The 72089-nt window shown below is 42.9% G+C and overlaps 1 protein-coding gene across 3 annotated transcripts; it reads right to left on the reverse strand.

Annotated features, from left to right (window-relative positions):
- Nucleotides 1-7088: 7088 nt before the first annotated feature.
- LOC149323154 (cyclin-dependent kinase 4 inhibitor B-like) lies at nucleotides 7089-38901 on the reverse strand. 3 transcript variants are annotated; one of them, XM_089487901.1, is made up of 8 exons: nucleotides 38595-38901; nucleotides 25038-27626; nucleotides 24334-24489; nucleotides 17316-17488; nucleotides 16599-16683; nucleotides 11687-11877; nucleotides 11398-11583; nucleotides 7089-7605 (listed from the first exon to the last, which is right to left on the reverse strand). In XM_089487901.1, exons 1-2 carry the CDS (start codon nucleotides 38724-38726, stop codon nucleotides 27369-27371), a joined length of 390 nt encoding a protein of 129 aa, XP_089344027.1. In that variant the 5' UTR covers nucleotides 38727-38901; the 3' UTR covers nucleotides 7089-7605; nucleotides 11398-11583; nucleotides 11687-11877; nucleotides 16599-16683; nucleotides 17316-17488; nucleotides 24334-24489; nucleotides 25038-27368. The 3 variants fall into 3 exon arrangements, with proteins under 3 accessions (XP_089344027.1, XP_089344039.1, XP_089344033.1); XM_089487913.1 differs by lacking the exon at nucleotides 7089-7605 and having other exon boundaries at nucleotides 10328-11583; nucleotides 38664-38901; XM_089487907.1 differs by lacking the exons at nucleotides 7089-7605; nucleotides 16599-16683; nucleotides 17316-17488 and having other exon boundaries at nucleotides 10328-11583.
- Nucleotides 38902-72089: the final 33188 nt, after the last annotated feature.

Raw genomic sequence — 72089 nt, forward strand, 5'->3', positions numbered from 1 at the left:
AATCGTGACTGTAGTGAGGTCGGGGTTCAACAGTTAGATTTTCCTTCTATTTTCCGGGGAATTTTTCAGGAAAGGCCGAAGAAGAGATCCGTCTTTCTTGGTCCAAAACACCCTGCAGAAATAATCCGGTTTGAGAGGGCTTTGACTGCTCTGGCTCAATGCTAGGGAATTGGGGGGCTGTAGTTTCGAGAGAGGTTTACCTCTATTCCCAGGTATGCTGCCTATGTGTAAACATAAAAACCCAGGGTCTCAGTCTCGAAGCTTGCCTACAAGGGAGTCAAGGCCTTGCCACCGATGGTTGGTTGGGTTTGATAGGAGCACGTTTAGGATTGCACTCCAGCCAACATCGCATCCTAAATCCCAGCTGTCATAGAGCGCAAGCCAAACCCGATCTTGAATCACTATATTTCCTAAAATTCAATTTCTAGTCTGGAGAGCACAGGGCATGGGTTTTTTTCCCCTTAAAAAAATTGTTTCTATAAAGTTAATGTCGGCTTTCATTTTGTCCCCACCATGCCTTTTTCTTTTTGTCTGTAACTATTACACCCATCTCCTCTCCTCTCCTTTGTGCGCCTTAAATATATTACTTTACGAGCCTTAAATCTATCATTTTATGAGTTCCAGAAATGCGTGCTTGCTCTCCGAAATTGAGCATGATTAAAATCCAATTTAGTAATCCATATTTTGTTCATAGAAAGGCTTGAGAGAGCTCTTCCACACCTCTGCAGTTTCCTAACTAGAGTTATGAAGCTGCTTTTTCAAGAGTTACGTGGTTCACTTCCTCCATTTTGTGGTCTTGAAGTGGTACAACAAAATCCCTATTTAAAATGAGCATTATATTATGAGCCTGGACAAATGTCGGGGTTCCCAGCAAGAAAGAGTCTTGATGCAAATCAGGAAAGAAAACAAAGGCCTGCAAATATGGGAAGGCCTAACAGCAAAATGGAAAAGCAGGTTAAAAAGAAGCTACACATGAAAAGCAAACCCATCCCCTTTTTTGCCTAGTAATATTAATATTACACACATCTTTCATCTCCTTTCTCCCCTCCATCAGCCTTTAATATCTTATTTACATGAGGTCTAGAAATGAAGGCTTGCTCTCAGTGTGTGTTTGTGCAGCCGGCCTAGTAAATTTAACACAGCTATAATCCAATTTATTAATTAATATTTTTTCCATAGAAGTCTATTTAAGGTCCAGAGAACCTAGGATTTATTTTTAAACCCGCCTCAAAAAAGAAAGAAAGAAAGAAAGAAAGAAAGAAAGAAAGAAAGAAGAAAAATAATTGTTTTTGTAAAGTGAAAGTCAATAGGAATGATAATGGTTGGGAACAGAAAACAAAGTCACTGCCCATAAGCAAGGGCAAAAATAATAAAATAGAAATAGAAATAGAAAAATACCTTTTGAAAACAGTATGTAAAATTGGAAAAAGCCAAATTGAATCTTTCAGTGGAAAAAAAAATCAGTTCCTAATTTAGGATTTTTGAGAGAGAGATACTCCATTTCTTTGCAATGTCCCAACCAGAGTTAGGAAGCACTTTCTGGTTTACATGGTTCACTTACTCCGTTTTGTGTTCTGGGAGTAGTGTAATATTGTAACATTATTACAAAACCCTTATAGACACACAACCATCAAACAAGGCCGGATTTACTGGTGCCCTGCAAGAAACACACCTGACAAAAACCAGGGAAGCAAAATAAAGGCCTGGGGTATGGAAAGGCCTAACTGAAGATGAAATGAAAAAGAAAAACATACACAATCTACACACATAAACACTCATACACACACTGGATTTGTCTTTCAATATTAAACACTTCTCCCGTGACCTGCGTTCTCTCCCCTTTGTCAGCCTCCCCGATGTTATTTCGTGTTTTCCACAAATGAGTGTGTGCTCTCGGTATGTGTGTTTGTGTGGTCGGCCTGGGAAATATGTTGTTAGATGTGCCCGGATTAATATTCGCCTGGCACCTGCAGCCCCTGAAAGGGCCCAGTCTTCTTCCTGGCATCCACACGATAATAAGAAACACGCGGGATCGCTTCCAAGCGACCGAGCATCGGAACCAAAGACATCCGAAAGGATCTCACCATTTGCGACTTTCGTTCTCGTGTGCCTTGGAAGTCCTTTCCGACTTTTGGCGGCTCTAAGGCGAAAGTGTGATGGAGTTTTCTTGGCCAGGATTGTCCAGAGGGGGTTTGCAGTGGGCATCCTCTGAGGCTGAGAGAGTGTGACTTTGCCTAAGGTCAGCCAGTGGGTTTTTACGGCTGAGTGCGGATTTGAACCCTGGTCTCCAGAGTCGCAATCCAACACTCAGACCACTCCACTGCGATATAAAAAGGCACCATTGATAATCTGCTAGCCACGCAGGGATCCTCTTCCCCAGGACTGCCCCTTTTGATATCGGCCTGATAGCAGTAGAGTGGTTTGAGTGTTGGACTGCGACTCCGGAGACCAGGGTTCAAATCCGCCCTCGGGCATAAAAGCCCACTGGCTGACCTTGGGCAAGGAGTCACACTCTCTCAGCCTCAGAGGAAGGCTATGGCAAACCCCCTCTGGACAATCCTTGCCAAGGAAACTCCGGACAAAAGAAAAGAAAAGAAAAGCGAGCCAAGGTGATTGATTGTTGTTGTTATTTGACGTTTATTTTAATCTGTTGCTTTTGTATATATTTGTGGAATGTTATTGTGTCTTAATTTTGTATTAGAGTTCATTTCCTGAATGGCACAGGCAGGCCCATTTCGTTTCGTCTTACTCTATTGGATGTACAGCACTTTATAAATAATAATAATAATAATAATAACAACAACCACAACTCTAGTCCTTTGAGCGTTGGACTAGGACTCTGGAGACCCGGGTTGGAGTCCCAGTCACCCTCTCCCGGCCTGAGAGGAAGGCCTAGCTCTGAAAAGCTGAGTACAAAACACCACCAAGAACAAGAACAGAGAAAAGACTGGAAGGGCTCAAGGGAAGAGAGCAAACACACTGCAGAAATAATCCCGTTGGAGAGCGTTTTGACTGCCCTGGGGAATCCTGGGGACTGGGGTTGGTTGTGGCACCAGGGCTCTCTCTAGCAGAGAAGGCTCCAGACTAGTCTCACAAAATCACGCTGCCTAGAATTGGCTGATCCAGGGCAGTGAAAGCGGCCTCAAAGTGGATTGTGTCCGCAGCGAGAGCCTGGAGGGATGGAGCCAGGCAGGTGGGCCTTGGCGGCAGGGCTTACCTGCGGCGGGGCTTCCTGAGGACGAGGAGGAAGGTCTGGGGCAGCAGGGGCCTCCCTCGAGGCTCCCGGCGGAGGAAGGCTGCGATGATCAGGCGGAGCAGGAGGGCCTTCAGGAGCCGCGGAAACCTCCCGGGATGAACGCAGCGGACGCGGCAGCGGATCCGAGAAGCCATGCTTTGCAGCAGCAGCAGCAGGAGGAAGGAGCCTTTGGGGGGGCAGATCACCACATCTTGGGGCAATCCGGTGTTATCCCCCCCCCTCAAATGGCAGCAAGCCAAGCCTTTCCTTTGCCTGCCCCCTCCTTCCCTCCTTCCCTCCCAACTGCCTTTAGACCCGATCAGGCCACGGGAGGAAGGGGGTGGGGAGCTTTTCATTCAGGTCCTTCCCTCCCCCTTCCTTTCCAAGAACCCGGCTTGGTCCCGCTTTAACTGCCCTCCACGCGACTTGTTGCTTCGCCTTGGCTTCCAACTTTTCCTTTCCTTTCCTTCTTTTTCTCTGGGGCTGAGAGAATGTGACTACCCCCCAACCCCCCCCCCCCCAGGAGCCCATAAAGAGGAGGGGACTTTATGCATGGCCTGCAATTTGGAAATGGGACCTATCAAAGCAAAGGACAGCACTTGCCCCTATAGGGAAAGCACACTTGCCCATAGAGGATCATTGGGGAATCCTTGCCCAAGGATGCCCCAATGGATGCCCCAGGGCTTCTCAATGGGGCACCTGCTGTCATCTGTCATTTGTGTTAGTGGGTCCTTTTGGAAGCCTTGCAAAGCAGGGCTTTGGAGGGGCTTAGACCTTGAAATGGTCTCCCTCCACTTTCTCAAGGGACAGGTCTCCTTCCAATGGATCTCAAGATGCTCCTTCTTGTTGTTGTTGTTGTTGTTGTTGTTGTGTATTTTTAAATTATTTCCGTCTCGTTGTGTTTTCTTGCCAAGGTTGCTCCCGAGGAGGCGCCTCCTCCGTGTTTTGTTCAAAGGCAATCAATAGCCAATAGCAGCAAGGGAGAAGCAGCCAGTCAGCGGAGGGGACTCAACTAGCGGGCCTTCCTGCTCTCCAGATGTCATCGGGATGGAGGCCTGGCTGTGTCTCTACACTGGAAGCAGGGATGGAGTTTGATACCGCTTTAACTGCCCTGGCTCAACGCTGGGGAATTCTGGGCACCTTAGTTTTGTGAGGCCCTGGCAGTTAAAGGGGAGCCAAACCTGAACCTGAATGAAGCGGACTTCCTTCTGAGGATGCAACGGGTCTAAATAGGAACCTCCTGCCAGGAGGAGGCACCTTTCCCATTGTTATTATTATTGTTATTATTATTGATTTTTGTGGGTCTTTTGGGCCATGTGGCCATGGTCTAGCAGAGTTTGTTCCTGACCTTTCGCCAGCATCTGTGGCTGGCATCTTCAGAGATTTGTTCAAGGCCTTCCCTTGAGAGGCTGAGAGAGTGTGACTTGCCCAGCCCAAGGTCTCCCAGTGAGTTTCCGTGGCCGGGCTGGGAATCCAGCCCTGGTCTCCAGAGTTTTTCTTGACTCATGTTCCTACTAGTTCCCACTGGTATTTGCCAGGGGTATATTGAAGCAGGGTTTTCGACTAGACGTCACTGTGATGACACCAAAAAATAGGTGTATTTCCGGAGGCCACCCTACTGTCGCAGTTTCCGGTCTTTCTTTCTTTCTGCTTCGTGGCGTGCATTTTGGCAGGACTGGTTTTAATGCCTCTCTCTCTCTCTCTCTCTCTGTGTATGTATGTGTGTGTGCATGTATATGCACATATATAGACCTGGGTAATAAAACATATACTACTATGTGAGTGTTGGTATATATATGCATAATGCACACCAAATTTTTTTGCATCCTACATGACAGACATATATACCAATGTATATGTATTTATTGTATTTTCTGGCATATAAGACTACTTTTTAACCCAGGAAAATCTTCTCAAAAGTTGGGGGTCATCTTATACACCGGTGTTGTCTTATAGGGCAGACTGGAGAATCTGCAGTCGCTGCATATGGGGGGGAGCTCAAAATGGCCGCATCCCCTCTGTATGTGGCAGGAAGGGAAGTGCTGTACTAGTACGGTAGAAGAAAATCTTGGAGACAGGGAGGGCTGAGCAATCCAAGCAGGCTTTGCATACAACATCCTGCTAAGTATCTGCATGTCATAAGCATTTGAATTAAAACTACCATATTGAAATCAAACCTGATGTTTTACATTTTTATTTGGTGTTCATTGGAAGAGGGGTAGTCTTATATGGTGAGTATATCCTAAACTCTATATTTTGACTGGAAAAGTTGGGGGTCGGCTTAGATGCCCAGTCATCTTATACGCCAGAAAATACAATATATATGCATATGTAAAAGCTTGTATATAGACCTGGTATATATAACATATAATAACCTGTGCTTATCGATCTTTGTGCATATGTGTGTGTGTGTGTGTGTGTGTGTATCTATCTATATGTGCAGATATCGGGTTATATGTATATATTGATGCATGACTGTTTGTTCCAACATCCATCCATCCATCCATCCATCCATCCATCCATCCAACCATCCATCTATCCATCTACCTACCTGTCTACCTACCTACCTATCTATCTTTATTCTCATGTCTGTACCCATGTGTGTGTTCCCATGTGCCTGCTTATACCTAGCTGTGTGCATATGTACATATAATATGTTGATAAAATAAAATAGACAAAATACATATTTGCTATGAATACATATGCATGTGTGCACTTAGCCTGATAATATATGGCTGTGCTTACACATAAGTGCACACATGCATATGTATACATAGCAAATATAGCTTCACCTGCCACAGAGGGAGAGGCAGAGAGGCCAGGCACTTTGGCTGCTTCCACCCAGTCCCTGTCAGAGGCATGCCCAGGGCATCTATATATGCATGGTAATTTATAAATATATACATAGCTAGAATACAGATATTTGAGAAGCACATATATACATATAGATGTGCAGGTGTAGAGTTATATAAGTATACATACACATGGGGCCACATATGTCAAACAAACCTATGTAGGCTTCTATGTAAATGTATATGCATATATGTATATGCACCTTTCTTAACACATATGCACGCACACACCCAACAAGCACAGCCACATATTTCCAGACGCTGTATGCCTAGAGAGGCTGGAGGGGGCCTTTGGCAGCCAGCAAGCCACTCCGCCACAAATCTGTAAGTAGACAGCATGAACATGCTTATTACTTTTCCTATGGGTGTCAAAGAATGAAAACACCACAAGCCTTACCAGCAAATGTAACATATGTACAATACACACACAAACACACAAGCACAGCCACACACTGTCAGGTGCAGCTGCCTGAACATTAAAGGGTCCCGTACACACCATTGGCCACTTGTGGGTATGTGTATGGCATGTATATTAAGATTGGTTCTCTTTTTTCCACAGTAGCTGAGATGTCTGAGCGGGTTGAGAAGCTTGAGAGGGGCTTCACCATCCAACAGGCCACTCAAGACCCACCTCCACAAATCTGTAAGTAGACTGCGTGAAAATGCTTAGTAATTGTTATAATGGTGTCAGGTACCACAATCTTAAACAGGAAATTTCTTTGTCTTGACTTTCACCTTTTCTTTATTCCAGGGCACAAAATCCTGCAAAGGCTGGAGCATGTTAGAGTTAGTCACTCTAACTCTCTCCCCAGCAATTTGTTCAATTGGCTTTGGTGCAGTTTTTGTTACAGCTTTCAGTTTTAAGGAAAGCAAAAATATATTGAGAATTGCATTTTATGTGTTTGGTTTTGTTAATTTTCTTAGCTCTCTGTGTGTGTGTGTGTGTGTATATATATATATAAACATATACAGTATAGATATGAAAATAAATAATGCTGAAGAATGCACAAGAAACTTTATTTTAAAACTGTATAAGTGAAAATAATGTAAATAGATAAATGTGTAAACAAAGACTAGTAAATATTTGTTCAACAAAAAACAAATCTCTCTACTGTTTTTTGGGGGGAGGTAGGGTTGCCATAAGTGAGGACCTCCAAACCGGGACAAATGTAGGACAAATGCAGGACAACGTTTTCAAATGTAGGACACATTTTATAAAAATGGAGGACACTCAAAAATTGAGGCTTTTTTTAGAAATGTTAATAGAAATGCATGTTTCTTAGGCATGATCAAAATGGAGGACGTTTTGACATTATTCGTAGACAGATCACAGAAATGTACTTCCTTTTCTGGCCACCCCCCTCTCCCCATTCCAAACAGCACATTTGGGCATTGAACATGGCTTTATTTTAACATTGCCTCTTGCATATTTCAGAGGCTTATTCCACAACCAAACCCTTTGGTCAAGGGACTTTGGTTTTTCTTCATTTTGACTTGTTTTGTCTGTATTCCTCCCCACTAAATAAAGGAGACATGAAATGGAGTTAATGGGTACAAGTTGTTAAACAAAAAAGTCTTGTGAGACTCTGTAGGCAAGAGGTGAACCATGTTAAGAACTGCATTAAGCACACTTAGGCTGCTGCCACACTGCTTTCACTCTCATCACTCCATCCTATGGAATCCTGGGATTTGTAGTTTGTTGTGGTGCCAAGGCTGGGCTTTGAAATCTCAGGCATAAGAGAGGCAAAAGGCTTGGGCTGCATCTACACTGGAGAAATAATCTGGTTTGAGACCACTTTAACTGTCTTGCCTGAATGCTATGGAATTCTGGGAATGGTGGTTTGTTCCAGCACCACAGCAGAATGGCAGTTAACCCCTGGAAAGCTCTCTGACCAAGGTGACCAATGCCCTCACCCCAAAATGTAGGGCACCCAAGCAAAAAAATGTAAATCTGGACCCATTTCAAACTGGCTTCCGGGCGGGCTACGGGGTTGAGACTGCCATGGTCGCCTTGGTCGATGATCTCCGTCTGAGCATCGATGGGGGAAGCGTGTCCCTGTTGGTGCTCTTGGACATCTCAGCGGCTTTCGATACCATAGACCATGGTATCCTTCTGGGGCGCCTGGCAGAGGTGGGGATTGGGGGCACTGCGCTCCAGTGGTTCCGTTCCTACCTCTCCGGGAGGTCCCAGATGGTGCAGCTGGGAGACGTGTGCTCTGATGAGAGGCCCCTTAAAACTGGGGTCCCTCAAGGAGCCATTCTGTCTCCCATGCTATTTAACATTTACATGAAACCGCTGGGAGAGATCATCCGGAGTCATGGGGCGCGGGGTTATCAGTACGCTGATGACACCCAAATTATTTTCTCTATGTCTCCGACTGATGCAGTGACCAGGGATGGAGTCTCTCCTCTCGTGGCCTGTCTGGAGTCAGTAATGGGCTGGATGAGGGAAAACCGACTCAAATTGAATCCAGAGAAAACGGAGGTACTAGTGATAGGCTCCCCTGGTCCAGGAATGGCGGTGGTTCCACCTGTCCTGAACGGGGTCACGCTCCCTGTGAAGGACTCCGTGCGCAGTCTGGGGGTGCTTCTTGACTCGTCGCTTCACCTGACTGCTCAGGTGAATGCCACGGTCAAGAGCACCTGTTATCAGCTTCGGCTGATTCGCCAGCTGCGCCCATACCTGGCCCAGAGGGACCTAGAAACTGTTGTACATGCTCTGGTAACTTCGAGACTGGATTTCTGCAATGTACTCTACATGGGGCAACCCTTATACCAAACTCGGAAGCTGCAAATGGTGCAGAATATGGCAGCCCGGCTGGTCACTGGTGCTTCCAGGACCAGCCATATAACACCGGTTTTGAAAGACCTCCACTGGCTGCCCATTCGCTTCCGAGCCCAATATAAGGCGTTGGTAATTACCTATAAAGCCCTAAATGGCTTGGGCCCGGGATACCTGAAGAACCGCCTCTCCCCATACATTCCGCCTCGCACCCTCAGAACGTCTGGGCAGCAATTACTGAAGGTGCCTGGGGCTAGGTTGGCCTCCACTACACGGAGGTCATTCTCCACAGCTGCCCCAGCCCTTTGGAATACGCTGCCCACCGAGCTCCGCTCGTCTACCACCCTGGCCCAATTCAGGAAGGATTTAAAGACCTTCCTGTTCCAACAGGCATTCCCCGAATAAAATCCTGTGGGCCTCCCTCCTCTTCCGTGGCCAAGAGGTTGGGCTATGGGGCTTTTGTTGGTTATTTTCCTGTATAATTATTGTATTGCATTTTAACTCTTAATGTGTATATTGATTGTATTTTAATCCATGCTGTAAGCCGCCCTGATTTCTAGAAGGGCGGGATATAAATAAAAATTTTATTATTTATTATTATTTATAAATAAAAGCTAAAAACACCCATGTAATTATAAATCCATGCTTCTTAGCCATGATCCAAATGGAGGACATGTCCTGGAAAAGGAGGAGGATGCCTGGTCACCTTGTCTCTGGTCCAAAATACACTGCAGAAATAAAACAATGCTGGGCTGAAATGCCCAGAGTTCCTCACCAAAGCTGCATCCACACTGAGGAAATAATCCAGTTTGAGAGTGACTTAACTGTCCTGGGTTAGTGCTGGGGAATGCTGGGAACTGTAGTACATTGTGGCCCCAGAGCTATCTCTGACAGGGAGTCCCATAACCCTCCAAACGTAGTTGAACTGCAGTGCCCAGAATTCCTCCCCAGGTGCATCCACACTGAGGAAATGGTCCAGTTTGAGACTGCTCAGTGCTGGGGAATCCTGGGAATTGTAGTCTATTGTGGCCTCAGAGCCATCACTGACAGAGAAGTCTCAATGTCTCCCAAACACTAGCATTCCCAGGATTCCCTAGCACTGAGTTAAAGCAGTCTCAAAGTGGGTTATTATTCCTGCAGTGTGTGTGAGAGATATAAAAGCTAGGGACTGGATTCATTTGGAGGATCTCTGTGTCCAAAACACACTGCTTGGACTGCCAGGGCTCAGTGCTATGGAATCCTGGGAATTGTAGTTTATTGTGGCATTGAGCTTTGGCAGTTAAAGGGTGCAGAGAGGGGGGGGGGAGAGAAAAGCCAGGGAGTGTGAATGAGCTCTGAGAGGAGGAGGAGGAGGAGGAGGAGGAGGAGGAGGAGGGAGGGAGCCAAGGGAAGTGGCCAGGACCATCAGCCTCCTCTCTTCCACCGAAGACTGCTGGCAAGAAGCTCTGCCCCCCCCCCCCCCCCGCCTCCTCTGTGGACCATTCAGCTTCCTTTTGTCAAAAGAGCTCTGGTGCCACAAGAAACTACAATTCCCAGAATCCCATAGCACTGAGCCATGGATGTTTAAGGGGGGGGGTCAAACTATTTCTGCAGCCTTTGCTACCCCAAAGCCTTCTATTATTTACCAGCAACTTGCAAGGCAAAATCTCTTCCTTCCAAGCCATTGAAAACCAACCCAAGGGGGGGGGGCTGATTGCTTCTTTCCCATTGGTCAGCTTCCGGAGAAATTTGCATATTACAAGGAAAGGTGTTTAGGGCCTCAAAAACGATCCTGTGATAAAGAATTACAACAATACTGAGTGGTAGACATTTAAAAGATGAGGAGGCATTTAGACTCCCAGGGAAACAGGAACGATTGATGGCCTTTTTTTCTTTGCTCACTGTAACCTGAAAGTAATGCCTCTTGCAGGGTATATATACCAAGTGGGCTGGCAATAGTTCTGAGTGGCAGCTGTCTTGAAGCCCTGCTCTCTAGGCTAAGCCAGGCAGAGAGGCAGGGAGGGTGGCACACAGCCATGGGGAGGGCTGGGAGCTGCCTCCAGAGCTTTGCTGGGGGGGGAGGTCCCGGGGGAGGGGATAAACTGGGGTTGGACTTTGTGGCCCCGCCCCAAACTGGGAAAGTCCTGCCCCCAGGCGGGATATGGCAAGCCTAGGGGGAGGGCATCTCCATCTGGGGGACAGAGGAACAGGTTTCTTTATTTTTCTTGCAGGCCTGCCTGAGAATGCCCCATTGGAGCATGATCCTGGGCCTTGAGGCTGAGGTGGAGCTCTGTTTCCCACCCTGCAGAGGACAGCGAGGGCTGTGTGGCCATTGCTGGGCATGGGGCAGGGGAGGCAGTAGCCAAAGGTGGTGGGTGAAGCGCACTGGATTCGCCACTGATGGTTGAACTCATCCTCTCCCCATAGCACTTGAATTGTGTTGTGGCACTGAAGTTGCAAGGTCCCTTATTATGTTTGTCTGCTCCCTAAAAATAATGAGAAGGTCCCCAAATCCCCTCTCAGACTGGCTTAGGAAGCAGTCAAGGTACCTTTCCCTCATCTGTTGGTCCCGCTCTTCCTTGGCCTTCATGTGGTCGAGGAGATGGTCCATCTGGCTGGAGGAATGCTGCATCATTTTCTTGCTCATTCTTTCAGCTGTGGTCTGTTCTTGCCTACATTTCATGCCAGCTGCTCAGCAGGGGACAGGGTGGCCAACAGTCTGGCGGTGTTGGTCTCTGAGGAAAATAATTATCAGTGAAGAAATATTGTTAAAATGCAGGCACATAACATCTCCTACATGCACCCTTTCCCCAAAGCTATCCTGCACAAAGTACCCACCTGACAGGCTCAAATGTTGGGGGTGCAGCAGGTGGGTCATCCCCTCCTGGGGAAGCAGTTGGGTCCTCCTCTTCCCCAACTTCAGCCTCCTGAGGATTACCCCCCTCCAGCACATCAATCTGTGTCATGTCTTTATCTTCCGGGACATTGGTCAGGTGGAGCACAGGTGGTGCCTTCCTGGCCCTGGAGATCTGCAGGCAGAAGGAGATGGCAAAAGATTGTGTGCGTGTGGGGGAGATACAGTTGTGCAACTACTGTAAAGGGAACAGTCCCACAGATTTAACTAATTGCACAATTTTTGAACCTAATTACAAAATCGGGAAAAAAATTAAAATTCTGATAATCAAGTAAGATTTCCAAACTGCAGAAATCTAGAAAGGTGTGGGTGGGAAATTATTGCTTGTACTAGGATTCCCCAACATATGCATGCAAGAAGTAATTGAAAACAAGCAAAATATAAGCAATATTTATAATGATAATAATAATGATAGGGAGAACAAGGAAAAGGTTGTGTGTGTGTGTGTGGTGAAACGAATGCTGCCACAACTGTGGGGGTAGGTACTTCCATTGCCTCCGTGAGGCCTGTTTTTTAAAAAATTTAAAACAAATTTCAAACTCTAAAAATTCTAAAAAATTAAAATATGCCAGTAAAACCTCAACGTCATAAAGAAATCATGTGAATGGAAAAGTGTGGTTTGCACTAGAATACCTTACATGTGCATCTGGCCTCACAGAGACAATGAGGGTATCTTTAAAATTTGTTTAAAAATTTTAAAGGTAAAATTTGAAATTTCAATTACAAAGTAATCGAAAACCAAACAGTGTGAAATATCAACAAAATAATAATAGTCATAGTAATAATAACTACAGTAATGATAGGGAGGACAAGGAAAAGGTGGTGTGTGGGCAGGGCAATGAATTGTGCCACGACTGTGAAGTGAAGGTGCCCTCATTGCCTCTGCGAGGCCAGATGTTAATAAGGGCCAAATGTATAAAAATCCAGGAGCAAATTCTTAAAAATGTAACAATTCTGAGCCTTTGTATAAAATTTCAGAATTGTACAGCTAATGAGATAGATGAGAATGGAAAAGTGTTTATAACAATAGTAGAAGAATAGCCCTACCACTATTACTTATAGTGTTTTTATAATACTGATAATATTGTAAAAATATTATACAGTGGAACTTCGCCTTACACGGGGCATCCGTTCTGGACCCCCCTGCGTAAGGCAATTTCGCCTATGCTTGAGCCCCATTCAAGTGAATGGGGCTCATGCGTGTGGTAGCATGGCGGCGTACGCGAGCCACAGGCGCGCACCCCATTCATTTGATCAAAATACTAATGATTTTTTTTAAAAAAATAAAGGTCTCCTAAATGTGATCACCCTGTCTTCTTATCTATGGAAACAGCAGGGAGAAACATACATGCCCGCCATATTCACTGGGGGAATCCATATTAATCCACACGATCGGAAAAAATGGTGGTTGGAATGCAAACAGAAGGCTGACCGGGTGACATCCCCTGGCCAGCCCCTCTTCCGATTGACCCTCCTCTCCAGAATGATTTGGTTCAGAGGCCAACTCTTGTTCCCACTACTTTAACCCACATTGGAATCGATTCTTTACAAAAGAACCGCTGGAAAAGTATTGTCAGGAAAACCTGTTTTTTTCCTCTTTTGCTCAGATTTATTGTAACAGAATTAGATCGAATAAGGATCAGAATCGATTTCAAGTGGGAACGATGATCATATAATCCTATTTGCGATTCATAGCAAATCGTAGTGGGAACGAGCCCTTTACACTCAAACCACTATGCCAAACTGGCTATACATTGAGTTTTATAGAGTAAGAAAAGCAAGAACCAGAGTCCTTGCTGCCAAAGAGATTAAAAGTGTGTGTGCATATGAGAGAGAGAGAGCCCTTATGATCAAGGAATTTTCATCCTTTATTATCTGCCTTTATCCCCAAATCATAATACACAAATACATTTCAGAGCTTTTTAAAAATAAAGTTTTAAATTGCAAACGCAAAATGAAAAAGGGAAAAGAAAGAGGTGACTACACAGGATCGATTGCAGGCTCAGACTATGCATTAACATATATGCCCACACATATTTTACCAAAGCATAGGTTTTCTTTGTTCTGTGTTTTGGGATTAAATAGACACACATCTTTCTTTAGTTAAAAAGTTCAGTGTGAGAGCACTGAGTGTGGATATTATGTAAGAGAAGGAAAACAAGGTTGGGACTGGCCTTGAGTTGCACAAGGAGGATTCATACTGCACATAAATTCCACCTGTCAATCAGTCGGCCATCTTATATCACTGGATATAGGCCTCAGCTTGACACCATTTCCTGATGCACTGGCTTCTGTGTCATTCTGGTTGCTTCTGCTTTCATTGTTTTATCTGCAGCACTTTCGTCAGTGGGAAAGAAGAAATCTTATCTGGGTCTCTAGTTATTTTGCAATGGAAGGGGCAGAGCAAAGACTTTCTACTCACACACCTTCTGCACTAATGCACCTATAAAATGGCAAGAATATTTTTACTATAAGTCAAGGAAAGGGGAATCTGTGGTAGTCCAGAAGTTGCTGGACTGCAAATCCTGTCCTCTTTCCCCATCGGCTAACCTGCCTTTTGAATATGTTGAGAGGACCACACCCTAAAAATGGCGCTGGCTCTGGTTTAGTTTGGGTGAATAGGGGCAGTCAAGATGCTAGCAGAATCAGATGAGTTGGTATTTAGAAAGATGTTACCATATAAGGTAATAAGGTTCTTTGGCTTCTGCGATTGGCTTGCATTACATGAGGTGATGTTACCATATAAGGTAAAAATGTTCTTTGGCTTCTGCGATTGGTTTACATTACATGGGGTGATGTAGGGAGAAGGTATAAAAGATAGATAAGCCCAATAGGGGGCGCTGCAGTCTTGGTAACACTCTCTGAGTGTGCTGCAGCCCTGCAGTAATAAATGGTGTTTTGTTTCTCTTGATTTTCGGTTTCCTGACTCCTTCTTCCAGCGGCGGGCCACCAGCCTTAGGGCTTGTGGGTTTCGGCGACCCCTCAGTTTGCTACAATGTGACTTGTATTCCAACAACATGTTAAGGACCATCCTTGCTTTAGGGCACATCTTTGTTGTCGTTGTGCAGCTTTAAGCCATTCCCCACTTATGGCGACCTTCAGGTGAATCTGTCACAGGGTTCTCTTTGCAAGATTTGTTGTGAGAGCATTTGCCTTTCCCTTCCTCTGAGGCTGAGAGAATGTTACTTGCCCTGGATCACCCAGCAAGGTTTCCCTGCCTTAGTTGAAATTTGAAGCCTGGTCTCCAGTGTCATAGTCCAATGCTCGCACCACTACACCATGCTGGCTCTTATCTAGAACCTGTCCACTGTCAATCAGGAAATGATGAAGCTCAGGAAATCAGATAGTGTTTATGTTGCTTCTACCCACAATGATGACTAGAAATGCTTCAAGGAGTTTGTGAGTTAAGAAATGGGTATTAAGGAATATTGAAAGAGTCCCAGTGGGGTCTGTCTGGCACTTCCAGGATCAAACAGTGGACTTCAGGCACAGTCGTCATGGGGCTATGATGGGAATGTAGTTTTTCAAGGGCCAGCCCAAGACATTTTGTTGCCTGAGGCCAAGGACAACATGACAGCTCTCTTCTCTTTTCCTGAACAGAAACAAACCACATTGGTGGTGCAATCTTCCTTTAATGCTGGCAAAAATGGGGCATCTTGAAATGAGGGTAGCAAGCCAGTGAAACAGAGCCCTGTAATCCAGCATTTTTCTTCTTTGTAACTGCCTCTTTGCCTCTTCTTCAAGCCCAGGAATATTGGCTGAAGAATTTGGGTTGGGGGATGGGGGAGGCAGCGTTTCCAAGCTCTGTAAAAGCATTTGCCAAGCCACATTTTCATAGCCATGTTTTGCTTTATTCATATTACTTTTTTGTTCAGCCTTTCTTTTGCAATACTGAGGCCTGCATGCCTGGTCCTTCCTTTCAGTTTTACAACTGACAGAATGACAGATCTCTATGGCCAAGTACAAAATCACTTCTCCCTGACTATGTCTACTAACACAAACCAGACACGTGTGATTGTCTGGAAATTGGCTACCTGGCTTGTTTGCTTTTGATTTCATGACTGAGTCACCTCTAAATCTATGGGAAATTCTAGAATGTTCTAGAAATATGTTTTATTTGAGTTTATAAACAAGTATATACAATAAAATAATCATAACAAATCACACAAGTATTCTCATTCATACATCTACTATCACCCTATACAAACAAAAAATGGACAAACAACATTCCCACCAACATACATTGTCTTCAGCATTTGCTACTTCCATCCCTTCAGCCTCTTGGTATTTTCTCTATAATTTGTAGTTAAGACTATCTCATTATTTTCATATTTTTTCCGTACTTCTATGCTGCTCTCTATAGAGAATTTTGTTTCTATTTAAATTGCTCTTCTTACAATATTTATAAAGCTTAACCACCAGATTTTATCACATTATTTTCCTGTTACTACACAAGATCATAACATAATAGAGTTACTCCATTTCTGTCTTAGATATAGCAACACCTTGTGCCGATCTTTCACTACTTTAAAATTTCCCTGATTTTGCATACGCCTTGTCAACGTGTCCATTTCTGAAACATCTGATAGTTTCATGAACTATTTCATCACTGAGTCACCTCTGAATCTATTGGTATTTTCCTGACTTCCATTCCTTTGCATATATCATTTTTGCATATATCATTCTTGCAGCAGTAATTATGTAAAATAGTATTCTGCCATGTTTTTGCGTCTATTACATTAAATAAAAACATCTCAGGTTTAAATGGCATTTTCTCCTGTACAGTTCCATCATTTCTGTGGTGTATTTTCGTCCAATGTGCCCTTGCTTTCCTACCTGTCCTAGGGAATCCTGGGGTTTGTAGTTTGATGAGGCACTGAAGTCCTCTGGCTGACAATTCCAAAGGCCTCTCCCTAAACTGCTATAATAATCACATTATTATTATTAATAATAATAATATATAAATTTATTATTATTATTATTATTATTAATTGTATAATAATATAATTTCCCCTTTAATGACCCCTTTCCCCTGAAATAACATTAAAGTTCTTAATATTTTTATCATTATAATTATTATTGTTAATTATATTATTATTATTAATTGTATGATCATATAATTTCCCCTTTAATGACCACTTTCCCCTGAAAATAACATTAACATGATTAATGTTAATAATTTTATCTTAATCATTATTATTGTTAATTATAATATATAAATATTATTATTGTTGTTGTTGTTATCGGAATAATCATATAATTTCCCCTTTAATGACCCCTTTCCCCTGAAAATAACATTAAACTTACCAACAATTTTATTATCATAATAATTATTGTTAATTGTAATATATTTATTATTATTATTATTATTATTATCCTGCTTTATTATTTTATAATAATTTAATAATGATGATGATAATAGTATCCTGCAATTAAAACATGCAAAAGTGAGCATTCACATTATTAAAACATTAAAAGAATAAAAGTACATATTAAAACATTTTAAAAATACTAAAACGCACGCAAACAATAAAAATAAAACCATATACAGACCTTTAAAATTAGGAGGCTATCTACCATTCTCTCTCTCTCTCTCTCTCTCTCTCTCTCTCTCTGTTTTTTTTTCTTTTCTTTATAGCTTTACTGTGGATGAACTTGAAGAAAACTTGGGGGTCTTGGGGTCTCTCCTCCAAAAGAACTGCTCGGCCTCCTTTCCTTCCAGTTTCCTGAGTTGGCCCAATAAAGTGAAAGCAAAAGCGCATTCAGATCGGAACACTCTGAACCCCACCTATTTCCCCTTTCCATGAACGAGGCTGGGATGGGGTTGGGATGGGGCTGCAGGGGGGTCAAAATAAGTTATGATCTGTCCCCTATGGATGAACTTTCCCCTTCAGTCCCATCATTTCCAGCGAGAGACACCTCTAGAACTATTCTCTTGCTGCATCCGCACTGCAGAAATGATCCGCTTTGACACCACTTGCACTGCCAGGGCTGATATCCTGGGATTTGTGGACTGGGGCCCCAACAAACTACCATTCCTAGAATCCCATAGCCTTGAGCCAGGGCGATGGAAGCGGTGTCAAACCAGATCCTTTCTGCAGTGTGGATACAGCCTCGGTCACTCTGATCTGAAGGCATGAAGTCCTGCGCTGCTAGAAATCTGGAGAAGGAAAGATAATGTCCAGAAGTGAAAAAGTAAATAGTCAGTTTGGGTAAGTGTTTTAGATGATGTCTTTAAGCTTTTGTATATTTGCACTCTTAATTTTATATTGTTTTAATTGTGTGTGTGTTTTTTTAAAAGAAATATTTTTAGAAGGGTTTTTAATCTTATGAGCCGCCTTGGGTCCCTTTTTGGGGAGAAAGGAGGCATAAAAACGAAATCAATCAATCAGTCTATGAATAAATGAAGGCAGCATTAGGTGCCTTTACTTGCGAGGAAGCCCCTTCCATTTAATGGGCTTACTTTCCAGGAAGCAAGCATAGGCTCGGATGCGGCTTTGGCCGCAAGCTTTTTCAATTGATTATATCAGCGATCCCCAAAACTGTGCTCCTTGAAGGGATCTTGGACTTCAGCTCCCAGAAGCCTCATCCATGTTGGCCAATAGTCTGGGATTCTGGGAGCTCGAGTCCAAAATCCCCTTTAAAGAGCACAGTCTGGGGACCAGTGAATGACATGGATTACTTTTACACATGAGTAAGCCCCCTGCAACCAGTGGGCCTTACTTTTGAGGAGGAAGAAGCAAGGAAGGAGCTAAACCTGAACCCTGGCGAACTCTCTCTCTGGAAGCACAGAGTGAAAGAAAGAAAGAAAGAAAGAAAGAAAGAAAGGCTGGCTTTCTAAACCGTGCCTCTTCCTTTTCCATGAATGATACTGCTTTTCTTTCCTTCCTTTAGGAATAAGGTCCAAACATATTGAGCCAGGGCAGTGTTAAACTGGATTTCTGGCCCTCAAATCTCGGATTTAATGTCTAGGCATGGGATGGGCATTTTATAGGGGATGGCCATTGTGATTTTAACGTTTGCCATTTTGTATCGTTTGTAGCAGATGGTTTTAATTGGTTTCATGGCAATATGTTTTTAGAATGGTTATTGTGAGCCGCCTTGGGCTCCCTTCGAGGAGAAAGGCGGGATAGAAATGAAATAAAAAATAAAATGAAATGTTAGGAGTGACTCCGCAGGGAGTTAGTGGCTGCTACCGACTCCCGGAAGGCGATTTATACTTAGAGAAGAGAGGCTCCAACTTTTCCATCTACTAACTGGAATCCAAACAAACCCTAGACAAAAAGTTGCTTCTAAAATTTGCTCAGATGAGGAGGGAAAGTCTCCTCGTCCTGAAGTTCCCTTTCTCTTTCTGTTATGGTCACTGTTTGGACAGTGCAAATCGACAGGGGCTGCAACACACACACACACACACACATTCAGTTAAAATACATAAACATAAAACAAACCACTAACCCCCACATAGATACACATATCAGTGCAAGGACAAAGACTGTATCTTTGCAGTATAGGACTAATACTTATTGTGAAGAATTCCTTCTTGGTGAGGTTCCACCTTATCTTCAACCCAACATTTACCTTTCTCTTTCTAACTGTACATTTCTAAGGCGAGTACTATCTGTTCCCCCCAGTTCTGCTTCACTGGTAAATCCTTCTACAAATTCATCTTCTAATTTTATGATCCACTTTACTATTTTCGATTTCTAAGTGTGACCGAAATTCCCTATATAGTTCTTGCCCATGCTTTTCATTATCAATTTAGATAGCATGCCTTCTAGATATATCTATTTCTATCTGTCGGTCTATCTAGGTCTGTCTCTCTCGATACATCTATAGATATTTAGATATCAATATCTATATCTGTCTATGATATATCTCTATCTAGATATCTATAGCTATCTATAGATACATCTATAGCTATTTATAGATATCAATAGAGACCTCTCTCTCTCTCTCTCTCTCTCTCTCTCTCTCTCGATATAGCTATATCTATTTTGGTCTGTCTGTCTGTCTCTCTCTGATACATCTATAGAAAGCTGCTTCGGGTCACTTTGGAGGTATGCTGCATCTTAAGCCAAAGCCAAGCTCCAGTTCTAAGGACCGGAGTGCAGCTTTGGAGCAGCTTCTGGCTTCTTAAGATGGGTGTGTCATTTAAATAGCATACCTCCAATGTGACCTGAAGCAGCTTTATTTTGGCCTGTCTGTTTGGGCCCTATGTCACAAAATGCCTGTGGCATGAAATACCTTTCAGAGAGGACACAACTGAACAATGAGTATTTTTTAAAAATGGACAGTACAGAATGTACAGTACATTCTCTTAGTCTCATTGCAATCAGTGCAGATTAAGGGGTTTTTTGTTTGTTATTTTGCAGTTCCTTTCATTATCTTTATTGTACTGTGATTTAGGTGTCAGACAAATGTGCTGGAATCCTGGAAACTCCCTTAGGTTCAGGTACTTTGCCATCAAAAATGAGGGCAATTACAAGAAGCTAAAGAGGCAGGCCTCTGTTTGGGAAGGGGAAAAAATCTAGCTGGGACTGGTTCTATCATTTTGTGCCTTTAAATTACTTATGGCAATGTTAAGGTGAAACTATCATTGGTTTTTTCTGAGGCTGACAATGACTCACCCATGGTCACGCGGTGGGTTTCTACCAGGGTTTCTACCAAATCGAGGATCAAAACACTATGTCAAGCTGGCTCTCAAGCAGCCTCAGATCTTTGAAGATCTTTCTGCTGTGCACACCCAGACAAGCCTTCTGCCCACAAGTATGGTGGAAAGTATCATCCTATGACCAGGGATAAAGTAAGATTCTACTGCCACTCAGATTGCCTATAAGGGATCTTGTCATTTTCCACAGGCAGCAAAACGTTTGGGGCCACCCCAGAACCTGGGTCTTCCATAACCTCCCCTAACAGGGTCCACCAGCAACAGTTAGTCTCTGAAATCTTGTTTTCTGCTTTGGAGTTGAGACCCATTTACATGACAAAATTATAGTGCTATTATTTCATTTTAAGGGTGTTGGTTTGTCCTGTGGCATCCTGGGGTTTGCAGTTTGGTGAAGCACCAAAGTTCTCTGGCTGAGCGTTCCAAATGCCTCTCCCTAGATTGATAATCCCAGGATTCCAAAGAAGAGTTAAAGTTTAATAATAGCACCATGTAAAGCTGTAGAGCAAATGGCCCTCGGTCATGTCAAATTGTGCCCAGTCCAGTTGTTGTAAATTGCAAACAAACCAGTCTAGGGTGAATTTTAATTGTTGCAGTAAAAGTGGTCTCAGAGACTGGAACAGTTCCTTTTTTGGAACACAATCTCCAGCATTCTCCAGCCAGCAGGGTTACTGTCTCTGGTGTCTGTTCAATGCTGAGAACTGGAGGCACAAAAAGGTTCCTTCCTAACCTCTAATTAGGAGGTAGAACTGTGATGCAAGCAGGGAGGGACTCTTCTGTGTTGATGGGTGCTACTGACTCACAAAAATCTTTTCTGAACTAAATTGTTTCTTGTGACAAAATAATATTCTTTTTCTCAGAGACCGGAGAGCTCTACCCACCCACCTGGATAAATCCTGAAAAAGAAGATGATGAAGATCTTGTTTGGGCAGGTAAGGCATCTGTAGAGATTGAGAGACTAGATCTAAAATAAATTGCTGCATGGTTCCACAAACTACATTAATTTAAACATGGGTTTATTCCCAGGTATGTGGGTCAAGGACTACAACCTTAAGCCTCCAAGCTCAGCCCATAGTCTAGTCTGGAGGAGGAAAATGACTTAGAATTAAAAAAAAAAAAAGAAATGATTTCAGAAGCTGGAAGGCTTGGATCAGTAATGGCTGGTAGCTCCCATGTGAATCCATTGCACACTTTTGTCCAAAGCCCAAAAACAACTCCCCAAGATGCTGAACGCATTTTGTGGTTCGGATTCAGCATTGAAAGTCTGGGCTAAAATGCAAAGAGAATTCACTATCCCAGTGATACTGAATCCTGCAGCCACTACTGCCAATAGTGAGGGGTAATGGAAGTTACAGTTCACCAACATCTGGGGGGGGGGGGGGGGCAAATAGTCACCATCCCTGTAGTAGACCTTACAATGTTGAAGCTTAGGGGTTGACAATAGCATTTTTCTTGTATAACTATTCTCCGTTGGGTTGGATAATCTCTTGGGGTTATTCTTCTCTTTGGGGTGTATAAGACACCCCTAGAGGTTGAGAGACTAGACCTGAAACAAATTGCTGCAGAGTTCCACAGACCATGTTAATTTAAACATGAGTTTATTCCTAGGTAAGTTATGTAGAAAGCATCAGTGCTGGTCTTTTCTTTTTTCTCTTTGAAGCAAGCATCCAAGAATCAACTCTAGAGACACTCCTGCCAGCTTTAGGCATTTTCCTATTGATTTACTTTTACAAAAAATATTTCATCTAAAATAGATGAAATATTTTTTGTAACAATAAAGTAAGTGATTTTTTAACCTCACCAAAGTATCCTGTTTTATACCAGAAGCTCTTAGTATACTGGGGCATGCTGCATGCTCTGCACAATAATTTACCAATTACTGCCCTAAATGCAGAGCCTGATGGGTTGCTGTCCTGAGGGGCTGCCTTTCACTCACTCACTTTCACATGGGGTTTTGTGGTGTTGCAGTGGTCATGGACCATAGAGGAAGGAGGGGGGAAGGAAGGGCTTGAACCTCCTAAGAGTAGGCTAAAGGGACTGGGTTAGATGACCATCTTAGGAAGATGATTCTCCTCTGGAATCATCCATCAGAAATGTACCAGATGATCTAAAACAGACTGCAGAAATAATCCAGTTTGAGACTACTTTAACTGCCCTTGCTCAATGCTAGGGAATTCTGGCAAATGTAGTTTTGTGAGCCATTTAGCCGCCTCTGTCAGAGAGCTCTGGTTCCACAATAAACTACAATTCTCAGGATTCCCTAGTGCTGAACCATGGTAGTTAAAGCAGTCTCAAACTGGATTCAGTGTGTTTTGGATCATAAGCCCTTATCAGATGAGTCTGGAACTGGGGGTCTTCAGCACTGGGCGGTTCGAATTCACGTTATTTCGCACAATACCATCATACCAGCATTCGAATGGCCCAATCCGAACTCACGTGAATGCGCGAGATGCTGAACTGAATGCGTACTGGCTCCTCTTTTTGGAGCGTGTTGGCCAGTGCGCTGATAAGGGGATTGGCAATATCCTGGATTGGGGCTCTGTTCGATCTCAGTGCGAATGGCTCTGGTGTGACTACCCAATCCTGAATTCCATCGCAAGACCCCCAGATTCCAATTTTAACTTCCGGTGGGTCTTTCCTCTTGCCGGTTCCAGGGAAGCGGGGGGGGGGGGCGGTTCCAGCGGCCTCCTCCTCCTCCTCCCGGCTTGGGAGCCAGCATAAGCTGCATCCCAAGAAGGGAAGAGGCGCGGGGGGCCGCTGGAATCGTGGTTCCGGCAGCCTCCTCCTCCTCCTCCCGGCTTGGGAGCCAGCATAGGCTGCATCCCAAGAAGGGAAGAGGCGCGGGGGCCGCTGGAACGATTCTAGCGGCCCCGCGCCTGTTCCCTTCTTGGGATGCAGCTTATGCTGGCTCCCAAGCCGGGAGGAGGAGGAGGAAAAAAGCATCCCCATTTACTTAGATGGCCATCCAGCCTCTTTGACAGCCGCTGGAACTGGTCCTCCCCCCCCCCCCAGAATACATATTCACACACTCACACACACACACGTACAACTGGGCATTGCTAATTTGTTGCAAGGGAAGGTCATGGTAACGTTAAAACCAAGCAGGAATGTAGAGAGGAAACAGAGAGGAATGTAGAGAGGGCACGTTGTATCGCGATTGTTAATGTGCATGAGCTGGCTCTCCAGCTGTTTACCGGGCTGTCATGACGTGACCTCCCCTTTCACCCCGGAAGCGTTTAAGGTCGCAACCCATGCAGGGCACCACTGAGCATGTGCGAGGGGGCCGATACGAATCGGCCAATCCTCATGTTGAGCACCGGTGTGACAAAACATTCTGCACTGAATGCACTTCGCGCGAATGCGTATTGGCCAATTTGAATCATGCCAATTCGGAGGGGCTCCCAGGTATGATGGTATTGTGCGAAATAACGTGAATTCGAACCGCCCAGTGCTGAAGACCCCCAGTTCCAGACTCATCTGATAAGGGCTTAAGATAGTGATTGTTGTTGATTCCTCCCCAGAATAAAGATTGACTGCACTTTATCCCATAAACATTTACTCCACATCACTAGATATATTTAATAAAATGTTGCAGCAGTTCACCAGTGAACCATGTCTATCTTGTCTTGTTCTCTTCAATGGGTGTAAACAACCTTCACTCTGCAAGCCAAGAACAAGACCACATCACAGAACCCACTGGAACTCCCCACACTGTTTCCTGATTTTGATAACTCCCAAATGCCAACCCTGCTTGGTAGGTCATGACTGAGGTACATAGGGCCCTCTAGATTGTCTGGGATTGCAGTTCCCATCATGCATAGCCAGCAGAACCAATAGTGGTAAAGGAATTGTAGTTCACCAAAATCTAGAGGGCTAAATATTCACAATTCCTGTGGTAAATCTTACAGCTTTGAAAAGTTGACAACATTTTTCTTGTATTCATCTGTTGGTCTTGGTATTTGGCATGGTCTTTGCAGATAGTTTACACATGACCTAACCACTCTGTGCAACGTTTCCTACAAGACTTATCTGTTTGATCCCTGTGTGTCTTGCTTTTTGTCTCTGTGTGGAAAAACAAAACAACAGTATAAACTGAGGGCTTTTGCAGATGATCTTGTGATAATGGCATAAAACCCATTTGATTGCACAAATGCTCTTCTGGAAAACATTAGAGTGTTTGGGGGCATGTTCTGGGTTGTGACAAAATTGATAAAACAAAATTGTTGACTAAAATAAATATCTTTAGAAGAGGAACATGAACTACCTGTTCTTTCAAACTTTAAAGTGGAAAAAAGGGGAATCAAATATCTGGCAATTACAATAATAAAGATTAATAGTTTACTGTTTCAAAACAACTGTCAAAAAGTCTGGAAGGATATTAAAAGATATTTATAAAAATGGGGAAAGTTAACATTATCCCTTCTGGGAAGAATTGCTGTAATAAAAACAAATGTTTTGCCAAGGTTCTTATCCTCCTGCCCCAAATGATCCCCATTATATGAAATAGTATACCTTTTGTGCAAGACAGAAAGTAATGGCCACTGATGATGTAGAACAGGGAAAGAAATGCATTGAAATTGTTACCAGGGGATAGGTATTAAGCAACATACCTGCTGTATAGGAAACATGGCATGAGGATGATGTTGTTATGTGTCATGGCTCCCCATCTCTGGACCTCTAGAAGTTTTAGACCTCAACTTTTCAAATCCCTGACTTTTGGCCATGCTGGCTGAGGCTTATGGGGCTTGAAGTCCAAAAAGTCTGATGAATCAAATCTTGAGAACTTCAGCCTTACTGGTTATCTTAAAACGAAACCCAATTCTTCAGTGTTTTGAGAAAGTTCACTATTTGAGCTTTGCTGTTCTTGTTGTTAGCTGCCCTCAAGTCTGTTCCTGTTCATGGTGACCCTGTGGATGAGAGATCTCCAAGAATCCATATCATGTACTGCCCAGATCCTGCAAGCCTTTGCAGTTTGAACTTGGCTTTAATTTCTCAGATTTTTTTGGGAGAGGTCTCTCATTCTTCCCTTTTTGTCACTTTCTTCTATTTCTCTGCATTGGTCATTGTAGTATTTCTCCTTATCCTTGGTGTCAGACGTTGGACAGTTGTGTTCATACTTCTGGCTTTATTCCTATCTCCCTTTGCTTTTGCTTTTCTTCTTCTCTTATTGCACAAAGTGTTTCATCTGCCATCCATTGTTTCTTATCTTGCTTTTTGGCCACTGTTAGTGTTTTCTTGCATTCATCCATAATTATGTCTCCCACTTCTGTCCACAGTTCTTCAGGTTCCTGATAGATTATACTCAGTAGTTCAAATCTGTTCTTATATTGTCCTTGAATTCATCTGAAATGTTATTCAGGTCATATTTTGGTATAATGATGGTTTTTGCTTTCTTCTTCACCTTAACTCTGATTTTTGTTACAAGCTGTTCGTGGTCTGTGCCATGATCAGCTCCTGGTTTGCTTTTGGCCAGAGGGACACTGCTACTAATAAAATAGAACCTACCCTATTTACTTGAATGGAAGAGGGTCTGAAGGAAAGAATTAGGACTCCTATGTTTGGACTATAAAATATAAAATATTACTGGGGATACGCCTGTTTGTATATTTCATCTCTTAAAGACACTAATGGAGGTCTTCAGGGCTGATACTTTTAAACAAGGCACACATGAATAGCATACAGTACAACTTGAGCAATACAGTAAAATACTGGATTCTATGGCACAGGTAAAAAAAATCCTAGTTCAAATGAAAACTATTACTTTCGTATCTGTGAAATCAAACAAAGCCAGGTCAAAGGCTTCTTACTGTCTGTAGTAAATCAAACCAGACCATGCTGGCTGGGGATGATGGGAACTGCACTCCACACTAGCATGACTGTGAGTTTATGTGCATGCCTTCAAGTTGTCTGTAGACTTATGAATTTCATTTGGTTTTCTTAGGCAAGGAATACTGTACTCAGTAACTTTAGACAAATGGGAGGCAGCTAATTAACTTCACAAACAATTTTGCGGGTTATCCTTCATGCTTTCTTTTTCACATTTCTTTTAAATGGCTGAAGCTGTCATGTAAACTAAAAAATAGACAAACCCAAAGCAGCATTATATGAATGCGTGGTGCCAAAGAGATTACAAAGGATTACCTTTCTCCTCTGCCCCACTGCTAATTTAAAAATATTTTCACTTAAGGAATAACAACAATACAATTAAGAACAATACATTACTACTAATAAAAGCAACATGACTAAATAGTTAATACTAAGAATTAAGATACATGACAAGTACACTCAGTAGTATGGCTCTCGCTAGGTTGTTCCACCAAAAGGTAGTCCATTTTCCTAGGTTAAAAATAAATAAATAAATTCTTGTACACAGTGAACTGGTTAGAGTAGAAGAGAGGGTGCCATCTGCTTCTGCCCTCTGTCCACATTCAGAGTCTAGCAAAGTTCTTTGTTGGACTGCAGCTGCCAGACTTTCCCAGCTAGCAGGCTATTCTAATAGGTTTTCAGCTAGCAGGGCCACTCTGGAAACTGTAGTCCAGCAAAACAATTTTGCTAAGAGCATGCTTTCTTCTTCCACTGGAAGGCAGTCTTTAAGAGAAGTTTACAAACAGTTAACACTTCCTTTTTCAGTATGAAGTAGTAATGTAGAGCCTTCTTATGAGAGACAAGATGGTGGTGGGGTCAAGAATGGCTCAGACCACCTAGGCCAACCAAGGGTTCAAGACAGTTATGTGCTTCCAAGTCATTTTTTACTTATGGCAACCCTAAGGCAAACATTGTTTCTTCCATTGGGGTTTGCCATTGCCATCTTCTGAGGTTGAGAGGATGTGACTTGCCCAAGATCACCAGTGGGTTTTTATGCTCAGTGCCCTGCTAATTGTACCTGTGATCTCTCTTTCCCTCTTGAAGGGAGTGCTCCTGTAGAGGATCAGTGAAGAGGTTCAGCCCAATTGCTCCTGGAGGTACCAGACCACTTGGCTGTGTCCACTCTCTCGGGCTAGGTCCAGTGGGTGATGGCCCCATCGGTCCGGTAGGTCAAAGCGGGCACCCCAGTGGTGTAGAACCTTCAGGGTGTCCAGGAAGCCTTGGCGGGCAGCATCATGGGCTGGGAGGGAGCCTGTAGTCCGGTCTGGCATGTTCGGATTGGCACCAGCTTGCAGTAGTAGTTTTGCTACTTGTGGGTTCCCCATCATCATCACCTGGAGAAGAAAGAGAAGGGAGGAGAAAAGGCACAGGCATTAGTAGGGGTGGACTCACATTGATTCCCAAACTTTGGTTCTCCTGGTATTTTGGACTTCCAACTCCCAGAAGCCCCAGTCAGCTTGTCCAGTGGTCAAGAAGTCTGGGAGCTGAAGTCCAAAACACCTGGATGACCAAGGTTTGGGAACCACTGTGGAGGCTTTGGGGCTCTTCCTTTTTTGAACCTTTCCAAGTTTCAGTGGACCATGAAACAGTCCCTGGTTCTGATCTTTAATCGGAGTCACTCTGGAGTAAGCACTGACTGAAGGAGCATTTTGCTCCTCAACCAAAGGACTTGTTTCCTCTATTGAAGGGGTTCCCAACCTGTGCTCTGAGGAGCCCTTATGGCTCTGCATGCACTTCCCAGGTGCTCTGTGGCTGCTCCAAGAAAATGAAAGAAATAAAAATTGAATGAAATTAAAGAATAAGAATATATTCTTATATATACTCTTAAACACTATTAACATGTGAGACATAGGGTAGGCCTCTTAGGGGCTCCGTCATAGAAATAAGGGCTCAGCGAGTCAAAGAGGTTGGGAACCCCTGCTCTAGAGCAATGGTCCGCTAACTTTGGTCCTCCAGATGTTTTGGACTTTGGCATCCAGAATTCTTGGCTTTTGGCCATGGTGACTGAGGCTTCTGGGAGTTGAAGTCCAAAACACCTGGAGGAGCAATGTTTGGGAATCTGTGCTCTAAGAGGCCCAATTTGACAGGGAGAGTGCAACTGCTCCATTTCTGTTGGCCGCACTATAGCCTCCAATCCTGATATTTATTTAATTGTAGTCACACTGGAATCAGCTGTGATGTGAGAATCATTTTGTTTCTTTGGGGCAATTCAAGTTTCCTAAGGCTTCAGCCTTTGTTTAGGAAACCAAATATTTCAATATCAAAAATATCAAAGCTCAGACTGCTAGAGTTTAGCTTTCAACCTGCAGAGTAACAAAAGCCTATCTCCTGCTGCTGCTTCTTTGAGAACTGAGAGTGACTCAAAAACAACAAGACAAATGGCTTGCCATTAACAAAGGTCTACTGATGACTGAATCCAGATACGTATGGAGAAGCTACATCTTAACCAATGGCTAAAGAACAGTTCAGGTAAAAGAAGAAAACTTTAGGTCTCAGCACCTTCCTGATGTGGGAGGGAGATGGTGGCGATGGAGAGGCATCTCTTTATCTTTAGAGAGTAGCTTCCTAAAAGGAAGTGATCGGAATCACATGGTTTGTTTATTGGGTTACAAAAAGGTATTTATTACTATGTCATTCAATCTCAGGAATGAGCAAACGGGAAGCTTTAAATGAGGAAACTTAGCAGGGTTATCTAATTAGCAAAGAGGAAGAGAAGAGAGAATGCTGAAATTCCTCCAACAATTTCTTCACCAAATGTTTCCTGTATAAACACAATTTGACAGAGAATGGGAGGCAGAAGAATCCTCCTGGAAGTCCCATAGACTTTAGTGAGATCAGGTGACCAAGACATAACTTGTTGGCCTCCATCCCATTGCTAGTCCTGACTCAAGCAGAATCATTGAATGAGTGAAATCTGAGTAACCGTTGATTTGCTGGTCCATTCAAGGAGTCTACTCCAGTTAGGCCTACCAGATGAATTTTTTAAAAAGACCTTTGATTATGAAACCCATGGCCTCCAAAAGGAGTGTTTCTGAAAAATCATCAAAAAATTCAAAAATGCACAAGTAGAAAGAGAAGGAAGAATTTGCAGAAGAGTCTCAGACTAGTGTTTCCAAGAGAAGTAAGACTTGCTCACCCTGGGATAGAGGAGAATGCCTTGGCATCTGACTGCCATCCTAAAAGTACAGTCTGTTCAAAACTAAATCAGGTTCTGTGGGCTTCCTTCCACATGAAATTGCAGCCTAGCATTTGTGGCTGTTTTGTACCTTCAAGTCATTTGTCAGTTATGGTGGCCCTAAGGTGAATCTGTCATTTGGGGGAAGGGGTTCATGGCAGAAGGGGGATTGCCCTTGTCTTTCTCTAAGGCTGAGAGAGAGTGATTTGCCCAAAGTCTTCTAGTAGGTTTCCATGGCCAAGCAGGGATTTGAACCTTGGTCTCCCAGTGTCCAACATTCAAAAAGGACATAAATAAGCCTGCCTACTTCCCTCCTCTAAAGGAAATTGTATTATTGCTCCCATTTTAGATGCTTTCAGATCTGAGGGCAGGGTCCTGTTCTAAGCTGAACCATGGTGAGAAGGTTGCAGGAGCAGGGATTTCTAGGTGGTGGCATCCCAGTGTTGGAACTCTTCATCAAGGGATACTAATGCCACCCTTTCCCCCCAGGAAAATATAATGCCACCCTTCCCCCCCCCCCCCCCCGGTTTGTCTTTCACTCCTTATGGCATGTACAGATGTTGATCTTCAAAGATGCTTCAAAGAGCTATATCATCTCACACAACTCTTTGAAGATGTATGGCTAGAGTCACAAGTTGCATCTTTATCCTATTACATTCTGTTAAATTTCTTCCTATTCCCAGAACTGTATGACAATGCTTAAACGCCTGTTGCTTTAATATCACTTTGCATGTATCCGTACTGCAGAATTAAAGCAGTTTGACACCATTTTAACTCTCATAGCTTAATGCTATGGAATTCTGGGATTTGTCATTTGGTGAGATATTCAGTCTGGTCTGTCAGAGAGCTCTGGTGTCTCACCAAACTATAAATCTTAGGTGCTTGTAGGATAGAGCCATGGCAGTTGAAGTGGTGTTGAACTGCTTTAATTCTGCAGCGTGAATACATTTCTTACCACTGTATCTGAAGAAGTAAATTGATATCCAGTGTTGTGGAATTGTGGGATGTGCAGTTTTATGAAATATTTAGCCACAAGAAACCACAATTCCTAGGATTCCAAAGGATGGAGCCATGATAGTTAAAGTGGTGTCAGGAAGGATGCCTCTAAGGATGATGCAATAGCTGTGACCCAAACCCAATGTCCCTGTGCCTCTGTTGTGGAATGGGCGTTCCCACCACAAGACAGATGTGAGATGGGGTGCTGTGTAGCTCAGTTTCGCAGCGCAGCAGTGTGGGAGGAAAAGAAAATACATAGAGAAGGGAAGAAGCCAGGGAGAATACCAAGCAAACAATGACAGAGCTAACAACAGGGAGAGGGAGGCAGAGAAAGAGAGAGGCGCTCTTATCAAACCCAAATATTGACATATAATGTTATAAAAGAATAAATGAATGTTTACTGAAGGCCTGGATCTGCCGATGTATGTATTTTGTTTTGTTTTTGTTAGAGTCTGTGTAAACACAGATTGTTTGATCAAAGGACCAGGTACGATGGAGAAAGAAATAAATGCAGCCATCTCAGAAGACTGGAGCCGAGTTCGGAAAAGGTACAGCGTTGGACTACAGATCCCAGAATCACCACCCAGCAGGTTTAACCTACTGGTTGGGGATTTTGGGAGTTGTAGGCCAACAAAGGAATTTTTTCCTTGCTCTGTTCCACCACCTCTTTTCAGGAAGGCCATTGCACAGCCAGCAAAAACTTGGCCTTCAGGGAGATCTGTTGTTGTTGGGTGCCTTCAAGTAGTTTCAGACTTATGTTGACCCTAAGGTGAACCTATCATGGGGTTTTCTTGGCAAGATTTGTTCAGAGGAGGTTTGCCATTGCTTTCCCCTGAGGCTGAGAGCATGTGACTTACTCAGGGTCACCCAGTGGGATTTATGGCTGAGATGGGAATCAAACCCTTGCTCTCCAGAGGCCTAGTCCAAGGTGTTTATCAGACGAGGTTTCTGCAGCTCAGATCTGGGGCTTCTGCAGATTGGGCCATTTGCACTGACATGATAAGGAGAATGTATTTTCATACCTGGTTGCTCTTCTGTTGCCCTTCCGAACTGAGGAGGAATCGAATTGAAGGAAGTCACGTGATGCGGATTCAGGGAAAGCAAATTGTAGTTCCACACCGGTGCATACCATGGGGGATTCAGATTTGAACTGGGACCCTTGCACATGCTCAGTGGGGCCCTGAAGGCATCCTGAACCTTTGCACTTCTGGGGCTAAGAAGGGAGCCAGGCTCCACTTTCATGCGAATGCTAGCCTCTCCTGAATGACAGCTGCCCCTTTTTTCTTCCTCCCTTCTAGTTTCCCATCCCTGGAAGCCAAATTCAAAGGGTCTTCCGTGTCACAGCCCCGAGCCAATTCATCCACATCTATATCTATCTATCTATATCTATCCCAGTGGTCCTCAAACTGGGCCCTTTAAAGGATCCTGGACTTCAGCTCCCAGAAGCCTCAGCCATGTTGGCCAATAGCCTGGGATTCTGGGAGCTGAAGTCCAAAAGCCCTTAAAGAGCTATATCTATATATATATTATCTACAACCATCCTCCTGTCATTCAGTTGCCTTCTCTTAGGTTGCATCCACACTGGGGAGATAATCCAGTTTAACTCCAGTTTAACTATCCTTGCTCAGTGCTATGGAATTCTGGGAACTGTAGTGTCCAGAGACATTGAGCCTTCTCTGCCAGAGAGCTCTGGTGCCTCGGCCAACTAGTGACCTAAATTATTATTATTATTATTATTATTATTATTATTATTATTTTAAAAATAAAGTTTTACTACCTTCTAGTAAATGAAGGTAGAGGATGGAGGAAGAGTGTTCAAGAGAATGTAAAGTAAGTGATGGAAGGTGAGAGTAAGTGGTAGAAGAAGAGGAGAAAGTGACAGAGTGAAGGTTTGTAAGCGTGAAGATGAAGGCGTAGTAATCGCAGGGAATGGGGAACTGGAAAAGAAAAGTAAGTAGTAATAAGGGGGAAGAGGTTTTAGAAGGAATTTGAAGGAAAGAGAAGGAAACAATGGAGGATCAAAGATAGTTAAGATGAGAAGGAAAGAAGCAGGAGATGGTTAAGAAGTAAAGCAAGGAATAGGAGAAGGGAAAGATGTAGAAGGGAAATATAGGAGTGGGGAAAGAAAGTGATCATAGAGCAATATTCCCTATATAAAAACGTATCATTTTAATGATGGGTTATCTCTCAATATATCATTATTACTATTTTCTCTTTTTGAATCCCCATTGTAAGTAGGTTAATGCATCGAGTATGTAAGTGTGTTATTGTGTATGTTTGGTGTTTGTATATTTGATTGTCTGTTTTAAGTTTCAATAAAATTTATAAAAAATAAAAAATAAAAAAAAATAAAGTTTTACTATGATGGGAGTTGGAGTTTGTTGTGGGGTCCTTGACTCGAGGCTACGGAATTCTGGGAGTTCCATCTCTCCCTCCATCCTCCTGTTTCATTTCCTTCACATCTATTTTGCAAACATTACCATACATCCTTTGGATAGATGTACATGAGGATGAAATGGATGAGGCTCTGACACAGGATCCCTTTGAACTTGGCTGCCAGGGATCTGTGTGTGTGAGAGAGAGAGAGGCAGAGAGGGAGAAAGCGCTGCTAGCCTGGCTGCTCTGCCCAAGTTGCATCGGGGAAGGAAGAGGGGGGAAGCAGAGAGAGAGCTCCAATGGAGCCCCAGTTGCCCTGAAAGCAAATGGGGCACATTTCAGCAGGGCATCATGGGAGATTTGCAACCTGGGGGTCTTGCGATCTGTTCAGGATTGGGATTCCACACCAGACCAATTCGCAATGAGTTCGAACTGAGCCCCAATGCGAATTGTGTCAATCCACTTATTTAGTGAACTCGCCAAATCGCCACAAAATGAGGAGTCAGTAAGGATTTAGTTTGCAAGTCCCATGGAAGGGGCTCACATTTAAAGCTACCAGGTATGAAAATACATTCTCCTTATCATGTCAATGCGAATGGCCCAGTCTGAAGAAGCCCCAGATCTGAGCTGCAGAAACCTCGCAACACTTAAAATCTCCCAAATGTAACTTTCCCAACCTTTGGAAGGAACCACTCCCTCAATGCAGCTACAACAAGAATCTTAACCCTGATCCTGAAAGGATATAATGTTTGTTTTGCAGCCCAAACCCCTTAGATAGGACTAGAGTTAGACTGTGGTCCCAGGTTTACTTGGGAGTGTCACTGAACATGTTGGAAACCCCCTACATAAAGGCACATCTTTGGGCTACAGGCAAATTAACTTCTTCAATGCTTGATCTTCAATCTTTGGTAGGCAGTAAACCTTATTGAGTTGGTTAAAACTGAACTTGTCACCTTCTCTCCACACCCACAAGGTTCTGAAACTGAATGGACATTCTCACACACAAAGGGTTTATATAGGTCTGTCTCTGGATTCTCCACTTCAAACATGCATCTGAGGAAGTAGGCTCAAGTCTACCAAAGCTCATGCTAACCAGCTTCGTTCTTTTAGCTAGTCTCAAAGGTGCTACACAATCCCTGAGTTCAAAGATTGAGCCATGTGTGTGCATGTGTGCACACGCTTTACTCTGAAGGAAGCATGGTCAGAATTGCAACTATATAGGATGGAGAGAATCAAAGGAGATAATCTACTTGATCAAATGGAGCTGATATTCATTTTATGCTAAAAGGCACTTATGTTGCCAAGTTTTGAATTCCAAGTCACAGTAGATGTGCCAGTGTGAATGGCCTAAATATGTGTGTCCATATAACAGCTGCTTATCTCATATATATATGTGTGTGTGTGTGTGTGTGTGTGTGTGTGTGTGTATATATATATATGCTTAGTAGCCGATATATATGTAAGTAACTTTGTTAAAGCTAAAAGCCCTCACAGTTTGGTACTGGTCCAACCATTGAATACAAAAGCAGTATAAAAAGAACAAGACACAAAATTTCTAAAAAAACCCTTCAAACTGTAATGCACACACACACACACACACTTAGGCAATTCATATGCATACATATATTTAAAATTTAGTCCATATATCCATATAATATTTAAAATAGATATTTAAAATGTAGTCCATTCATTACACTGGTTCATCCACACTGCAGCCAAGGAAGAAAGGGAAAGGGCATAGCATAGCATCTGATATTTTTTTCAATCAACTGAATTTAATCACAATGATAATAATTATGATGATGATTTATTTGTAGCCCACCCAATCACACAGAATCAGGGCAGGTTACAACAATAAAGAAATACAATACAACAATAGGAAACACAATAACAAATCAATGTAGAATGTTATGGTGCTTGCCTTATGACAAAGGCCGCTGAAAACAGAGTCCTGATTCCCTGCCTTTTTCATATGATGCAAAAAAAAAATCAGTGGGTGCTGAAGTAAGAGATTTATATAGACTTGCCATAGAAATCAAAAAGCAAGTCCCTTTGAAGTGAGTTTGTCCAATTGCTGAGTCAACAGGGACAGGATTTGACTGTAAACATTATATCTGTTTCAGAAAGAGTAAGAGCTCAACCACAAATAGCAAATGCTCTCTCCTTGTCATATCTAGGCCTTAACAACAAGGGCAACTTCCTCTTTGATATTATTCATTCCTAAACCATATCTATATCTATATACACACATACATATACGTACACACACACACACACACAATAAACAAATCAAAGTGATCAAAGGGACTGTAATATTTCTCTCTCTCTCTCTCCACATATACTGTACATTATATATATGTGTGTGTGTGTGTGTGTGTGTGTATTACATATTACAGTCCCTTTGGTGACTGCTTTAATTTGTGCATTGTACTCAAGTCTTTAAAGACATAATACAAATCTGCTAAAATCTTTGGCAGGCATAACTTTAAAAATATAGAGAGGGATCAAAGGGACTCGATCTGATCAAATGGCAGCACTTTAAGCTTCATTAATTCACAGGGGAAAGCATTAATTTTCGCAGTGAATTTGGAGCCCAGCCTTGTCCAACAGAATTGAGAAAACAGAACTCATAGGCTGCATCCGCACTGCTGAAATAATCCGGGTTGGCACCACTTTAATGGCCATGGCTCAGCGCTATGGGATTCTGGGAGTTGCAGTTTGTTGCGGCACCAGAGCTGGCGAATGAACACCTCAAATCTATCTATCTATCTATCTATCTATCTATCTATCTATCTATCTATCATCTCTAATCTAATCTCTCTATCTGTCTAATATATCTGTTCTGGTCTGTCTGTCTATCTGTCTGTCTAATATATCTGTTCTGATCTATCTATCTATCATCTATCTATCTATCTCTAATCTAATCTATCTGTCTAATCTATCTGTCTAATATATCTGTTCTGATCTATCTATCTATCTATCTATCTATCTATCTATCTATCTATCTAATATATCTGTTCTGATCTATCTATCTATCTATCTATCTATCTATCTATCTATCTATCCATCCATCTATCTATCTCTAATCTAATCTAATCTAATCTAATCTAATCTATCTAATCTCTGGTGTTCAGTGAGGCAGTGGGTTGACTAGCCCCAAATCCGATAGGAATAGGATCAGGAGGGAAAGGGCGAGCAGCTTGATGCTAAATGCAATTTTTCTGCAGTAAATTCACTTATCCCTCCCCATATTTCCATCTTTTCTAAAAAAATTAATTTTAATTTTGTTTTTCCAGATTAATTAAAAAAAAAACAGTAATAGAAAGTAGGGCAGGAGTTTTAGGACCACAAGCATCAGTGACCCCCTCGAAGGCACTGACATTCCTATTTATGTTTGGAGTTCTTTGGATTTAGCTTAAAATGGTGGAAAAGACACCAGAAGCAGGGTGCTGTGTGAACACAGAATCCTCGGTTGCCAAGGCCACCCAGCCATGTTCTAGGGAGGGAGGCCCCCTAAGGATTCATTTGGCAACCATCAAAGCCACTGGGGCAAGCCCTTGGGCAAGTCACACTCTCTCAGCCTCAAAGGATGGCAATGGCAAACCCCTCTCTTAAGAGACATGCCAAGAAGTTGGAAACGACTTGAAGACACACAACAACCTCAGTCAGATTGGTTCCCCAAACTCTACTCTCAAGGCAATAAACTGTAGCCTGACTTCTGTTGCTAGTCCTCAATGGACTAGACCTATTGAATCAATGGGATTTCCCTACATGTTGATCCAACATGGGTTACTTCTAACTAGAATGAGAGCCAACCTGGCCTAGTGGTTTGAACCTTGGACTATGACTCTGGAGACTCATGGAAATGGTAATGAGGGTGATCTTGGGAAAGTCACACACTCTCAACCTCATGATAGGTTTCCCTGATAGGTTCACCATGATAAATCAATAAATCAATCAATAAATAATTTATAGCCTGCCCAATCACTAGGAATCCAGGCGGGTTACAACAGTAAAAATACATGACAATAAAATACTAAATGGTCCCTTCCCAGCCCCCTCACCATAAGTCAGAAGGACCTGAAGACTCACAACAACCACCCAAGGTAGAGCCATTCAACCAACTGTTGAATGGGGCTACTTTAGGATATATATATATATATATATATATATATACCTCCAGATCTCAATTCTCCCCAATACCTGCCCCTCAGTCACTTTTAAAACCAACTTCTCTGAAATTAACAAAACCAAAATGTATGCTGATGGTGACTTTAATAATTTTCTAGAGGGCCACAGTGGTTGTTTCAAGAGATGGTTGGCAGTGAACCCCTATTCCTTGTGGTTACCCTGGAAGGGACCAAATGCACAGGGCAAGTACTAAGGAGGGAGCCCCACTGAATTCAATGGGATCATCTCCATTCCCTCCCCATAGGCTTTTGCTGTACACCTTGAATCCTACTACAGACCCTTTCTGCTGCCATGAATCTATTCTTTAGGGTTCCCAAAGATTGACTTGTGTCCTTGAAGGACCAGTCAGGATCCACCAACTCATTCGTTTCTGGATAAATTCAGTCTCTTTGCTCTATTTAGATGTGCAGTTTATGCACTCAGTGAAAACCTTTTTTAAAAAAATATATTTTTAAGTTCACCTTGTTCGTTTCCAGCATTGTATGTCAGACCTCAAATCCAAAAAGCGGTGAGACTTTTATGGGGCCAACCAAAATGCACAATATACATCCAGAGGGAGCATGTTGGCCATGTAACAAAGTGCAATAACACCCAAAATCCACAAAACAGAGATGATACCTTTATTGAACCCACCAAAAGGCACAAAATACATGATGCAAGCTTTCAGAGCTCCCTTGGCTTCTTCATCAGGCAAAGGTGTTAAAAAACAACGAGGAATGAGAAAGAGAACATGAAATTGTTAGACACAGGCCTGCTTTTGGTCGAGATGTTGTGGCTGATATACCCCTCCATCTGAACTGAGGACAACAACCACAACACCTTCACAAAATGCAGGCCTATGACTGCCATCATTATTCCCCCCCCCATGGTTTCCAATGCCTTTGCCTGATGAAGAAGCCTATGGTTCCCATGGGGTAAAGCATGAAACTGCATTAATTCTACAGTGCAGATGCACCCCTAGTGATTGCTGTGAAGCCTCCTTTATCTGTTACATGCTTCCTCTGCAGGGCTCTGAAGGTTGCTCTTCACCCTTCTCTGCCAAAGAGTGCTGATGCCTCCCCAAACTAGAAATCCCTGTAGGATAGAGCCATGGCAGTGAAAGTAAAAAACTGCCCTATTACTGCAGTACTTCTCCCTATTTCTAGCCTCACAACAACCCTGTGAGGTGGGACATCCACCTTCTGACCTTCAGATTGGCTTTGGGTTATCTCCCATCGCCCTGCTGTTGCTTCTCAGTGGTTCCCCCAAACTTTGGTCCTGGACTTCAACCCCCGGAAGCCCTAGCCAGCTTGGCCAGGAGTCAGGAATGCTGGGGGCTGAAGTACCCAACATCTGGGAGGCCAATATTTGGGGGGACCACTCACTGAGCAATGGTCCCCAAAGGTTGTTCCTCCAGATGTTTGGGACTTCAGCTCCCAGAAGTCTTGGAGGCTGGGGCTTCTGGGAGTTGAAGTCCCCCCAAACACCTGGAAGACCAAAATGTGGGCTTCCCTGCCCCCTCCAGCCTGGCCTTGAGCCTCCAAGCAAGGCCCCCTTCCCCATCCCTTCCCTCCTTGGGCCCCACCTGGATCGGGGTCCGGCCGAAGGCATTCTCCGCATTGGGGTCAGCCCCACTCTCCAGCAGCCTCCTCACCGCCTCTGAGTCCCCCCGGGCAGCCGCCTGGCACAGCTCCTGGGCCCCCAGGCTGGCATCCATGCCCCCAGCAGCCTCCAGGAGCCCTGTCTTCAGAGGGAGCTTGCCTCTGCCATGGCCAGCCTCTCTCTGAGGCTGAGAGAGTGTGACCACCCAGAAGATATCTTCCCTTTGCTGGCTGGACTCTTCTTCCTTTCCTCCGGCTGGGCTTCCTTGCCCTTCCTTCCAGACCAGGCTCCAGGCGAGATTCCTGGCAAGGGTTCCCTTCTCTCCTGCTCTATAAGGCTCCCGAGACCCGATCGCGGGCTCCCTCTGCCGGCGAAGAAGATAATAACAACAGGATCCTCCAGTCCTACTCCTTTCTGCCATGCAGGAACTCACGATTATTTAATCATTTAATCGTTTTTGTCGAATGTACACCACAGGCAGGTTTATTTCAGCCATTTTAATCAATTGCATGTACAGCACAGTGCAAATTCACAACGCTATATGAATAAAGCTTAATAATAATAATAATAATAATAATAATAATAATAATAGAATCACAGAGTTGGAAGAGACATAAGGGCCCTCCAGTCCAATCCCATTCTGGCATGCAGGAACTCACAATCATTTAAATATCTTTGTAGTCACCTCCTTTTTCTGTCTCTAGCCTGCTGTAACAATATCCCTTCCTGTGTTAAACTAGCATATGGTACAGTAACCTTTCGGTAAGGAGAAATCCCTGAAAAGTTAGGTGACTATAGTTCCAGTGTGATTCGATGTACATTGAATCAGAATTTAGTGCCACAGTATTTCAATAGAGGTCACTCTGTGAACTGTATTTAGGACTGGAGTAGCTCAAGAAATTCTGCTGCCTGAGGCAAAGAACAAACTGATGCCACCTGGCATTCCATGTATAAAAGTCAACCAGACTGGATGGTTCCTCAAAATGGTTGCTGGGAAACCTGGAGGCAGCAGGCTAGTTGGGGGGAAGTTGGCAACGTTGTGCATGGCAGGTTTCCTCTAAAAATTCTTTTCTCAAAGGTCTGTCAGAATACAAAGATTTTTATCTGCTTGTGGAAAAATAATAAGGGGGTGGGAGGAGGGTGCCAGTGTAGCCTCTCTGGAAAGGCAGTGCCAAAGACTGGGAGCAGCCACCAAAAACACCTGCTCCTGTATTTCTACCAAATGTACCTGTGAGTGTGGTGGGACAGAGATAAGGGCCTTCCCAGAAGAACTCAGAACATTCCTTTCAAAGTGTGGACTAACAACCAGAGTTGATTCACTGCTTCACTGACAGTGGAGCCGCCAGCACCATTCCCTCACCATTTGTTGTTCTTTCACTCCTTCAAGTCATTTCTGATCCATGGCGACCCTATATCAGGATTTTCTGGGCAAGATTTGTTTAGAGGGGTTTGCCATTACCTTTCCCTGAGTCTGAGAGAGCTTGACTTGTCCAAGGTCACGCAGTAGGTTTCCATGGTTGAACTAGGATTTGAACCTTAGTCCCCACAGTCATTCCTTTAATGCTAAAACCATTGCACCGTGATGGCTCTCTCCTTCACAATAAGGCACCCCCAATTCCACCCTTTATGGCCTGAAGCGCTGCCAGTACAGTCAAACACATTTCTTCTCCAGAGAGATGCCAAAGTTGAAAATGTTTTCCAGGAGCTTAATATGGCTAGATATTTAGAGATATTGCTGTTGCCAGTGAACATGACTGCCAAATAGGCAGTTCCTTTAGTGAGACATAAGAGGACCATTTCACACATTTTTTGGTCAGAGAGTGGTGTTTCCTAGCCAGTATACATACAGCAGGGAAGTGCAACTGTTTGCAGCTTCCTAACAACTATACTTGTGTGTTAACACTTGATCACATCTGTCCTGTTCATACAATCAGACCTCCAGCAGATACCAAGGGCCCACTGTATCTGTGCACCTTTTGCATCCAGTCCTTTTGCTGGAATGTGCCTTTACATTTCTAGGGTGTTTGCTTTAAAGATTGAGGAGAAAAATCCTCTGGTTCAGATCCAGGCAGGTGGAGTCGCACATGAATATGAAGCAATGTAACTAATAAGTTGTCATCTTGCACTTGCATAGCTGCAAGCTCAGACGTACCATCCTGCGAACAGAAAAGAAAGCAAAGACAGAATAACTAAGAATAATGGTCTTGATGACCCAATGCTGAAATCCCCTGGAATCACAAAGCCAACAGCAAGTCATTTATTTACCAGGGAAACCCCAGTGTTAGCACACATATAAGGAAAAGATGCTCTTGTGGCTGGAACAGTCAGCTGGCTCTGCAGCTTATAGATGTTGATAGAAACCAGAGGTGTAGTCATGGTGCTGGAGGTGAGTGCAAAATGTAGTCATTGTCCCCACCCAATACGAGTTCTTCACCTTCAATGATTTCCTCCGCTTTAGTGCCCAAATTTCTAGTATTACAAGATCTTCAAACCTCAGCTGAACATTTGGAAATACAGGGTATATCTATACTGTAGAAACAATGAAGTTTGACACAACTTTAAGTGTTGCAGCCCCATCCTATGGAATCCTAGGATTTGTGGTTTTACAAGGTCTTTGGCCTTCTCTGCCAACACGCGTTGGTGCTTCACAAAACTACAGATCCCAGGATTCTAGAGGAAGGAGCCATGGCAGTTAAAGTGATGTCAAACTGCTTTAATTCTGCAGTGTAGATGTGCCCACAGTTTAGGCAGTCAAAGAAAACAAGACACTACAGAAAAAGATGCCAAGGAAATGTGAACACAGCAAATGTAAGCATTCTAGCTCTGAACTATTTTCAAAGTTTGACTCTCTGCAATGCTAGGAATTTGGGGAACATTTCATTGGGAAGACAGGGTTCTTATATGGGTAGAATGCTTCATTTAGCCCCACCTCACCCTGCAATAGCTGTAAAGAACTTCGAGACTCCCCAAAAGAAACAGAAAGGTTGGGGCAGATCTCAGAAACCCATGACTTTTAAATCAGGTGATATCCTAAACCTTGTTCTGATCTCAACTAGAGTAGACCCACTGAATAAATGACAATATGGGAGACCAACACCTATACAAATGTTATTGATTGCATGGGTCTACTCTAGTTGAACCCAGCCTTTTGACTCCCAAAATTTGTGGGGTTCTGGGAAGGTTAATCCCTTCTCCCAAAAGAAACATTTCCAAGCTCATGGGACTCCCCCTGTGGAAAGGAGTCCTGTGTGAGAGTTTCATCCTGGAGTTTTAGGATCCGGGCATATCAAATGCTAAAATGATGTAGCAGTAGCACCCTACTGAGACTGAATCTGAATGGCTACATTCATTTTTTTCTAAGGGGTGAGGCTGCCTCTTGTTTCTTTCAGACTCAGACAAGTTCAGACAAGCCCGAACCTGCCTTGCTTCATGTCTTCTTGAAGCCTTGCCTTGCCTTACCATACATCATATCCCACAGAATGATGCATCTGCCTTACAGTCAGTACACCAGTTTCTATAAATATATAAGCAAATCATTTGGAAGAATGCTTCAGTCTAGGATGGGTGGGAACCTGAAAGAACACAATCTCTCATGGGCAATTTATGTGAGCTGGGCCAAAGCCTGCAGTTAGGGAAACAGGAGACAAAGTGTGGACAAAGGGGCCTTTTTTCTCCACCTTTCTGCCATCCCTTTCCAGTGGTAGAGCAGTCACATGTCCTCTTTTACAGGAAACCATTCTCTCTTTGGGAAAAACAGTATGTTTTCATCTGTGATACATTGCCTTGGAAGCCCTAGTAGGCTGAAAAGCACTAAACACTTGAAATAAATAACTAAATAATACATTGGAAGGACTGTCCAGTTTGAGTATTATCACAAAGAGGTAGGTCAGGGACCTCAAAATTGTTCATCCTCAGCAGAAAAGCAGACTCAGCAAACCTGCAAGGCACCTGTAATTACAGTTTTCTCCACTCTGGTGAGTTGCATTGTAATCCTGTCTAAACAATAGAAATGATTTATAATGTTGTAGTTGTGCGCAGCAACAGCATGGCTTAGTGCAGGGGTCGGCAACCTACGGCCCGCGGGCCGGATCTGGCCCAGCGAGGCCTTGGGACTGGCCCCAGCCCAGTCCTGCCGCCAATTGCCGCACCCTCCTCTTCCTCCTCCTCCATTATTATCCTTAACCCTCCTGCCTGAGGAGGGAGCGACAAGAAGAGGCGCCTGCGTCCGTGTCTCTCTCTTTGCAGCCGGAGAGGAGGGCCCACAGCTCCTTCTTCCAGGCACAGCCTGCCCTTCCACTCTCTCTCCACACAGAGAAAGGAGGAGGCACCCATCTCTCTCCCGGACCCAGCCGAGGCCTGCGTTGTGACTAGCCCTGAAGCCTGGGCCTGGCCCGGCCGCTGCCTAGTCCTGCATGTCTTTGCTGCCTTCCACCCCGCATCCCCTGCCTCCTCCTCCTCCTCCTCCTCCCCAAAGGACGCCCCTAGAAGGAGGCGTTGTGATGGCAGTGTGTGTGGGGGGGTTGTGAGGTTCTGTTGTGTAGGGGTGTATGAGTACGGAGGAGGGCATGGTGGGGGGATTAGACGCGTGTAGGGTTTTTGGGTGGTGGTAGTGGTTGTTGGGGTGTGGGGATGTGGCATGTGTGTGTGTGTGTGTGTGTCTGCGTGCCTAAAAGAGACAACTGGGCTGTGGGAAGGTGGGGGATTAGGGATATAGTGTGGGGATGTGGCGTTTGTGTGTGTGTGTATGTGGGGGTGCCTAAAAGAGACAACTGGGCTATGGGAAGGTGGGGGATTAGGGATATATAAGTTTATCGCATGGGGCATAAACCGTTCCCCAGCGCGTTCTAACGGGGGCAAGTGTGGGTGCGCACGGAGCGCGATGGGCACTGGATGGGGCCCAAAACGCGACTTTATCACACGGGGGGACGCCGCCGCTGCCGCCACGCGTTCCCATTGCGTCCTAATTCAGTTCCAGAGGGCATAATTTCTGGGAACTGTTTCCAAGCATCCCCAGAAATGGCGCCCTCTGGAACCGAATTGGGACGCGATGGGAACGTGCGTCGTCGTCGTCGTCGTCCCCCCGTGCGATAAAGTCACGTTTTGGGCCCCATCCGGTGCCCATCGCGCTCTGTGCGCGCCCACACTTGCCCCCGTTAGAACGTGCTGGGGAACGGTTTATGCCCCATGCGATAAACTTAATAGTGTGGGGATGTGGCATGTGTGTGTGTGTGTGTGTGTCTATCTGTCTGTCTTGGTTCCTAAAAGAGACAACTGGGCTGTGGGAAGGTGGGGGATTAGGGATATAGTGTGGGGATGTGGCATGTGTGTGTGTGTGGATGCCTAAAAGAGACAATAAATATTATTTATTTATTTATTTAAATTTTTTAAAAATTATTTAATTATTATTTTTTTTTTTGTGCTTCGGCCCCCCAGTTGTCTGAGGGACAGCAACCCAGTCCCCAGCTCAAAAAGGTTGCCTACCCCTGGCTTAGTGGCTTGACTAGGACTCTGGAGACCAGGGTTCAAATCCCCACGGAGCTATGGAAACCCACATGATGACCTTGGGGAAATCACACTAGGGTGTTATTCCCACTGTGAAAACAATCCAGGACCTCATTCCCACTACATTTTAAACCAGTTTGCAAACTGATTTGAAGTGGTTTAAATGACCCTTGTTCTCACTTGAGCTGAATCGCTGAAGCAGTTTGGAGAGGGAGGCCATGCTAGATCCATTTAACACGCTTCTTTTTGACATTCATTTTTTTCACGTCTTTTGCATGAAATCGATTCAGCACAAGTGTGAATGGGATGTGGTTCGGAATTGATTTTTTTATGAAGTGATCAGGTGATCATCTGCTGAAGAGGGTCCCTTTGGAATCTAATCACTGGTCAATGTGAACGAGAAGTGGGTTATTTTGCAACAAGAAAATGCAATTTGGGCAAATGAAGTGTGAACCATGCTCCACTGTGGAATCGATCCATTGATTCAGATCGCAAACTGATTTATTTGTAAGTGGGAAAGAGGCCCAGGATGAATCCAGGTTAAATCTCCATTGTTCACATGCATCCAATTAAGTTTTTTGGGGGGCTACTCAAAAATCCACTTAATCTGGGATAATCAAGACTGGGTTTTCCTCCCAAGTTTTTTTTTTATAAAGATCCACATCATCGGTAGTTGAATAAACAATGCAAATAGACCTGAATAGACCTGGGATAAAACTCTGCATGCTTTGCACATGTTCTGAATTCAGTTGTATTGTCAACTCTATCTTTATTCAAATACTTGTACATGTGTGGAACTGAACTTGCAGAGATGTGTATCAATCCAGTTTGATAGTGTGACCAACAAACCCAGAATGCATGAATGAGATGATTCGAATCATTGTGCTAAAACAAATGATGTCTGAATGACCCCAAGGTTTGCCTTAGGATCACCATAGGTCAGAAACAACCTGAAGGCACACAACAATAACAACAAAAATAAAGTACACATACATCAGTATATGCAGTATTATGTAAATTGATGTCCTCTCATGTCCTTTTTCTTTTGCAGGGGGCACAAGAATAATAATATTCCCTTGGTCTTGATGTGTCAGTGGCCACCAGTCTCCAGTAGACTGTCAGAAGAGGGGCAGATAATTCTTGCTGGCAGTCTGGAGTGATTTCTCACAGAAGGTTCTTGAAATTAGGCTGAGGGCTATCTGTAGCCCTGGGACAGCAGGTTGCCGATTCCAGGTAAGGAGTTAGGAAAAGCGATGTTTCTCATGCTATATAATGTCTCAAGAAAGCAGACAGGGATACTGAGGCTATCGTTAAAGCTATACACAGTAAACTATACCAGTTATACTTCTCAGTCTATTGTATTAGCAAAGGTGAGACTGGATAGATTCAAAAAGGCTGTTAAGATGGATTTCTGGCGGGCCTTTCCTGAATAGCAAACTCGGCCACCCATCGTATTGACCATCACACTGAATACCGTGTAACAACGTTTGCCCGTCTGATTATTTTAATGGTATATTTTAATGTTTAAATATCTTTAATTGATGTTTTAGGAGAGGGAGGAAATAATTGGGATTATTGTTACATTGTATTGATTTTTATTGTAAGACGCCTCGATCCTAAATGGAGATGATGATGATGATGATGATGATGATGATGATGATGATGATGATTTAAAACTCATTCTGCTCTCTTTAAAAATCCTTAGGCTTCTCTGCCTTCATAATTATTTTAAAAACCCATACTTTTAAGTAAAATGAAGCTCTGAGTGTCTGGTGGTGGTGAGGGGTTTAAATATTTTTTGTTGGGGGTTGAAGTAATTTCACATCCTCTTACATAGTGCATTTGCTCTCTCCTTCAAGTTACTGAAAAATGCTAACTCTGCAAAGCTGGGTGGAACCTCTTTCAGGGAATCTCTTTCATTCGGCTTCAGAGAAGTTCTGAAATTCTGGCAAGAGGGTGGGACCCAAAGGATAAGACTCAAAATGCCAGTATATATTAGCAGAAATCAATGACTGTCTGGAACAGCCTTAGGAGTGTTTTAATCTTTTAGGCTGGGAAAAAAATCATACGAAAACTGGTTAACCAAAAAGTGATGATGTCATATGAAGACCAGAGGGTCAAATTTGGCCCCGGGATCTGAGATTCCCCATTTACATTTTAGGGAAGGGATCACACAATCATTGAATGATGGGACTGCAAAGGTCATCTAGTCTAAAACGTTTGCCATCACTGATCTAGTCTATCCTTCTGCCATGCTGTAATAAGGATGGGAAGCCAGTGTGGTTCATAGCCCCAAGGGGAGTAGGAGGCACCTCTGCACATATTTCCAGATGCTTAGTAAGATAAGATATAATGCAAAGGAAATTTCTTCCTCATGAGTGACGGACATGTGCTCAGAGGGAGTGGTTGAGTGAACAAGGAGCAAAGAGTATTCCACATAGGTGCTTTCCACTCAGCCCACTGTCCCATTCTTCCTTTCGGTGTATATTATTCATCTTGTCTCCATCACTGCTTCCTTCCCTCTGGGAATGTACCTTGCAAGAAAGCAATTCCCACTCATATGGGTCATGGAAGGTGAACTGCTTAAAGGAGTGGGAGGGGCATAGAATGGAGAAAGACAGAAGAAGGTTATGAGAGCATCAGCTGGGGGGACCAACTATGGTAAGGAAAAGCCACAGAATGGAGAAACTGTGGATGAAGGAAGAGAGAGATGACACAGAAATACCAGAGCAGTCCTAGCCTATGAGGAAGAGTGGACATCCACAACAGAATCAGCAATGATGGATTGAAGTAACCAAAAAAGCTACATTACTCATCTAGTGAGTGGTTGTTATTGTTGTGTGTCTTCAAGTTATTTCCCACTTATGGCCAGGTACCCTAAGGTGAACCTACCATGGGCTTTTTTGGGACAAGATTTGTTCAGAGCAGATTTGCCATTGCCTTCCCTTGAGGCTGAGAGCATGTGACCTACCCAAGGTCACCCAGTGGTTTCATGGCTGAGCTGGGAATCGAACCTTGATCTCCAGAGTCATAATCTAACAACCAAGCCACGACACCACGCTGGTTACTGTAATTTGTCATTAATGGCAGTTTAGGATTTGAATCATTTGGAAATTTTTGTTTGCATACTTTGTGAATCTGGTTGCTCCAGGAATAGCAAGAAATATTTGTTTTTGATTTGTTTTCCAGTTAAGGCAGGGTTTCTCCATGCTCTAGAAACTTGTTGGATAGAATAACCCACAGGTCTTCATCGGTGCACAAATCCACATGCAGATAACATACTTTTTTGAACAGAAAATACAGTTTATGAGCACGGAACAGCATTTTTGAAGGCATCACACTGATCTTGCAAGCTAAGTAAGGCCTCATTAGTACCTGGAGAGAAATCCACCAAGGAGTATTAGTTGCTGTGGGCTATATTGCAGAGGAAGGCAGTTGCAAACCAGTGCTGCATATTCCTTGCCTAAGTGAATTATTTGACATTCATGGGGTGGCTATTAGTTAATAGGCAGCTTGAAGGCAAATATTTTGTAAACATATTTTCTGTGCAATATTTCTGTGCAAAATATTTCACCAAAAGATTGAAAAGACAGCAAGGAGGGGAGAGTTTTGCCTCCCTGGGTTCTTAAGTCTAGGAAGTCCCTCTAGAGAAGATCCTCTCTCATGTCCCCCATCAACATTTCTCATGACAGTGCTAGGACTAAAAGCATGGCCTCTCCTGAGTATCTTTTCCCCATGGAGACACAACCTTGGTCTTCACCACACTCCTACTAGGACCAATTCAGGGCTTGAAGGGGAGGACCAGTATTAGAAGTATCTGAATTCAAGCGCAAATGTTTTTTAAATGTTTGATAAACCCTTAGACACATAACATAATGATACCCAGGAGAAGACGTGAACCTTGAAAAGTGACTACTGAGGGTGAGCCAAAGTTTCTTAGAAAATGTAAGTTGTTTTCTTACTAGGGTTTCTCTAATCCTGGTGCTGTACAAAAATGGCTGCAGAGTTAATTGGCTGTAGATTTAATAGTTTGTATCTCCACTTCCAATTTGAAGGGGAGGAAGGAGGTGGACAGGGTGAAAGTTAGACCAGCTATTTGACTATATAGTGTTCTCTATGGGTGTATATTTAGTTCTAAAGGACAAATTGGCTTTCTAAACCTTATGATGGTATGGGAGGTGAACTTGGCCTTGGTTAGCAGGATAATATCAGGACAAAAGTAACTGCTGCTCTCATAGTGAAAGCATACACAAGTCAACTCACAAGTAAACTCTATGTAAATTTCTCCACAACTGCATTCACTCACCACCATGCCTCAAAATTTTATTTATTTTTTAAATTTAAATTTATTTTTATTTATCTTCTGGTGAGACTAGCATGGCAAGTTTTTTTAGAGGGTTTATTTTCCATTGCCACCCTCTGAGGCTGAGAGTGTGTGACTTGCTCAAAGTCACCCAGTGGCTTGACATGGCAGAACCAGGATTTGAACCCTGATCTCTAGAGTCCTAGTCCAACGCTCAAACCACTACACCATGTTGTATGTCTGAGACACAGTACTTCATAGCAACATTATCTTTGTCTAGCTGGTGCAACTGGGCCAGGCCAGGCCCTTTGTGGGGATTCCTTGGCTCAAGTAACACTTTCATCTTTTACTTTAATGTAGTTTTGAGAAGCTTTGAATTAGCTTACAGCAGTCATATTGGGAGGAAAGGTCTCTGTTCTCCCTTTTCTGGAAACAATATCCTTTGCCCTAGAAATTCTTTTTCAAAGTGCTGGAGGTGGGGCTGCAGTCATTGAATGCTCAGATAAATGAATTTTGGAGAGGCATCCTTTTATGACAAAACAGTACTGAACACTGATATTAAAAAAAGAAGCGCTAGGGATTAGCCTTGACTACCCCGCTCTTGTCTTATAGAGAAGGGGACAAATAAACACACTACGACCGTATCAAGGCTTTAGTACTACATCCAGCCATTGGTTATGCTGGTGGGGATTTCTGGCAATTTTAGTCCAAAAAGCAGCTTTCTCAAGCTCTGCCTTTGCAGGAAACAGAAAACAACTTCACAGTAGAAAGGGGATAGAAGACAAGAACTGTATGGATATTCTCTTCATTTAAGTTTACAGCAATTCTCTTTTACATCTTTCACCAAGACTTCATGGCAAGCAAAAAGAGAAGTCAGCCCAATAAATCAAATAAATGATCTTGGAATGTGCAAGTATTTTCTATTTTACCCAAGTGTCTGGTGGACTTTAGTAAAAGCAAAAAAGGCCAACATGGAAGCAAACATCCTTCATCTCTTTCTCTCTCCCCTTCAGTCCAGGATAGAGCTATAGATTTTTTCTTAGCCTTTCCCTTCCTCTTCCCAGTTATTAGTTGCTCCTGAGCCTCACCTACTTCTCATTTCCCCTTCCCTTTAAGTTTCCTGAGAAAGTGATTTTGTCTCCTGTCACACCCGTCTGCTTCCCATAATCTCAGGCACTCTGGCCCTACTCCCATTTCCCTGGGCATTGAACAGATCTTTAAAATACAATGCAGGTAGTGAGAAGGAGCTACTGTTAAATACAAAGGAAAAATTGAAAGCTACTTAAAAAGGTAAAGGTAGTTCCTTGACATGAATGTTTAGTCCTGTTGGAAGAACCTGTTGGAAATACCATCCTCCAAGTATGTTGCCACATCCCAGATGGCCTTTTCATTAGCAGCCCCAAGGATCTGGAATATTCTTCCCAATGAGCTCCGTCTTATGACCCCCTGGAATCATTTAAAAAGAGCCTTAAAACCTTTCTCTTTTGTCAAGCCTTCCCCCCTGAAGAATGAAGCTTGTATCTCTGATGCCATTGATTCTCTGCCTACCCTGGATATGTATGTTGTATGATTGTTCTAAAAGTTTTTTTGTACTATTGGATTTTATTTATGAGATTGTTTGTAATGATTTTTTAATAGTCTGTAACCCAGCTTCGATCCTATGGGAGAGGTGGGGAAACATAAATAAAATTTATTATTATTATTAGTCATAACCGAGGATAGGGGGTGATGCTCATCTCCGTTTCTAAGCCGAAGAGCCAGCGTTGTCCGAGGTCTGCTCTGTGGCCAGCATGACTCCACTGAACACTGTTACCTTCCCACTGAGAAGTGCTACCTATCTGTCTACTTGCATTTGTATGCTTTTGAACTGCTAGGTTGGCAGAAGCTCGGACCAGTGACAGGAACTCACCTAATAATAATAATAATAATAATAATAATAATAATAATAATAAATTTATTTATGTTTCCCCGCCTCTCCCATTGGATCGAGGTGGGTTTACAGACTATTAAAAACCATTACAAACAATCTCATAAAAATATCATAAAAATATAGATAAATTTATATATAAATTTCAATAATACAGAAACTCTATACACAGTCATTCAGCATGCGTATCCAGGGTAAGGCAGAGAGTCGATGGGATCAAAATACAAAACTTCATTTTTCATGGGGGAAGGCTTGACAAAAGAGAAAGGTTTTAAGATTCTTTTTGAATGCAGCACTTAGGCCTCAAACTGCCAACCTTCTGATCTTCTGATCATCAGAACTGGTGTCTTTAACCACTATGCCAATGCATCTTTACTACTTACAAAAAGCTACTTACAATTATATAAAATCCAAAAATAAAATGCATTTGTGGTATACTAGTGTTAGAAGTTTGTTTTTTTAAAAGTGGTTACGGCTTGTCAGCTGAACACAATACTTGATTGCATGTGAATTATTGGCTGCATCTACAATGTAGAATTAACACAGATTGATACCACTTTAACTGCTATGGCTCCATGTTATGGAATTCTGGGATTTATGAGATGTTTTGTGAGATGTTTAGCCTTCTCTGTCAGAGAGTTCTGGTGGCACAACAAAAACTACAAATCCCAGGATTCCATAGCATTGAGCCATGACAGTTTAAGTGCTCTCATACTGCATTAATTCTGCAGTGTGGCAGCAGCGGTTGTAAAGCTTAATATGTATTTAGCACTAACAATACCAGGCTGTGTTGGGCGGGGGCAGTATTCCTCATAATTCAGTGGTGGAAATTCTGAGTCCAAAAGCAGTTCTTGGTTAAAGGCCTGATGTTTTTGTATCTTTGCAAGGCATAAGAAAAGGCAACTGATTCAGTGTTTTCCCACATTTTGCCCTTTTGTTTAAACTGGGCCTGAAGAGATTTTATACTGATATGCAGGATTTAGCATTAATTACACCTTCATCCAACGTGCTGTTCTTGTTTTTCCTGTTCTCAATAGTGAAACACAGGCTCCATGGCACATAGCCCTTTTGTCAATCAAGGATGATAATTTATATTATCTTTATGTCAACGTAATGAAATATGATAAGGGAGGGTGCTGTCATTGAACTACTGAATAAAGTTCAGAGCCCGTCACTAACTCACAAATGAGATCCCAATGTAACATTCTCAGGTTTGCAGGTTTTGTGTAACACATGAAGGAATAATATTTTTAAGCAGACGTGTAGCTTCTTAGCAATGAAATAAAATAATAACCAGTGATGACAGTTTATTTAAAAATAAATTTGGGACCTTGATTCTGCAGGGTGATTATTGTTATTATTATTAGTAGTAGTAAGAAAGTTGTGAAGAGAAACTGTAAATATTGTCAGGTCATGGACAGAACTGAGAAAGATAACTTTTTTTGAATGATGGCTTCCAGAATCACCCAGAGTGCATCTACTCTGTAGAAATCATGCAGCTTGACACCACTATAACTGCTGTGGCTCCATACTACAGAATCCTGGGATTTGTAGTTTTGTGAGACACCCGCAATCTTTGGCAGAGAAGGCTAAAGACCCTGCAAAACTACAAATCCCAGGATTGCATAGGATGGTGCTAGAGCAAGTGTTGTCAGACTGCATTATTTCTACAGTGTACAGATGTATCCCCTAGTCAGCTGGAGTGATTCTGAGAGCTGTAGTCCCAAAAGTAACATTCCCAAGCTAATGGAAATACATTGCTGAGGTGGTGGGTCTAAACAGTGCCATTTTTGGATTGCAGGTTTGTTTTTCTTCGTTCTTCTAAGCTTGCAATAGAAGAGTGTGTCTCTGAGCACACATGGGATCAAACCCTGTTAATGAAACCAACTCTTGCCTGGTGAATAGGTAAGACCAATTGATTCAATGAGTTTGTTCCAATTGAGACTTAACAATAGGGTTTAAGATACAAATTGCCCTTCTCTCATCAATGAGTAAATCAGCCCCTCTCCACCCCTCTCTTAGAATTGAAGGGTTGATTAAGTTAAAGAGAATCTAGGCAAACTTCTTTCTTTGCACACTCAAAAAAAAAAAAAAAAAAAAAAAAAAATTAAAGCCTGCTTGATGTCTGCCAGCAAGTGGGAAAAACATTGGTGCGAGGCAAAAATCAGAAAACATGCTGGCTGCATGCTTAGTAGAAAAATCTGCTAACCCCATTCTTGCTGAGCCAGTACAGATCAATTTCCCTCTCCAGATGTTTTTGAACTTCAGCTCATTGAAACTCTAGCCATTTTAGCCAGTGATAAAGGATTATGGGATTTTTAGTCCAAAATACCTGCTACCTAGTTTTGTAAACTACTGATTGCTAAGACTCTCTTTCCTTTTTCTGAATATACAGTTGGGAGGCAAACCTCACTCATGGATCTCCAAAGCCTTTTTCATTTTTTCTTTTAATTGTGTTTACTAGCAGCATGGCATCACCATCTGTGTATGAGTCACTCCTCTGAGTTTTTCTCCTCATTGAATAGATCTGGAGCAACTGAACGGTTCTGTGAGCATAATACAAAAGTATTATTCAAGCCAGTGGAACATACTAACTTAACAAAGGCATGGGCCAAGGCAACTGGGTGGACTAGTGGGAAGCTTCTTTAGTTGGTGAATGTCTTGAGCACATAGTTATAGCATGTGCTTATATATCACTGTCAGAACTTAGAAAATAACATTTTGGGGGCTATAACTCTCAGAATCCCATGAGTAGTGGCCATGCTGACTCAGTGATTTTGGGAATTGTAGCCCAAAAAGTTCCTCTGCTGTTGCTCACAACGATACTGGGATACGGCTGTACATAAACTTGCATTATTACTGAATTAGGGTGTGGGCTTTGTTTTGAAGTCACTAGTACCAAGGACAGCGCTATTCCTGCTTATTGTACCCCTGCACCTACAGAGCAGTGCACTATATTTGCTGAACAGAGTCTATTTCCAGTTAAGGACCTTCTCATTCTTTTTGTACTTCACCAGGACTTTGCCCTTTCATGACCAAAGCTGTAAAGGTACACAGAAGAATAAGTATCATAAATCAATGTGGAACAGTAGATTAGAGAAAATGTAGGGGAGTTGCCCCCAAACCTGGCTCCTCAGATGTCTTTAAACTTCACTCCCACAAATTCCAGCGTGCATGGGCAAAAATCAGGGATTTTTGGAGTTGTAGTCCAGCATAATCTGAGGTCCCAGCTCTTGGAATCTTTTAGTTAGGCTCCCTGGTCAGGAAACATAGGGGCTTGACAGACCACCCCTAAGAGGTGGCCTGCAACCACCCCTTTTAGTGCCAGGTTGGGGCTGTGGCAACTACATGCCATGGCCTCAATCTCTGCTTTCTGTGGCACAAAAAGGATCCACAAAATGTGGCTCCTTTTTATGTCCTGGAAAGGGTGCCATAGCCACCACCATGCGGCTTTTCTGCACTCTTTTGTAGCTGTGTCATTTAGACACAGTGCCAGAGGAGCACTGGCGCACGGTGTCACACCAGCCTGGGGGGTAAGTTGGGGTGTGCATGATGTGGATGCCACACCCCAACTCTACCCCCAGGCTGGCCTTTCCCGCCAGTCTGTCGAGCCCCATAGATAGCTAAATTAACCCTCACACATGCAGATTAAAAAAAACTGGCACTGAGTTACTGGATCTGGGATAATTTCTGACTCCAAGGAAAATTTCCATGTATTGCAGGGTAAAAATGCCCCATGTCCTTAGGAGTCTTCATGAGTGCAGAATCAAGGATATCTGATAATACCCAAACACCCATAACCAGAAAACACATGTTCACATGAGTTGATGCATTTGGTTTGAGTATTTGTCAATCCTCCTTGTAAAAAACAAAAACACTCTCCTCCCAACTGTTGTTCTTTTTTTTAAAGCTCTTGACATGCCTACATTTTAGGTCACATTTTCTATGAATTCTGCAGCAACACTTTATTCTGGAGGATTGAAATGTCTCATTTACCAGGCTGAGGGTTAAAATGCCACTTAACCACAAAGCTCACTGCATGACTTTACCAAAAATGTAACCAACACAATAAAAATACTTAAACGAAAAGCTATTGACACATCTAGCCAGTTTAATTTTCTGTGAATTGTGGTTCTAGTTTTCTGTGTATTCTGTAGCAAGTTTTGACTGGAAGACTGAAATTCTCTTTTAGCAGGTTGAGGGTTAAAATGACAACCTAACCACAAAGTTCACTGGATGGCTTTACCAGAAAGGTAACTAACACAATAAAATACTATTTTCTTTTTTAAAAAGCTCTTGACATGCCTATTAGATTTAATTTTCTGTGAACTGTAGGTCTAGTTTTATGGGAATTCTGCAGCAAAACCATCAGTTCTATATGCGAATGCAATCACCCACTGTCAATCCCTGGATACCCCCCTACAAGGCTGCCAGGCCCTCAGCTTCAGCCCTAGCTGAGCTACTGATCCATAAACTTTGGTTATATTTGGAGCTTGAGGAAGTTAATTTTTTGGACTACAACACCCAGAATAGCCCCACCAGTAAGGGTACAAGCTGGGGCTTCTGGAAGCTGCAGTCTAAAAAAAGTAACTTTCCCATATATTTGCCAGTGAAATCAAATGATGTTTACAGGAAATCTGTATTAACAGACGGTTAACACAATAGACAGCATGTTGCTTTTCAGGAACTGATACCAAAAGATAACCTTCGCAGAATTTCTCCCAAGCTTCTTCCTAGAAACCACCCCGGAGAGATGGCCATCCATCTTCGGTTTCAAAACCTCCAAAGGAGACCACCACTACGAGGGAGTGTGTTCCACTGTCAAACAACTCTTACTGTCAGGAAGTTCTTCCTAATGTTGAGGAGGAATCTCTTTTCTTGTAGTTTGAATCTGTTGCTCCATGTCCTAGTCTCTAGAGCTGCAGAAAACAAACTTGCTCCATCTTCAGTATGACAGCCTTTCAGAAATTTAAACAGGGTTATCATATCACCTCTTAAGCTTCTATTCTGTAGGCTAAATATACCTAGTTCCCTTAGCCACACCTCATAGGGCACTCTTTCTAGACCTTTCATCATTTTGGTCACCTTCCTCTGGACTAACTCCAGCTTGACATCTTTTAGAATTGTGGTGCCCCAAACTGGACACTATTTCAAGTTGCCAGGTCACAATATCCTAAAGGAAAAGGTAAATATTTCCTATTTGACATTATTATTTAGACATATCCAACTGTAGAGGGTGGTGCTAATCTCCGTCACTGTCAGCATTGTCAAAGATGACTCTGTGGCCAGCATTTCCCAGGTGTCTGCGCCATCAGAGTGGGCCATTGAAGTAATAGGGGATTAACACATGGAGCCTTACCATCCTTGAAATGTCACTAAATCATTTGTAAAGCATGATGGTGTGATCGCTGGCCGTGCTTGTCCCCTGTGTTTCAATTGTCATGGAAGTGTCCTGCCATTAAAGTGTCTGCGGAGCTGCCAGTAATCTGCATAACGGAAACTTCTGTTATGCGAGAAATGGCTGCTCTGCAAATGCTTTAATGATGGGATGCCTCCATGATGATTTAAACACAGGGGACAAGTGTGACTGGATATCACACCCTTGTGCTTTACGGACGATTTAACAATGTTTCAGGGATGGTAAGGCTCCGTGTGATAATTCTCATAGAGATGGGGCAGGCACAGTTTGGCAGGAAGACTGAAACAGTTTCTGGGGCAGTGTTTCGTGGAAACACACATGTAATCAATCTGTACAAATAGGTTCAGAACTGGAGTGATACTCAGTTAATCAGGTAATCTCATAATATAGATCCAGGAGAACAGTAACAAAAACATGAAAACATATTTTGTTGCCTGGGCAGCCCAGCAGGAAAAAAAATGTTATTTTTGTCATTTTTACTTCTAGGGCAGAGTCCTATATGGCTTTACCTCCCATACACATGACATGGCAAATTTTGCAGGGCCTGTACCATTGCTGAAAAGCTTACTGCCAGCCCTTGGGGAGCATTTTCAGTCCCAGGGCAGCTACTGCCCAGAATTACTCAATAAAATTGCTGGTGCAGCACTCACTAACTTGCTCCAAATTCTACAAGAGGCCTAAAATTATGTATGCACCCATTATGTTGTTGTGTGCCTTCAAGTTGTTTATGACTTATGGTGACCCTAAGGTGAACCTATCATCGACTTTTCCTGGTAAGATTTGTTCAAAGGGGGTTTGCTTTTCACTTCCTCTGAGAATGAGTCAGTGTGACTAGCTCAAGGTTACCCAGTGGGTTTCCATTGCCAAATGGGTATTCAAACCCTGGTTTCCAAAGTCATAGTCAAACACTCTAATCACTACACCACTCTGGCTCTTCTATGGGTCCATTATCTTTCTCCCTTATTCCTGTCCCTCGCTTTTTTAAAGATGCATCACTGTTGCACCAGCAGAAGACACACATGGGAGTTTATCAGACACGAGTTTTTGGCGATTTTTCCTGCCTATCGCGCAATGTTAGCGTCACCAACGTTGCGCAATAACGTGAAAGCGTGATGCTCTTCCAGACACCATTTATTTCTATGGGAGCCCATTGCGCAATGCTCCCGTAGTTTTAGCGTCATTCCTCCCCTTTTTGGGCATTACAGGAAAAAAGGGAAGTCAGGCCTTTGTCTCCCGTTATCCTTGCGAAAGTGTTGCAAAATGGTTTGGTGTGGTAGGCAGCAGCGCAATACAACGCAAAAGTTACTGATTGCAAAGTTCCCATGATGCTGGGCTGCTTTTTCACACCATTCCCTTCTGGTGGCCTTCCTTTTTCAGGACAACCCTGGGGGAGGGGGGGTCGCTCTTTCCTGCATGAACACTGAGGAGGTTGCAAATTTAAGGGGCCCCTAAGGATAATCCATGCCAGCCCCATTCCTCTGCCTTGCATGAACACCAAGGAGGCTAGAAATTTAAGGGGCCCCTAAGGATCATCCATTCCAGCCCCATTCCTCTGCCCTGCATGAACACCAAGGAGGCTGAAAATGTCAGGGGTCCCTAAGGGTCATCCATTCCAGCCCCATTCCTCTGCCCTGCATGAACACCAAGGAGGCTGCAAATGTCAGGTACCCCAAAGGGTCATCCATTCCAGCCCCATTCCTCTGCCCTGCATGAACACCGAGGAGGCTGCAACTTTAAGGGGCCCCTAAGGGTCATCCATTCCAGCCCCATTCATCTGCCCTGCATGAACACTGAGGAGGCTGCAAATGTCAGGGACCCCAAAGGTTCATCCAAAGAGTGGCAGCGCTGAGAGAAACAGGGAACCTCCAAGCTGTGAGGTTATTTATTTGAAAAAATAACTAAAAATCAAGACAGGGGTGTATATATTTAATAATAAAAATAATGCATTCTGTATCCCCCACTCCTTGCCACCCCAGAATGCCTCTTGCACATGTAATAATAATAATAATAATAATAATAATAATAATAATAATAATAATAATAATTTCATCACCGTAAATGCCAGAAAAGGATGCGACTGTCATGCTTTCTTTTATGACTTTTAAAAGCAATTCAGAGCTGTCCCTGAATTCCTTGCAAAAGTATGTATCGTTTTGCCAATTGCCTAATTGACAAAAGCAACAACTGTAACATTTGATTGTAACATTCGCATTTTAGCATGGATTCTCCAAGGAAAAAAGTGCCCTTTTATTGTTCCCTTTCACTTTTATTAGCTGACTTCCAGCAAAGGGATACTGTTGCAAAGGGCAAATACACACAAACACACACACACACACACACACACACACACACACTCCTCAGCAAAAAACACAACAAAACATGCGCTCATTTTGTATATATTTAATAATAAAAATAATGAAAAAATAAATAAAAATAAAGACAGGGGTGTATATATTTAATAATAAAAATAATGGGGAAAAATGCTGCATTTGCAGTCCAAAAGCCACCCCGATTTGCCCTTTTGCCTTCTGTCACCTGTTGCAGATTCCCCTTTTTACTTCGGCTCTTTCCTTCTCCCCCTCCCCTCCGCTAAATAGGACCCTAGAGATGGGGGGGAACCCCCTCGCTCCCCCGGAAGCACAAAGGTCACGATGCCACCAAAGCCTCCAAAGGGCATGCGCAAATATGTTGATGCGAAATGTGAAAGACAAAAGGAAGGCGCTGGTGTAGTAAAAAGTTCCGCTATGCATGGTTTCACATCACGCAAATCGCAACTTTCGTGCAATTGTAGCGCTAACATAATGTTACGGGGGAATGACGGAAAAGCAAGCAATGTGGTAAGACTTCACGTGAAACAGTCATTTCGCAATGTTCTTTGCACTTCCTTAGTGCAACTGAGGGTCCAAAACTTTGAGTCTGATAAACTCCATGGTCAGACAACTGTGATGCCAGTTGAGATGGTGCAGATAGGAGTCCATGCTTTAAAGCCCCCTTACAATAATAATAATAATAATAATAATAATAATAATAATAATGTATTTTTTTCTCTGCCCCATTGCTGCTGTGACCCTACATATTCTAAAGACACCAAATCCTGTCTGATCTTGGAAGTTAAATAGGACCAGTCCTGGTTAGTACTTGGATGGGAGACTGCTCACAAATACAAGGTGCTGTAGGCTATATGTTTCAGAGGAAGGAACAGACAAAACTATCTCTGAGTTTCCCTTGCCTAAGAAAACTCTATGAAATTTATGGGGTTGTCATAAGCCAACAGGCAACTTGAAAATACCTGATTGCTGCTCACCCTGGAGAAGCATAGCAGTTCCCTGACACTTCAGCTTCTTCTTGAGACCTGCAACCTTCTCTCTCACTCAAAAATTTGCTAATAATAATAATAATAATAATAATAATAATAAATTTATATTCCACTTTTTCTCAAGGAATCCCCTGAGGTTGTCTCCGTGTCTGGAGATATGGGGAACCACAGCAATTCTCTGAGACTTCAGCTAGCACTCTTTGCCTTGAAAATGCTATACTGGTAATCTCTGGTGTTCCCTCATTCAAGCACTATTTATGTTCATCCCTATCCACCTTAATCCAGACAAAAGAATGGTGTTCCTGCTGTATAGACTCAGAAATAAAGGTTCCGCTTATGTTTGCTGAAGTTTGCATGTCCTTTCAAAAGTTCTTGATTCTTTCCCTGGGGATGATGCTCCTTGATCCAGCTTTAACCCTAAATGACAGCTATGGCTGTATGTACCTTTGCTTAGCTGAGCCTAATGCCTCAGCTATGCTTGTTCCCTGAGACAGCAGAACTGGCTCATGATGATGTATGCCTTCTTTAATTTACATCTTCAGCTGTAAACTTCCATTGTGATAGCTGCCCTTATATAAGCATACTATTTCTGTTTCTTGGCTGATGAAGATGCTTAAGAATTCAGAAACGAGTGGCAGTGGGATGAATGTAGGAACCAGAGTTGACCCAAGTTATCTTTTTGCCTAAGGTGAAAAGCAAAGTTCCTTTCCCCCTGAATTTTCATACAGAAGCCAGCTTAGAGGCTAGTTTCCCTGCACATCTGATGCCTATAGCAACTGCCTAACTCTACTTAATGACAGGGATAGTCCCATAGTAGGTTTGTAGAATAGCTGAGCCAACTAGAATAGAGTTAATTCCTTCAATTCCAAGAAATTTAGCTCTGGAGTCAGGCACATTAAGAAGGTGATAGTTCAGTGCTAACAGGAACACACAGAGAGATTCTGAGTGAAATGGTACTTGGCAGAAGGAGGCTTGAACCAAATCTTTTATGATGAACTTGCATTGCTTATCCCTCAAGAATTTTGTTTTCCAAATTGACATGTCTTCACCAGCTTGCTTTTCACTGCTCGGGGGGGGGGGGGGGGGTAGGATGACTGGCTAGTTATGAAGAAGCCATGGGAGTGGTTGCCAAGAGCCATCTAATAAAGGAACATTCCCTCTGACACAGATTTGGACTCCTGGACTAATACACGAGACAGGAGCATTGAGTGTGAAATTGCATATTTTTCATTTCCATCACTGGCTTGGTAGTTTTATATATATTCAGTAGGGATGCAATTTGTCACTAATTTACTCTTGAAGGAAGTAATGAGTAATTTTAGCAATTTCATCTTGCTGTGAGAAAGTCTTCAAAACCACACCATTTTTGAAGCCCATTTGCAATTCGGGACTCATTCTGAGTAAAATCCCCCTTTGGGGCGGGGGGTGCAGGTGGCAGAAAACAGTATTTTTTTTGCCCAGAAAAGGCTGTTCTTGTACAGAAAATTCTGTTTCCTGTGCACAAAAATTAAACATTTGAATTTGGGTGTTTCTACTCTTCAAACTGTTGGTTGTGGTTAGAGGTGTGGCTGAGTAATTTTTAATATTTCAGCGAACAGTTGTTATCTAAGAAGCTTTCTGTTAGTAGAGGAAGCCAGAGTTTTCCTGTGACTCTCTCTCAAAATGCTATACAAATTTGACTTGCTTTCTAAGCATAGATCGCTGCTGTACCCAAGCTTTGAACCCCTACTGGTTTGATCTTTTCTGGTTAAGCAAGCATCTACCTAGTGGGAAATCTGTATCAAAGCAGTTCTATATTTAGAGATAATTCATGCTTACATCTGCATTCATAATCATCATCTACTAAATGAGTGAAGTGCCCCAATGGGAAAAGTACTGTGTTTTTATGATGATTTCAAAAATATAATTACAGTATATGACCTGAAAAATGCTTATAGCATGAACTGTTTGTTTGCATGGGCCAAAAAGTTGCTAGAAGCTGAAACTCTCCTAATATGAAGGTTTAACTCCCATGTACTCACCCCCATGCATTCAAGGGAAGGTTAAAGGCTCTATTAGTTAGAACAAGTGTGGGCAGCTGTGGAAGTGAGCAGAACTCATTCCCTATTCACTTTCTGTGTTTTAAAAAGTTTTTTTAACCTAAATTTGCACGGGGGGGGGGGTCAAAATGTGATGGAAATTTATCCCACATCTCTTCGGCTGTACCCGCACTACAGAAACAATCCAGTTTGACATGACTAATTGCCATGGCTCAATACTATGGAATTCTGGAAACTGTAATTTGTTGTGATACCCAATCTCTCTGACAGAGAAGGCAAAATGCCTCACAAAACTGCAGTTCCCAAAATTTCATAGCATTGAGCCATGGTAGTTAAAGCAGTGTCAAACTGGATTATTTCTCCAGATACACTCCTCAAGGACGTTTGGGGGTATTTTTAGGGGGGAAAAAAGTTCTAGAAAATCTTTACCAACATTGTTTTTGGTCCCCTGGAAACTCTAGAGGGCCTCCAAATATGATGGAAATGCCCTCCATATCCTAGGGGATGCAAATATGGCTCGGGGGGGGGGGGGGTGCATGTGACCCATGGGCCGCACATTATCCACGTCTGGGTTAGAGGTATCCCCCAAATGGCTGGAAACCATGGCCCTTGCCCTCTTTTTATATATAATGTGTGAATGGGACTCTACATTCATAATGCCATAAATTGCTAGACATCTTCCACAATGGAGAGAGGGGATGGTCATGACTGAATAACATTCAGAGATTTACAGCCCCTAAATGTCTGCATGCTTTTACACAGAGCTCCTTTTTCGTGTGCTGAATGTACTGAATGTTTCTGCTTGGAGAAGGTGTGATGAGCCAGCATAGTCCCATGTGCTCCTTCATGTTTTCTTTCAACACCGTCCAACACAATATTACATTCTGTAGGTCACCTGAAGACTGAGGTCAAAATACGGATGACAGATTGGTTACTGGTACATCCAGGAATTATCATATCACCACCAATACTAACATCACTTTACTGGCTGACAATTAGTTTCCAGGCAAGTACAAAGTATTGGTTATTACCTTTAAAGTCCTACATCGTTTAGGTTCAGGTTACCTATGGGACTGACTCTTCCTGTATAATCCATCCCATATATTCAGGTCTCCTGGGGGACATTTGCTCCAGTCCGCCAAGACTAGGCTGGAAGCTGTCACTCAGAGAATTTTTCTTTAGCTGACCCATAATGTGGAATGACCTGCCAGAAGAGATTTGATTGAATACACTGTCCAGATTTAAAACAGCATTAAAAAGCAGTCTCTTCCAGAAGGCCTATCCAGGTGATTTTAATCTGTGAGTTTTAAATTATGAATCTTTAAATTTGGATTGATTATTTTAATAGATATTTGTCTTATTTGTTCTTTTAAAGTGATGTTGTGTGTTGTATATTAATCTATTGTTGTTCCCCACCTCAATACATGGGGAGAGGCAGATAAAAAAAAACCACACTATTATTATTGCTGTTGGTTGTTGCCACTGCATGTCTGAACTGATTCCATCATAAAGCACTGAGGTTAAGATGATAGGAGGTATAATAATACAAATCACTTCCACAAACAAAAGTAACCATTTCATCTGTACAGTTAATGAGAAAACAATATAAACATGTTGATTAGTCCATTTGACAGTTCCTTCATGCCTACTTCAGAGGTTCCAATGTAGGACAGTTCCCTGGGATTCGAGCACAATTGACAGAACTGGCTCACAATAGCATCCCCTCATCTAGCTGCATTTTGCTACCCGAAGGAGAAATCCCACAGTTTTTCTTTCTAGCAGTAAAAATGCAACCTTTGGTCTTAATTCAACATTCCCTTAGTGTAATATATCAGTCTGCATGTAGATGTCATACTATGCTGATTCATATACCACCCATGGCATACTTTATACTGGTATTTCATGCTTCAGCATGAGCAGGAAGAATTGGAGAATTGTGTGTCCAGCTACCCCCTTCATAGCTGGACACACAATTTTGACATCAGGGCTGATATCTGTGGGGGTCCTCCAGAGGTCTCAGTGCTTCTGTAGTCATTGTGCATCCAACTTGGGGTGGAGGAATAATAACCAGATGCTTCTCTGTTGATACCTGTTCATGTTGAAGCAGGGAATGTTTGTATGAGGCAGATTTGGGGCTTTAAGGTAGGTTGGGAGGAGGACTTTGGGTGCTGCACAGAGAGGATGGGAATACCAATCCCTGCAGTGCCAGAAAAAGCACATCCATACATGTAAAGGATATGTACATGTGCATATCCCCCAACCTGACTATAATAAATTAACAGTTTGATGTCTGTTCATGACACCACAAATCTGTTGCCAAAGGGGCTCCCTCTGTGTAATGTAGGGCTGGTCCTGGACAATGGGCTGGAAAATGAGGACAGATTTATGGTGCATAGAGGCAAGCCAAGCAAAGGATACAGCTCTTCTACGTCCACTTAAAATGAAGCCCATGTTTGTCGACCAAATCGGTTGAACTTTGCATACCCATGAGAGAAGGAAGCTGACAAAACATTGTCTTAAAAATTACAGTCCTGTTTTTCAGTAGACAAAGTTCATTACAAATGTTCAGCTTGTGATTAATTCCTGCCATATTGATTCAGCCAGCAAATATTCAAAATATCTAGCTGTGAGGGAAAACAAAGACAACAAAAGATTGGTATTTTCTGCATACTTAAAATTTTGCACATTAATAAGATGACTTCTGAAAAGTTCAGATTTTTGTAAAATGCTGTCTGGATTTGGCCAGATCAAGAAATGAAATGAACTGTGAGGGGGAGGGAAAGGAAGCAGAAATGTCTCTGTATATTAAGATATGTGTTGCTTAATAGAGCAAAACAAACACAGGGGTGAAATCAACACAGGCTAGACAGTCTTTCTTTTTTGACTTTTTAGGAGCACCAGGTTTTGTACCTTTGGCATGCTTAGTATGCAAACCCATTTTTTAAAAATGAAGCTAGTCATCTGGCAAGATATACTGGTGTTCCTTCAGAAAAAAGAAATCACATGTGATGTGAAATGCAGAGTGACAACCTAGTGATACTCATGTTGATTAAAAAAAACAATTGTAGTGGCTATGTCACCAGCTAGTTTTGCAAGCATTGCCTTTACCATTAGTTCATTTTTTGGCCTGGGCGGCTAGATTCTCTCAGTTTCAGCACCCTATCCAGAATTATGGGATTATTTTCCAGCAGAGGAAGACAGTTGTGGCCTTGTAGATATTTTGGGGTAGCAATTCTCATCATCACTCACCACTGCCTCTGTTGGGCTAGGGATGATGGGAGTGACTCTCCAACAACATCTGGAGGATTGTTTTGCCAAGTTGTTTTATGAATTACTGAGATTATGTATTTCAATTTTGGGCCCATCCAGACAGACTGGAAAAAACAGAAAGTCCCAGGTTTTGTTCCTGTCCTGTCCTGTCCTCTCTTTTTTTGAAATCTATATGACATTTTCCCACAGGGAACTCCCAGCACTTAGGACTTTTTTATTTCCACTCTCCAGTTCAGTTTAAACAGTATTGCCTGAAATGACACGTACCTCTTATTTGCAAGATAACAGTGTTTCTGTTTTCTTGGAAGTAGCTTAGTTGGCCACTACCAAGAGCTTGTTTAGACTTGCCAAAATACTCTGGGCTGCCTCTGAAGTATTCTGGCCCAAAATGTCCTTCAATTCATCTTTACTTTGCTCTCTTTCCCCAGGGATGCTGGGCGGATGTCTTTTCCCTCACTGGAAAAGAAATAATGCTAGGAAAGGTGGAGGAACGTAGAAAGAGAGGAAGGCCACATGCTATGGATAGACTCTATTAAGGAGCTCATGGGTATGAAGCTGTGGGTTCTAAACAGAACAGAGGAGGATAGGCAGTCTTGGAGATATCTCATCCATGGGGTTGCCATGAGTCAGGAGGCATCTGCACTGCAGAAACAATGTAGTTTGATAACACTTTAATCATAATGGCTCAATGCTATGGAATTCTGGGGTTCATAGTTTTGTGAGATTTAGCTTTCTTTGCCAAAGAGTCCTGGTGCCTCACAAAACTACAAATCCCATGATGCCATAGCATTGAGCCATTGCAGTTAAACTGTTGACAGATGGCATTATTTTTACAGTGCAGATGCAGCCCAAGGCCCTGAGATTTGATGTCCAAAACCTGAGACCTAAAAGTCAGCCCTTATGACATCACAAAGTGCAGGCCTCGGTGGTGCTACCATGGTGCTGCTACAAGGGGCAGCCCTTTGTGATGTCATTAAGCATGATACCTTAAGTACCAACTACAGCTGTACAGAGCATGCTGTTCATATATGCCCTCCTCCAAGTCTAACAAATGGGGAAACACACACTTTTCAAGGCAGTGCTCTTGCCCTGAGATATCTCCCCTTGCCTTGAGGACTGGAGAAAAAGGTCTAGGTCCTGAGATGTAGGTGCCAGCCCACAGACCTGGAAACTTTAATTCCAGCTTGCACAAACACCACCTCGATTTAGGATTGCTTTGCCCATAGACTGAAATTTGATCTAGGATGCATGTAGGATAAGAAGAATAGTTTAGAGAAGTATTCAGCCAGTAAATGGCTTTGGACTATATGTCAAAGAATACTAATAAGATATCTGGTCATAGTAACAGTAACAGTAATAGATAACCATAATATCTGGTCAGATATATCATATTTTGAGTACTAAAGCTTTTTCTTAAATGTTCCCCTTTGACACACAGCAATATCCAAACATAAATAACATCTTCTGTTGCTATGACTGGCAAGGAAAACCAACTGTTTACAGGACTAAAGTGGAATGTGACCTTTCCTCTTCAGAACTGGTGACGAGGAGAAAATTCTGCCACTTTGGTAATGTAGTTACAAATCTGTGTATTTTCAGGCATGCGGTCTCTCGCATGGGTGCCACACTTCTCCAGTCCTTGTGAAATTCTTCTGGGCTCTTGATGATAATTTCAGATAAGGCCTTGATAATCTTGTTGCTCACATCCTCCATGAGCAAAACCTTTAGTTATGTTTTCTAGAACATTCTTACTAAATGGCACAATCCTTTTAGAAGCTTTCACTAAGAATTTTTTTTACACCATTGTTATGTAACGTCCTTTGGTCTTTTCTGCATATAGGCCTGTTTTTTCTTTGGAATTCATACTACTGCACATTAGAGCCACTGCAATGTTGTGGTTTGAATACTGGACTAGGACTTTGGCAGGCAAGGATGTAAATCTGCTCTTAGCCATGGAAACATGTTGCGTGACTGTAGGCAAATCACACTCTCTCAATAAGGCAAATACAAACCTCTTCTGAATGAACCAAGACAGAAACAGCCTAGGATAAGGTTGGCATAAGTTGGAGTTCACTTGAATGCACATAACAGCCACAACTCCATACTCATGCATTATGTGAGAATATCCATCTTAGCATCTTACTGTGTTTCAAATAGGGTTTTGGAACTGGTCAGAAGAGGGAATTGCCTTGCGGAGGCATGGAACAGCCTGAAAATCAGTTTATATATAACCATTCACATAAGAAGAAGAGCCTTGCTGGGTCAGATCAATGATTTGTCTAGTCCAACAGCCTGCACTGGAAAGCTGATAAACCCAGTCCTGTGCATGTCTACTTGGAAGTACATCCAGAAGTCTAGGGAACCCTCTGCTTTCAAATTTGGCTTCTAATGTGTTTTTTTAAAAATAACTCATCAGGGATTATTTAATACCAGTGTTGTCAGAGAGTTTCCTTTAGCTATTACTTTATAACATGTCTGTTTTTAGTTTTAGATGGCTTTTAAAGGTTATTACCATTTGTGTGCTATCAACCTGACTATGGATTGCAGGTTAAGAAAAGGATGTAGACAAAATCCAAATTAAAACTGGTATTTTGCATTCTTACAAGCTGAGATAAATTCTGGAAGCTGCTGCCCTCTGATGAGTCAATGGTAAAGAAGAATCATGTGAGTTTGTGATGCCCCATCAGACGAGTCCTCATATCCAATCATATGAATATCCAGAAATCAGCCCAGCCACGTTAATCCTTGTCTTTGTCATTCCTCAAGGAAGTTGTGATTCATTTACTTGTTAAACTAGACGGGGTTAAAAGAGCAGAATATTTGTCTGTCTGTATCTGTATCTGTATCTGCGTAAAGTGAGCTGTATTTTCCCAAATTAGAATGTTTTTCTCACCTAGCCATTTACGTTCTGCAGGAGCAATGTTTATTCCCTGGGACTGCAAACTTGTCCATATATAAACCAAAAAACATAGATCCATGAAGGACTTAACCCACTCAGCTTCCAAAATGCCCATATGAACGATACCTTTACTGCTTTTGATGAAAAGCAAAATTTTAAGAGGAGTTAGCTTTTAAGATCTCCAGAATGCTTCTTCAGGCTTGATTATCAAAAAAACAAACAAACAAAAGAAGTTTTCATTAGGATATAACAGTTGACCTATAGCAGTTCATGTTAGAGCTAGCAAATACTAAAAATCCATGCATGATACCAAGGCTGGCTTAAGGTGCTGGACTATCACATAAGGCTAAAAAGAGAAATTTTAACAGGATAAACATGTCTTTGGATGGTACTATCATTTTGGATGGTACATCATGTCCGTCCTGTTGTTGCCTTGCCTTGCATTTGTTACTGTAGCACACCTTTTCATTGATGGGCAAGAGTCATCAATAGGCTCTCAATCTCACTGCTGTTACCTTACTGCCTTTGTGCAATAGGTTCCTTCCATGGCAGTTCTGCTTCTCAGGCAGTTATATAGTATGAATGGTCATGATTCTGCTCCTCTCCATCAGATTCTGTTGATTCTAACAACAGTTTCCTGAAACTGCCTGCTTTGTGCATACTCACACAGCAGTTGGCTTTGGGAAGTAGCTGGCAACTATGGTTGCACTGGGCTGCTGTGTGAACATGTACATAGCAGCCCTGCACTTCAGGAAGGGAGAGGAGGAGCAATTGTGGCTGCCAGCCACCTCCTGAAACCAACTCCTGTGTGCACGTTCACACAGCAGCTGGCTTCAGGAGGCATTTGGCAACTGTGATTGCTTGTTCCCATCCTTCTTCCCAGATGGAGGCATGGCAGTGTGGAAAACAGATCACATGGCCATGCCTTGTCAAAGAGGTATCATAGGGGGAAAGTGTGGTAGGAAATCATGTCAAACTGTCATGCTTCCATTCTTGAGCTGGCAGCTCAAGGGGGAGATGCGGTATTAACTCTTTTATACTGTATTGTTAATACTTCTCTAAGAGAGGGTCTGTTTCCATCTAAATTAAAATTAGCAGTGGTTAAACCCCTGCTAAAAAAGCCCTCCTTAGACCCCCTGATCCACAATAATTATTGGCCCATCTCGCTGCTGCCTTTTCTGGGGAAGGTGATTGAGAGAGCAGTCGTTTTCCAGCTTCAATCGATCTTGGAGGACACAGATTTTCTGGACCCATTTCAAACCGGCTTCCGGGTGGGCTATGGAGTTGAGACTGCCATGGTCGCCTTAGTTGATGATCTCCGTCTGAGCATGGACAGGGGAAGCGTGTCCCTGTTAGTGCTCTTGGACATCTCAGTGGCTTTCGATACCATCGACCATGGTATCCTTCTGGAGCGCCTGAGGGAGTTAGGTATCGGGGGCACTGCCCTGCAGTGGTTCCGGTCCTACCTCTCGGGCAGATTCCAGATGGTGGAGCTGGGGGACTGTCGCTCTGATAAGAGGGCCCTTACATCTGGTGTCCCTCAGGGAGCGATTTTGTCCCCTATGCTATTCAACATTTACATGAAACCGCTGGGAGAGATCATCCGGAGACACGGGGCATGGTGTTAGCAGTACGCTGATGACACACAAATAGTCTTCTCTGTGTCTCCGACTGATGCAGTAACTAAGGATGGCATCTCTCCTCTAAATGCCTGTTTGGCGTCGGTAATGGGCTGGATGAGGGAGAACAAACTCAGTGTGAATCCAGGGAAAACGGAAGTACTGGTGATAGGTTCCCCAGTTCCAGGTGGTGAGATCTGTCACCCGGTCCTGAATGGGGTCATGCTCCCCTTGAAGGACTTGGTGCGCAGCTTGGGAGTACTCCTTGATTCGTCGCTCCAGCTAACATCTCAGGTGGATGTGACGGTCAGGAGTGCTTGTTATCAGCTTCGGCTGATACGCCGGTTGCATCCCTACCTGGACCGTAGGGACCTTGAAACTGTTGTACATGCTTTAGTAACCTCTCGACTGGATTTCTGCAATGCGCTCTACATGGGGCAACCCTTGTACCAAACCCGGAAGCTGCAAATGGTGCAGAATATGGCAGCTAGACTGGTCGCTGGTAGCTCCAGGTCGGACCATATTACACCTGTCTTAAAAGACCTTCACTGGCTGCCTATTCGCTTCCGAGCTCAATACAAGGTGTTGGTTTTAACCTATAAAGCCCTAAATGGCTTGGGCCCAGGGTACTTGGAGGACCGCCTCTCCCCATATAATCCGCCCCGCACACTCAGAACATCTGGGACAAATCTGTTGGAGGTCCCTAGGTCACATTTCGCGAGGACCTCACAGAGGGTTTTTGCCATTGTTGCCCCCTCTCTTTGGAATAAGCTCCCTGTGGAGCTCCGCTCCGCCGCATCGCTAGACTCTTTTAAGAAAAACTTAAAAACGTATTTATTTCGGCTGGCATTCCCACCTTAGTTAATTATTTTTTTTCTCTGCCCCTTGTTTTTCCTTTTGACCCCGGACCATTGTAAATCAATTTTTCCATTTCCTGCCCTTGACATATGTGTTTTATACTGATTCCTGTTCCCTTCCTTGTAGCAATGTTTTTAACTTTTATATTGTATTGTTTTTATCTTGTATTGTAATCTTCTTAGCCTTTGTAAGCTGCCTTGATCATCTTTTTGGAAAGGCAGGGTAAAAATAAAAATTATTATTATTATTATTAAAGTAGCACAATTGTGGCAGGAAAGCAGGCTGGTGTGATATATCTAATTAAAAAGATTGTATGTACAGTGCTGTGTAAATTTACAACACTATATAAATAAAGCTTAATAATAATAATAATAATAATAATAATAATAATAATAATATAGTCCATAGACAAGTTGGAACAAGTTGAGAAAAGGCCAACAAGGTTGAAGGAGCTGGGCATGTTCATCCTGGTGAAGAGAAGATCGAGGGGTGCCACGACTGCATTCTTTAAATATCTCAAGGGCTGCCCCAGAGAGGAGGCTACAGGCCCATTCTCTGCTGCCCCAAAGAAGGAACAGATCTAATGGTTTGGAGTTACAGGAGAGTAGATTTCAATTGAACATTAGAAGAAACTTCTTGATAGTAACAGCATTTTGGTAATGGAACCAATTGGTTAGAGCAGTGATGGGGTCTCCTTCTCTGGAGTCTTCAAGAAGAGACTGGACAGCTACCTGCTGGGGATGCCTTAGCTGGAGATCCTGCACTGAAAATGAGGTCGGACTCAATGCTCCATGAGGCCCCTCTGAAAGCTATGATTCTATCATTTTAAGACATTTTATTGCTTGAGGAAAGCAGCAACTGGAATTTCTTTCCCCAGTCAAGTTACATAGTATGCAAAGTCAGCACAGCTATTACGGCACCTGAGGTGGAAAATTACTCCTCCTAGCAGTTAAAATTGTTAAAAAAACAAATGCCATATCTCACTATTTAGCTACCCTTCAAGATTTCCAAAATCTGCCCAAGGCAGCCTCCTTTTTCTACTTGATGATAGGGCTGCCCTGCTCTCCCAACCATGTCTATCAAGGTGCACTCACTCTGTAAAAACCTAGGAAACATCCTTAGACCAGGCCTAGCCCAGTTTTATCTCAGAACATATTTTTCATAAAACATTCTTGTAGTTTCTCTCCTAAGGGTGGGGTGAGGGAAAATACACATTCAAAGTCATAATTGGGAATCATTAAGATAAGCACTGAAACTAAGATGCTCATGCATCTTATGTAATTCACTAACTTTTTTTTGCATGTTTCTTGGTCTGATGAAAGCTGCTTATCAGGTCACAACACTGTCAACTTGGGGGAAGGGTAGGGAGAAGGCATAATCTTAAGTCCTTGTTACATTATGTTTCTTAATGCAAATGTTTCTTATAGAATTTTGCAATGCAGAGAAATTAGTTACTGTTACCTCTGCCCGTATCATTGTCAACAGCAGGAGGACGTTAAATTGTCATTTACAATTTTCTTTCTTTCTTTCTTTCTTTCTTTCTTTCTTTCTTTCTTTCTTTCTTTTGCGACTGTTCTTTCTCAGTGCTCTTCCCCAATTCTTTCTCAATTGTGGTGTTGGTTTGTTTAAAGGCATTTTCTCTTTCAGCTTTGGTTCAGCTCTGGATCTTGAGACACTTCTTGTATCTTTAGAAGCAGGAAAAGAGAGAGAGAGAGAGAGAGAGAGAGAGAGAGAGAGAAAAAACTTAGGCTAGTTCTCCCTGACTTCTTAGGAGCATCTGATATTGTTAGCCACAGTATCTTCTGGACAGTTTCTCTGGGATGGGAATGGAGGGCATCATGTTGGAAGGATTCTGTTCCAATTTCTTTAGATTGTGTTGATCTGTTTGTCCTCGTGAACAGATTTGGTCCTAGCACTAAATATAGTGAAGCAGCTGCCTCAGGTGGCATATTTTAGGCGAGACAATAAAAATACTGAATCAGCATCTAAGAGTGGAAATTTACCATATATGGTCCAATGAACAGAAAAGAAATCCAGGCAAGATGAATATGTTATAGCTGCCCCCCCCTTTCTCTCTCTCTCTCTCTCTCTCTCTCTCTCTCTCTCTCTCTCTCTCTCTCTCTCTCTCTCCTGAGGAGGTGGGTTTCATTCTGGTCAAGTTTGCACTTTCCCTGAAGCAGCAGGTTCAAAGGTCTGGCAATTCCCATCATTCCCAACTGTTTGCCATTATTGCTCATTAATTTTACTTTCATTATATTTTTACTGCTAGGCAGAATGTGGTATCCAAATGGTACTACCAGGATTATACCACTTGGTTGGTCTTGGG

The sequence above is a fragment of the Sceloporus occidentalis genome, unplaced genomic scaffold, assembly GCF_023333645.1.
Source record: "Sceloporus occidentalis isolate IW3139 unplaced genomic scaffold, rSceOcc1.0.p SCAF_1, whole genome shotgun sequence".
NCBI classification, from domain to species: Eukaryota; Metazoa; Chordata; class Lepidosauria; order Squamata; family Phrynosomatidae; genus Sceloporus; species Sceloporus occidentalis.

Coding starts and splice junctions, on each gene's coding strand:
- LOC149323154 (XM_089487901.1), bottom strand. CDS start 38,726: ATGGATGCCAGCCTGGGGGCCCAGGAGCTGTGCCAGGCGGCTGCCCGG. Junction 27,627..38,594: donor TCGGCCGGACCCCGATCCAG/GTGGGGCCCAAG, acceptor TTTCTTCTCCAG/GTGATGATGATGGGGAACCC.